This window comes from Balearica regulorum, chromosome 1 (assembly GCF_011004875.1).
Source record: "Balearica regulorum gibbericeps isolate bBalReg1 chromosome 1, bBalReg1.pri, whole genome shotgun sequence".
NCBI classification, from domain to species: Eukaryota; Metazoa; Chordata; class Aves; order Gruiformes; family Gruidae; genus Balearica; species Balearica regulorum.
Window position 1 is genome coordinate 101,302,330 of NC_046184.1, and position 69,398 is coordinate 101,371,727.

Consider the following 69,398-nt stretch of genomic DNA (forward strand, 5'->3'; position numbering starts at 1 on the left):
TCCTGGCCTTTTCCAACAAGCTCCCTCTAGGTGGGCAATACCAGTTCACCTGTAACAGAAATAAGACAAATGGTTTTGCAATCACCAAAATTTACATGTCAGTCCTCTCCAGAGAGTTACCTAAAACTGGCCAGAGAAATTTGTGGGAGGGAGCATTGTAAGATGGAACTGGCCTTTTGCAGGGAGGAGAGAAGGGGCATTCTCAGAGCATTTTTTTCAGGGAGTTTCCGGAGAGTTAACGCACATGGATGCCACCACTGGGGTGTGACCAGCCTCCTCCAATAACGTGATCTGATGTTGTGCAGGAGAGCTTTGCTTGGCCAAGTTGCCGCCTTACTACTACAATCCCAGGTTGTCTTGCGCAAAGTAACTGCTAACTCTCCCTATACTCAAAGAGGACTATGTCTCTTTTGACCCAAAGCCCCTCCCAAAGCTTCTCTGAAGAGACGAAGGACAGCCCCTAGGCTGTACAAATACAGATTCCTGAGAAGGAGCAATCACAAAACATTTTAGAAGTCAAATATAACCACAGACTGTTACAGGTACATAAACACAACACCACAGTATTTATCATGCCTGTGCTATTCTGAAAATCATTTTAATGTTGTGGAGATTGTTTTGCTGAGAAGCCGCTTGGAATGATCTTCCTTTTTCTCCAGGGTGCTTTCACACAAAGATGTGGGTGGGGATCTGTTCTGTGTCCCTACGTACAGGATTTGGGACGTGGAAGCTGAAGCTAAAGGGGCTTTAGCTCGTTCCTTGACTGGGTCCAGGAGCAAAGAGTCCTTTGGCATAAGCCAGGTGCTGCATATCTGACCCTGTGACTACTGAGATCTCTGTGGTACAGCATCTCCATCGGGCTATACTGGCCACACATGCTTTCTACAACAGCTCTGTTGTTGAAACCACCCTCATCTTCACTTTTCCATTGCCTGGGAGATCAGAAAAGAGATCCATTAGGTAATGTGATGGGATGGCTACCATTTTGATATGATCTTAAAAATGCCAGCTGGATTACCAGCGTTAGAAACAGGAAAATCCTAAGAATAAAGTTAGCTAATACTGAAGGAATGAATCTGCCATGGTTCCCGTATGAATTCTGTTGCGACCTTTATAATTGCTTTTTGACATTCACCCCGGCCTGCACGGGGGCCTTTGCCAGGAGGGACCTTCACCTCCTCTCCCTTTCTGCCTGTGGCTTTGGTCATGCTTGTAATCCCTCTCTGACCCCTCAACTTCCCTCGGCTATTTCTAGTTAACCTTCAGCTTTGTGCCTAGGGGTTCCGGTCAATTTAGATGTAGAGTGAGTGGCATTTTGTAAAAAGACATTTTTGCCCCCTATAAAAGCAAAAATTACAGAATACACAAAACAAAATCCCAAGCCCTCCAGATATTCTCTCAAGCCCAAGCAGGGATGTTACTGGAAACATTTTAAAAATTAAGCTGAACATAATTTCAAAGTGAGTTAAGTATTGTTTTCAACCCCAGGGCAGCTGCAGTCAGAGCTCTGAAGTGCAAACAACAGAAGCAAATGCATTCAGTTTTCATTGTCCTTGGTGAGAGCAGTGGCAGAGAGAAGCAGCATTTCATGAGTCATAGAAAGCAAATGGGATTCCAAGATACTGTTAGTTACATTTGAGTTTAAAAGTATGAATTAGAAGTCGACAGGCTAATTTTAAAAGCAAAATTCAGTTCAAGGAAATGGCAAGATTTTAATTTTAATTTTAATGCCTGGTGCTGGCTCTCCACCACACCTGCTCAGTTTATAGAGAAATTTTTTTTTTTTTGCAATGCCTCTCCTAGTGCTCTGAGAACAATGTGCCCTCTGTGCCCCTAAGCACCAAAGTGAACTTAGAGGTGAAGGAGTCTCTTGTACATCCCTGTCCCAGGCAGACAGTCCACAGAGCACCAACATTGTCCCCATCGCGCATCCCAACAGACTCACCTTTACTTCTCTTTGTACAAGCTACAAAGTCCGGAGCCTGGGCTGGGAGCTAGGTGCCTGCTGTTGCCAACTTTTTATAGATGCTGTCCAAAGCCCCAGCGCAGTTGTACAGTCCTCTTGCTATTTGTCAATGAGCTGTTTTGTTTTTTTTCCTGCTGCTGTTGCTCGTCTACAACAGCCATCCCCCCCCCCCCCCCATTATGCAGTGAGTGAGTGGCTTGCTTTGCTGTACTCGGCTTTTGTTATTTTACTCAGATTGTCCTTCTCTCCTGTAATGACCTTATTTTCAAAATGGGAGGGGAAGAGAAGGACATAACAATACTCCGTACAATGAAAATACAACACTTTTATAGCCTTTTGGGACACATCCTCATCCCCAATTACCAAGCATTATACATTTGCCATGCTTGCAGTTTCAAAGTTGTTGCTCTTGAGTTGTCGCCATGGAGAATAAAAGCAGGAAAAGCTACCGCCAATCTGCCTTTTTATTATCCTGCAGGCAAACAATTTGCCCACTTTTTGCTAAGAAACGAGCAGCTTACACAAGTGGTTTTCAACCCTTTTTTGATTAATGGACGATAAACCAAACATTTTCTAGTAGAGCAGCAGACCCCTTCATAAATTTCATACCTAGCTCCCAGGATAACTTATATGGGCACATTCTGCCCAGCCTCCTCCTGGAAGTACCCCACAGAGCCACATTGCTTCACAGATAGAATAAGCTCTCCCTTGGTTTTGCAGACATAAAAACTTTTTCCCTGCAAATTTTATTGGGAAACTATCTTTTTCCTACAGACATGTTCTGTTTTTTTGGCAGTTTGACCCCTTTGTCCTCATGTCTGCAGTACTCCGGACTGACATTTTTCATCTCTCGTAAACAGGTAACTTCATTCAGATCCATCTCCAGGTTGTAAATAATGGATGTGGACTCTCACAGTTTGCAGATGCAATCTGAACAGCATTTACATGTTTAGATCCATATCCGCTAGGCATTATCTACAGTCAGGTACAGGAGAAGTGCAGACAGCTCCCAGCTCTGCTCTGTCTTTCCCTGTGCAAAGCACGTCATCCCTTGGCTCTTCCACAGGCCCTTCCCTGTGGAAAGGGAAGCCACACAGGGCCACCTGTTTCCTAAGGCAATCCTGGTCAGGCCCCAGCAAGCTCAGCCCTGCTCCGGACGCCTCTCTCAAATGCCATGCTGCAGTTGCACTTCCACTCAAATTTTCTCTGTGCTGAACTAACGCCCCGGCTTTATACCCTGGGCAAACATGGAGCCAGATGCAAGCGTTACAACACAGGCTCGATCCTCACATTCATACTCTACTGCGTCAACAGATGTGGTCCCTGGGCTAAAAATACCACGTTAAGCAAGCTCCCTCCTCGGAGACCCTCCAGGCCCCTCAGCTTGGAGCACAGTACCGAGGGGAAGCCCCCCCAAGAATCAATCCCCTCCCATCCTTCTGCGCTGGGGAGAGGAGCGGGGGGAGCCGATTCAGCTCCTGCTTCGCCCAGAGGAGCTCACTGACCCTCCGGGGCCGTCCCGCTCGGTTTTAACCTCCCCCCTCACGGGTTGGCGGGGCCCCTTCCCGCCTGTGGAGGGACGCCCCCTGGCGGCCCGCCCGGCCGCCGCGCGGTAACGGTGGGAGCCCCGCGCCGTTCCCACCCGAAGCGGCAGGCTCTGTGGGGGTAGGAGCCGGAGGCCTGGTGAAAGGCTGATCGAACAGAGTGTGTAGCGTTAAAGATCTCAAAGCTTGACATTTGCCTCTAAAAATCGTCATTAATGCTTTTTTTTTTTTTTTTTGGCATCTGTGCAGGTTCCTTTGGGCCTCTTTATCCCTCAAAGACACCCCTCCCCCCCCCCCCCCAAACGGAGAAATCTTCAAACCTCCAAGAAGAAGGAAAGGTGCCCATGCCTCGAAGGCAACCGGGTGCGAGGAAGACTGTGACACCGGGAATACTGAGCAGTCACCCTGCGCCGTGGGAAGTCACGCCTGGCTGGGGAAATGTTTATGCTGCGACGGTAGAAGCCAGAGGTGCCCCTACAGCTCCTGCAGTACCTTCTGGTCACGCCTCATACAGGTGAGGCTCTTCTGTGCCCAGACCCAGCTAGTCCTGAGCTCTTGGCTGTAGATACAGGTTTGTGATTCAAGGCCGTTTCTGAATTAGAGAAACGAGCCTGAAAATTTGCCTAAAGTGGCACAGGACCACAAGGAGGTGTAGTGCTTTCAGTTAGTCCTCACTGTGGCATAGAAATCCTTTTTGATTACAGTTCAAGTTTGTTTCTATCAATCAGCCCCTCTAGAGCAGATGTTGGTGATTTTTGTGTCCCAGTTATCACATCTTCTCTGAGCAACAGATTAGTCAGCACACTTGTCTCTGAATAGGTACTCCAGGGTAGTGAGAGTTTGAGCTCCAACTGGATGCATTTTACACTCAAGAGCCTGCTAAATGATTAATTTATTTAGTCTCTTAAAGTTCCCTGCTTCCTGGCAAAGCTAGAATGTGTGTTCCTACAGGTCTCAGTCCTGCTCACCTTGGAACTGCAAGTTTTGGCAAGGACTTCAACCTCCAGTAAGGTGGAGATCCTAACAGGCTAAAGGCTTCACCTCTTACAGATACACTGCCGTGTCTTACCTAAGCACCACTGCATCTAATTGTGATCGCTAAATCAATGTACAGTCACAGAAAAGACACTTGTGGTCCATGCAAGTCGCATCCCTCCCCAACTGGAGGATGTAGGGGTATAGTTAAAGCAAGTCAGCCAAAAGAGAACTGCCCAGGGGCCTCCGGCACTGTGGGATTGTGCCCTGTTGGAGAGAGGGCATAGCCCAGCCTGGCCTGCTGCTGCTAGCCTTAGGTTCCCCTTATAGGGAACCCCTCTCTCATCTTCAGATCAGTAAGATCCTGCAAGAAGGATGAGGTTACTAAAATGAAGACTACCTTAGCTATAGAAGCTCTTCCTGGATTGTTCTTTCAAGCTTTTGGCAATCATCTCAGACTTTGAAGGATAGGCCTGCACAGGCAAAGTTTGAGGAATACCTGCCTAAAATGCAGATCCTACAAATCTTTATACATTTTTCTTTAGCACTTAGAGCCCCAGCAGTGTAAGCTGAAACCATCAGTAAAGTGCTCAGGATTTCTGAGAAAGTAAAACTACTCAAATTAGCAAAAACACAGTCCGCAAGCATCCCAGCACAGCCAGTTTGCAGAGACTGCACTGTCCACCCCTGGCAGCCACAACCAACTGATGCAACTTAGAACCCGCATCTTTGCTGAACTGAGTTGCCAAGACAAAGAGGAGAGCGCTTGGTCCCATGCACAAATAGGCCTTCACCTAACGACCACACTGACAGAACATGTGTGGGTAGCAGACTCGGAGCCTAAGGTATGCTTTAAGTAGCACTGGGGGAGTGAAATGTGGTTTGCTTGTTGGTTTTTTTTTTTTTTAGATAGAAATATATATTTATATATAGTATTTTTTTTTTTTCACTTCTGAGAAGAGAGATCTGAGGTTGCCTTCTGTTCAGGCCAGTATGGTGCCTCAGTGGAAAATTTCACTCCCCAATTTCTGTAAGATGCAAGTTAGGCTGGTTCTTGTAAACGGTTGTAAAGTTACTGCAGCAGAGGTCTGTAATCAAGAGGTCTCCATGGTCAGCCTGTCATCCTGATGAGAGACACTTCTTAATTAAGCAAAGATGCCGCATTGTAGCTGCAACAATTCCCAAATGTCCCAACTTCCCTCATCATATCAATGAGTCTGGAATTACAGAGCTCCCAACAAGGGGTTTTAGAGGATTTCAAATAAGTCTGAAAGGTCAATGCTCGAGCATGTGCAGCATGCAGAGAACGTGTCTGAAGAGCATTAACACAGTTTTGTACTACTGCAAAGATCTTTGGAAGCAAGAGCGCGGGTGGCATCCCAGGTATTGCTGGGGAGACCTGAGATCCACGCACTTTAGTGAAAAGCTCAACTTTACTCGCAGGCAAATCAATTAAGCAGCAGCTCTTGCAGCTAAGCTTAACTGAGTTCCTGTTTGAGCACCTCAATTACACTGATTTCATGATTAAATTTGTTCTGATTAATGGGAGAACCAGAAAGAATCCATGGTCAAAATATTGGACAAATTGTTTAAGCTAATGAGGGAGGACACTGGTGTTTGTGAAGCAGCTGGTAGCAACAGCCTGGAGGAGAAAAAGAAAACGGCTGCTTTCAGATAAGCACTACATTCAAGCACAGGACGAAAATGAAGGGGAACATGCTGGTGTGCTTCAACACCTCAAGTGGCAACACAGCAATGCTGCATGAATACTGAAGATCTTACTCAGCTGATTAGTACCCTAGGTTATGTCTGTACTGGTGTGTAATATAGCCTCAGGGAGTGAACCTGGGTGCCCAGTCCCTGACAATCTGCTCTACATAACGTATTAGTGTGCTATATTCCATACTATGTTCTGGAGTAAAGTTGTTTGCAGTAGTCCACAGTCAGTAAGCAACTGCTCCGGAAGGACCACCCGTTGAACAAGGCTGATCACTAGGGTGCCCTGCAGGAGCTACATGTCTAGGGCACTAGGGCATAGGACCACCAAAACCCACACATGGTCTGGGCCATGTCTGGCTAGACAGCAACCTGGCATTTTTGGAAGGAGTTCATCTGGGCTAATGCTGCTTGGCTTCTGTGCCCCTGGCACCTTTTACCGTGCAGATGCAACCATTCTGTTCATTGCATTGCTTTGCTCCTTCCAAAGATGACCACAATAGGCTGATATTCCAACTCCGAGGCAAGAGACATGTTTTCAGCCAGTTTATGGGGGAGAACTACCATTCAGAATAAATATTTTGGTAACAGTATGTGCAGTAAGAGTACCACAGAAATGAATTGTAGTTTCCATCGTACTGTGGCAATGGGGGTATGTGTCTTTCTGACGGGGCTGGGGGAATGCAGAAATAATAACGGCAACGTGTCAGGCTTTTCCAGGTCGTCATCCCTAGAAACACAAAAAGAAAAGAAGAAAAGTAACAAACATCTTAAATGATGTGTTTCTTGGGAACTAAGAGCAATGCTGGCCACGTTATTTATTTCCTTTTTGGCCTGTCCTCCTCTGACACCAAGGCTCTCAGTTGTATGTACCCTACTGCTTGTGAGGTCATAGTCTAGACTGGACTAATGCAGTTTAAAATGAACTCTCCAAAGTCTGTCATTTAAAAAACATGGATCATCTTATGGATCTGACTTACGGCACAGCCACGCGAACAGTTAATCAGCACAGCTGTATTAACTCAGTCTCTGGGGGGAAAGGTGGGAGCAGAGTGAGACCAAAGAACTTAAACCAAGTCTGTGGCCAACAGAGCATGAAGCTGTGCCCTCTGTGATAACAACTGGTGGCTAAGGGATGTATGGATGTATCCGCATTACTCAGCCAGTAATTCCAGTCACATTGCTACTGTTCACAGTTTGCTTGTTTCCTTGGGATCCTGTGCTCTTCAAGCTGGGCGTTCTCTTTACCCTTAGTGATATCGCCCATTTGGGAGCTCATCTCCAAGTGAGATCTCATTGTTAGCATTAGGCCTATATGCAATGCTGAAAATAAAAATTCTACAGCACAACAGATTTGATCACTTCATTTTCTTGCCTAAAGCACACTGTGATTTCTTCCCCTGTTTGGCTCCGTGGGTGGAACAGGCATTTCGGTATACACTGCCACGTTCATTACAGGGAGTTCTTCCGCGCTAGAGATATTAACATCTTTGTTATTACTGCCAGTTCTCTCCTCCCCCGTACCAAGCGGTCGCCTGAGCAAGAATTCCTTTTAAGGACAGACTCCCAGTAGTAGTATTCTCCTCCTTAAATTGAAGAAGATCTCTTCAGAGGTCAGTTCCTTCTGCTTTCTCAGAATCCTGCCTCCCCCGTATTCCTTAGAAAGTCATTATCAAAGATGTCAAAACGACTCACAAAAATATCACAGAAATTCTAGAAATCAGTGTTGTAATTACCTCTTTGTAATCATTAACAACTCAAAATCATACCAGTTAAAAGTTTTATGCAAGAAAAAATGTTTAACATTTAATATAAAATCAGAGTTTGACATAGCTTATTTTTCAAACATCCTCCTCCTCCTGTTCACCAACTGACAATTAGAAGATCACAATTAAAAAAGTCATCGTAAATACATTTAAAAGTCTTATAAAAACATTCATAAAGTGCCACCCACAAAAGCACCTAAACAAGAATCTGAGAGAAATACCTATTAGGATGTTAATTTACTTAATTGCTGCTGAGGACTAAGCTGTCAAACAGCAGCGTAATTTGTGGAACTCCCAATTTAACAACCATACAACCCAGCAAAAATACCGTTCCGTAGACGTGACCCCAACAGAGCATCAGCCGGGCCCACAACATGCATGCAGAGGCACCCAGCACAGTGTTGTGGGGTTTTTAAATAAATAGATGCTAACACCGCCTAAACCCAAGACTACCGGCAAGTGGGAGATGTGGATTCCAAGGCGAGTGATCATCCCAGGCTGTGGCCCCACTGCAAGGGCAAAACCCAGGCAGCTTGTACAGAAAACAGGCACAGATTTTTAGTTGGTTTTTACTGGGATAAAGATCACTCCCCACTAGAAATAACAGAAAAAGGCACTGATCCTTGGAACGCTTCTATGCTCTCCTCTCTGGCCTTGAATGTACCATACCGTAAGCATCTTTCTTTTCCCCATTCCCAAAAGAGGGGCTCAGAACCACTGCAGTGCAGTGAACACACACTAGTTTGTTTGGCAGCGGCCTCCCCCTTTGCTTGAGTGTCTGGGCAGTGCTCACAATTTACCCAGAAGAAAAGGGGACAGGCTCTGAGGGCTCCCTCCCCCAAAATTCATGCCCCGTATGAGGTGTCCAAGGAGCAGCTGTGTGTCTTCCCAACACCACGTAGCTGCCTGTGGTCCACATGGCCTTCTCCTCTCCACCATCTACTCTGTGTGGTGTTTCTGGTGGCGCACCAGCTGGGGCTGGAACCGAAAGCTTTCCCCACACTGGGTGCAGTGGTACGGCTGCTCCCCAGTGTGGATGCGGGTATGCTTGATCAGGTTGGAGTTGCCGCTGAAGCCCCGGCCACACTGGCTGCATTTGTAAGGCTTCTCGCCAGTGTGGGTACGCGCGTGATTAATGAGGTCAGAGCTCTGCCCAAAACGTTTGCCACACTGCCCACAGGCATAAGGCCGGACGCCGTCGTGGGCTCGCTGGTGCTGAAGGAGGTGGGAGTGTTGGCTGAAGCTTTTCCCACAAGCTGGGCACTTGTAGGGCCGCTCGCCTGTGTGCATACGCTGGTGTTTAATGCAGGTGGAGCTGTCGCTGAAGATCTTCCCACACTCGCTGCACACATAGGGTTTGAGCCCGGTGTGGATGCGCTGGTGCTTGAGGAGGTTGGAGCTCTGGCTGAAGCTCTTCCCACACTCGGCGCACGTGTAGGGTTTTTGGCCCGTGTGGATCCGCCGGTGCTGGATGAGATGGGAGCTCTGGCTGAAGCCCTTGCCACACTCCCCACAGAGGAATGGGCGCTCCCCAGTGTGCATTCGCTGGTGCTGGATGAGGTGGATGCTCCGACTGAAGCCCTTGCCACACTCAGAGCAGATGGTGGGCCGCTCTGCACGAGGGGCTCGCCGCGAGGCTGCTGCCACCCTTCTCTCCTGTCTTTTCACCAGGCTGATATCAGAGCAAGGCAGCTTAGCCTCCTCTTCCTCCTCACAGTCATCTTGCTGCACCTCTGGGGAACCACACTGACTTCCATGGCTGTCCCCTAACTGTTCCTCTCCTCCTCTGGACCCTGCTGCCAACCTGTCCTCTTGATCTGTGCTTGCAAGGTGATCTGGAAGGGGACTTACCTCACCACCTGGAAAAAAAGTACAACTTTAACTGTGATTCTCGCTGGGAAGTGGCACAGCAGAGAATGGACAAGCTGTTCTCCTATGGAGCCTGGTCTGTACCATGATAAGCAGTAAAGGGAAGACTGGGAGCAAATGGAAACGTAGCTGCAGGAGAGGCTGTATGGCGTCATCATGCGACAGAGCAGACGTGCCACAAACAGCAGAGCCGAGGGCAATGCTACAGGTGTCTCCCTGCCTCCAAGAAATCTTCACAAATTTTGTCTTCTAAATATTCTATCTTCTTATACTTAGTCTTAACAGGAGGCTGAGAAAGGCAGGGTGTCTGCCTGGCCTGAGGGGGAAAGAGCAGGTCTCAATATGAGCTGCATGGAATAAAGTGGCTTAAGTAACACTGAGGCAGCTCAAAGAGCATTTTGTTAGCGCTGTGTTTATAAACTTATCAAACTTATTCCTCACCCATGTGTGTCTCCTCCAAGGCCTCATGATCTTGTTCTTCTCCTTGGTCCATCTGGGCAGTTATGTCAGATTCAGCAATCAGGAATCCCTCTTACAAAAGCAAACAAAAGTAATCTTAGTTGAATATTCAGCAAAAGCTTGTTATATATCTTAAAATCTACTGTCCCTACTGAATATGGGGAACAAGCAGAGTGGTTATATAAAAGAATGGAATCAACTGAGTAAATATTTATGGACATCCTGAGCGCTACTGAGGTATCTGGTGTCAAATACTTTCTCTTTCCTTAAAGGAGATTCAAGGTTGCCTCTCTTCTGATAAGCGATATACATTAGCACATGCACCAGACGTGCTGGACACAGAATTAGTTGACAGCAATCATAGATACAGATGTAAGCAAACAACAAAACCCAGCCATATTTACATTTCTTTAATAATGACAGCCAAAAGACTAATTACTAAGATTATTTTAAATGGAAAATGACTCTGTGGTCACCAGAACCTGATATTTTTACTTGCTGCCTCACCTCTTCTTTCTCCTCAGACTCTCAGGCTGAGGCAGCAAAACCCAACAAAACAGGCAATTTAATGTCTTGTCTACTCCAGCCGGATTCTGTTAGTTCCTTGCCTGGCATCCCTACCAAGCTCCAATAACTGCCATGAATGCAACTGTTGGGCAGAGTGCTCTTACAAGCACCATCAGCACCAAAACAAAGAATTTTTCCTTCAGTATTTACTATTTTAAGGCCAAAACCAGCCAAACAGTAAGCAACAGCTGTTAGCATCAAGAGGGCAGGCATTAGCAGATGCTGCACAAAAAACCAGAGCAACAGAGAAAACACAATGGTAAGAAAAATGCCACTTTATTTAAAAAAGTAAGAACCAAAAATGGCAGGGAAAGAATACCATGTGGATGAATCTAGGACCAGAGACATCACAGCTAAAGCTGAGATCACTTACGGGAATAGCTTTAAAGCATTTAAGAAGTTACTTTTTTCCCCCCTTTTTATAGTTGCTTAATACTAGTTTGCATCACTTCAAAAATGTACTCCCTGAACTCTGCTTAAAGCTACCAATCTCTCTGGACAACCAATAACTCTGGACAATTACTCATGCTCCAGATGGAATTGACTTATGGACAGACGGGCTCTGGTGCAAACAGCGTAAACTGATGGTCCTGGACCACCTCATCCATCACCAACAGCTATTTAACAGCAGGCAATGGGTAATAAGGGATTAGACAGTGTCAGAATCAAGGAGACAACTCAGATGGAGGGAACAGTTTTGGACCTTGGTTTCCAGTGATTATAAAACCACCAATCTTGAAGTCTTTGATTCTAGGTGGCAAAGCTGGACAGAAAGAAAGGGAGCAAGCAAAAGATAAAGACTACAATCTCCAACTGCAGACCCGTGAAGACAAAAATAATCAGATAAGCAAAAAAGAAGCCTTAGCAAAAAAAAAAAAAAAAAAGCCTTAGAAGTTAAATTTAGAGTCTCTACTTTTAATATTTGCTGAATGCTGAAGTGGACCACCTCTGCAGATGGATCATTTCCAGCAGTTCCAAGCCAATATACAAAGGGAGGCTGCTTTCTGCAGCCCTACAGCTCTCAGGACTTTGTCACTACCGAGAATTTCTGCTGCAAGTTTGGCAGTACAGGCCGATCAAGCTATTTACATGCTGCAGTATGTACCAGATGGCCCACCCCCACTCTAGAGCAGGAGGAGTCAAAACCCTGTCCACACATAGACCTTTCCCCCAGGCAGCTAATCACAAACAGCAGGGTTTGTCTCTGAAAGCTGTCAACAAACAGGAACTTTGGAGGAGCAAATCCCTTAGCATTTCAGAGGTGGTACCAGCGTCTGACAAATGTCCAATAACAACCACCCGGGGAAACATCTAAGCAAGCAGACAAGGTAGAAGGAAGAGTTCCCTTCTGACTGCAAAAATTTCCTAGCTTGGGTTGCCATTGACACGCTGCTGCTATGCTCAAATTCGCTACGGCAGCTCAGCAGAAAGCAGATAGCCTTTATACAATTAACAGGCTAGTCTGGAGAAAGGAAAGTTTCTTCCTTTCTCACGATCACAGTCATGTCTCTGTGAAAGGACGGGACAAACCTCATCAACAGAGGGGACATTCCTTCAGGGATTTCATCTGTTACTGGAAGAATGGGCATACTGGGCTTTTTTTCTTGAATGTGGAAAACGAAACAGGAAGAATGCCTGTGTGTGTGGGGTTACTGCATGCAACATCCACAGCTTTATTAAAACAAGATATGAAGGATATATAATTTGGACCTCCAGCAGAGGCTTTGCAAACACACCATACTATTCCTGGGGCCTTGGCTTTAGTATTGTGATACCATATATAGATTTTGTAGCTGGGTCCTACAATTTCTGGTTTTTACCTTAGCTATTTGCACATAGCTACTTATTTTCTCTTCCAGCCACTCAGCTCTGTATTCCTCCAGTGGTTGTACCAAGCTGTGGAGGTTATGGGACTCATCCTAGTGTAGAGCGCCATACTTTCAGCTTCTTGGGCTCCTTGGGATCCTGCAGTCTGCTCCTGAATTGCTGCCAGTGGCTAAGCACGCTCTGCACGGTCACGCCAAACCTGCAATTCAGAAGATGTTCAAATCTTCCTCTTTCCAACTATTATCTGGGATAGAGAATGCTTGCAGTAAAATCAAAAGGTGAAGGCACTTTTGTCACAGAAAACAGTTGATTATGCAGCTGCACACATTTCTCTTGGGTCTGATGAGAGCCCCCTTTTCCCTGTACCATCAGATTTGTTCATAAACTACAGCATCTGTCAGTGACCACCTTCCTGCCCAGCTCTGTGCCCAGCTAGGGATGCTGAGGGGGCCCTGGGAGACAGACCCAGGAGGTGGAATGGGAGGGCCACTGCACCGAAAGGTAGAGGTGCAGAAGGGGGGCAAGTAGTGCATAGTTTTTGGGAACAAAGGTTTTCCACACCTGCCTGTCTGCAACAGCGAGCAGAGGCACTATGTGGAAACTGAGGAAAGATATGCATTTGCTCTGTGGCTGGTGAAAAGGGATGGAAGGAGGGAAACTGCGTTACAGGTAATGGGTTCAAGCTGACTAGGATGGCAACTACAGCGGAGCGGGGTCTGTAAGAGGGGCGCGCCGGCCCTCCCCTTCTCCGAGTTGCATTTTTTTTCTCCTCCGGATAGCTCCTTCCTCCGCAGGGCCGACAGACAAAGGCTCAGACACTGGTTTAAAGCCCGGCTCTCAGTGTCACTGGCCTCCCCCGAGAGCCGGCACAGACCCGCGCGGGCATACCCGGCCCTGCCCCTCACTGCCGCCCTGTCTCCCAGCCGAGCGGGTGCGGGAGGCCCAGCCCAGCCCCGCCGTGCCGTGCCGCGCCGTGCCGCGCCGTGCCTACCTGCAGGGCGCCAGCTCCTGCCCGGTGCCCTCCCTGCTGCGCGCCGGCAGCAGCTTCCTGCTCCGCGGGCAAAGGGCGCTTCCTGGGCGGAGCGGGAGGTGCCGGGCTGGGAGCCGCGCCGGGATGGGAGCCGGGGCGGGCCCCGCGGGGGGGCCCCCGCAGCCCCCGTGCCCGGGGCACCCCCGCAGCGCCGCCCGGACCTTGCGCTCCTTGCGGGGGAACTACAGCGCCCTGGGCCTCACGGCTCGATACCCTGCACCTGTCTGCCCGGGGCAGCGTGCCGGGGAGGGCTACTTCGCGGGGTCTTGCGGGAGGAGGGATGGATTAATCGCTTTGATAGCTGCTTTCGAGTGTCAAATCCAGCACCTCTCAGAGGGTTGTTGTCCGGAGGCAGGTTGTTGTGCACCCCAGGGTTTTGAAACGGCACTGTTGTTTTATGGACCATGTGCAGAGGTGCGTATTTGGTAAAGTGCTTTCCCTTAGCACAGTAAGGTGCTTTGACATCAAACTGTCAAGCTTAACTTCAGGGCAGAAGGGAAGCAGCTGAAGGGTGCGTAGCATGTGTCTGTGTAGAAAATGGGACACAGCACGCAGCAGCTGCTTGTGAGGACACCGTGCCATGAAAGGTGGGAGAGGAGATAAGAAGTCACTTTGTTCTGGAATTATTGTCTCATTTGGAGTTTCCCCAGGGGAAAGAAGTGTACACATGGTTTTACAACATGGTGCCTGCTCTCCTTAATTTCTCCATGTAACTCATACCTGGAGGGAAGAAGGTAGATGACTATGCATGTTTTCGTGAAATGTGGTAGGAAACTTGAGAGCTCAGGTGAATAAATGAGTTCTTCCCTCATTCATGAGAGGAAGTTCTCCCTACACAGTAGGTGACATTGGAAAGTGTTGACTTAGGCCTTTGCAGTTCTGAACTTAAGCCCATGCCTGGAGACCCCCCTCAGGGCACTGGAACGCAACTGCCCCTGCTAGAGAGCTGTTGCATTGGGGTGCACCAGCCAGCCCTTTTCCCCAGGCAGTTCACAGCATGGCTGTGTGCTTAGAGCAGTCCCTGCAACATTGCAGCTTACCAGTATAAACCAGGCCATTCCACTTTGATATGCCCACTGTGACACAGGCCTCCAGCACTACTCTACCTGTCCGCTTTCTTGTGCAGTGTGGGGGCGTTCGTTCCCCTGGTCTCACAAGGTCGAAAGTCTGATTCTGGGGGGCTGCACCTCAAGCCTGACAGGGACCAGCCACCTGTGAGACACAGCTTTTCTTGTCATGGCGATCTGGATGTTTGCTATTTTCTTGCCATGATGACATTTGGGTTGCCCTGCCACCTTACCAGGGGACCAGGAGTGGGTCTGAACATGAAGGAAGCCACCCTGTGGCCACAGGCACAGGCAGGAGACAGCAGATGCACTTTACTCCATGATGTCATAAAAAATAAGCAGCTTTTCACCTTGGCCCTTGTATCCCAACTGATAAATACACTGCCTTTTTTGGGTGGTGGTTCTTTTACACCACCACTTGCTCCGAGGTGATAATATAGAAAATTGCCCAGCCTTTCTAGGAGCTAAAATGCCCAAATGTGTAGTATGTGCTTAGCAGTGGTACAAAACAGGCTGGCCATAAGATGAGGACTCAGATGAGGAGTGGTTTTCCAGGAATCTGGAAATCTTTTCTAGTAACAAAGTGAAAAATATTCTCAAAGCTTCCTGATTCCCTTTCCACTTCAAGCTATTTATAGCAGGGCACAAGTGATTTGCATTAGTCAGAAACCGTAGTGACTGTGCCCTAAATTGTATGGGAATGGCAGTAAGAAAGAAACAAATGGAGTTCAGTGTTGTCATGCTGAGGCTTTGTTTGTTAAGGTTTAAGCATCAATTTGCGTTAAAGACTTTCTGTTGGAGAAGTGATGACTGACATGGGCTCATTTGACTCGCAGTCTGTAATTTCACTTGGTGTGGGCAGATGGAGAAATGGTCGTCAACAAAATAAGATGGGAATACTGAAATAGAATGAAAGGGAAAACATAGTCCCATCAATTCACAAAATGGTAAAAATGACAGGCACATTGCTATATCCTTGTCATGCTTGTAGCATATAGCACATTTGCTTAGAAATGTGGAGGGTTGAAGATCAGTATGTTCACAATCAAAGTCCAAATGTATGGAAAAGAATGAGAGAGGAAAGTAATCCTGGTTGCTGGATCTCCATCCTTGGAGGTTTTTGAAACATGGCTAGACAAAGCCATGGCTGATCTGGTGGTGCTGGTGATAGTTCTGCTTTGAGCAGGAGGTTGGACTCCAGTGGTCTCTTCCAATCAACATTTCTGTGATTCTGTGACCAAGATGTGGGCAATTATGGGTTACCATACATGTAGCATCCTGCAGACAATTCAGTAATTAAAAGTTGGTAATTTGGGAGAAATCTTCAGAAAAGGGTTTGGCTATCTTAAAAATGCAGAAAGCAATTGAGTGCACAAATTGGGTAATGGAATCATATTTCAAGGAAAAGGAAAAGAAGCAAAGTGTCTCCAGGTTGATACAAATGGTAAGACAGCATTTACTAGATCACTATTAAAATACAACTGCCTGAACCTAGACAGATGCTATCGAGAAAGTTCTTGCATTTCAAAATAGCTGTATTAGTTCGGAATCACCACCATGTCAAGCCCTGGCTCCATGTTTTACTACTTTAGAGCAATTTCAGTGTTTGGTAACTTTGAACTTCAGGTGGCTAGTGATTTGGAAGTCCCCTTTCCTTTTTTTTTTTTTTTGACAAAGCTGATGTATCAGTTTTAAAAGGTTCTATGCTTTTAGTGTTAAAAGTATTTTGTCTTTAAAAAGTCCACAATGCTTAAATAGTTGAAATGACCAAACCCCCGTGTCTAATGAAGAGCTTGTTGGAGAAAAGGAATGAAAATGAGAATGACAGTAGATAAGGAGAAATACTACTACAAATGGGAGCAACTGTTTTTCCATTTTGCAGTAAGCTCTAGCTAACCTTCAGCTTTACTGTTCTCTTGGTATTGCAGTGCTGAAAGGAATGCCATACCTACCCAACAGCCTTTACAGTAATTAATTTACACTCAGTAAAACTGCCCCCTGAATGTAAGGAAGGAAGTTTACTAAAGGCATTTGAAAGATTGTGACTACCCACTGAAGATTATTTCTTAAACTTATGTATTAATCAACTATTTTCACCTGCAATGAAAGCTTTTGGTGCAGAGTGATACATTAATCACTCATATATAGAGCACCGACACTCTGCACAGCTGCTAAAAGAAATAAACAATGAGAGCTGTTTGTTGTCTTACTCTTCAATGCCATTTGAAGGAAACACTATTCCAAGTATGTTAGCTCCATTAACACGTGCAGTTTTCCATAGCCCAGATAAGATGCTTGTTAACACTGCAAAAAGTGAAGTGCAGTGCTTTCCAAGAAGATAATGATATCCCTTGGTTGAATTTGAAGTATTAAAGTTCCTTCCCTTCCCCCCCAAATAATTTCTGATATGAGAATGACAGAATCACAGAGTGGTTGGGAGATCTAGTTCAACCCCCTGCTCAAGCAGGGTCAGCCAGAGCAGGCTGCCCAGGACCATGTCCAGCCAGGTTCTGAGTATCTCCACGTCTCCATTATATTTCAGGGGGAAAAAAAAAATATGACAGGAAGCAAGCTACCATTAGATTGATTAAAAAATTGGAAAACAATCATTTGCTATATCAATGCTAAAATGCAGCTGTCCCAATCTAGGCATGTGCTCCTGGGAAAAAAAGTGAACATGACATCACCGTATCATGTTCCGTTATTTAGTAGTTCAGGGCAACCTTTCATTGTGTTTCAGGGATATACATTCTTCAGACTACAATACATGCCAGTACTCTGGGAGGATTCCAGCTTAAGGTACTCAAATTGTGTCTTGGTAGTAACTGCTGCTTTGAGCTTCTTGCATTGACTCAAATCTGCTAGCAGACTTAAAAATGGATGCAGAAAGAAGAGCTTTCTGCCAGGAGACTCAAGGACACCTGTGACTGACAGGGACTAAAACAGCTGTCAAAGCTATTACATACACATGAACAGGGCAGTCCAGGAATAGCAACCCCTTGTTGTCACAAACTTCCTGCTAGGTTTGATTCAAGCTTACCCGGACTTGTTAAATTACAGATTTTCCAAATAGAAGTAAAAAAAAAAAGGGTGCACATCCATGGATCTGCTATTTTTAATGTGTTATTTTGTTTACAAATGATGATACGTACTCCCTTTTTGAAGAAATTGACCTCAGTGTGTTTGGTCAATTACCTATGAGATGCAAAATCAAAGTTATTTTTGTGCACCTGATTCACTACTTTGGCAAATAACATGTAGCTGAGGAGATTTACTCTTTGATGTTTAACCTCCCCCGTAAAACGCAGTAATCATTGAGGGTTTGCATAGGTACATACTTGTAGACCAGCAGTCTGTAGCTGACATGCGTGAAGGTTAGTGTAAGGAACCTGTGACGGACCCTTCCTTCACTCAAAACAGAGAGTAGCTGTCATTCATTGTGTGATTTTTTAGACTCCCTAAGTAGAACAGAAAGTGATAATGAAAAAAGCCCTTGTAGAGATAAAGGAGTGAAACAGCTCGGGGAGGAAGATCAACCAGTGAGTAAGGAGAGGCATTCCCAGCATTGAGTAAATGGAAAAAAATATGAGAGGAAGAACAAGCAAACGCACCTGCGTGAATTCATTGGAGACAACCCCCAAGGTCCTTAGGCTCCTGAGACAGCTGGCCAATGGACTGGTGCAAGCTTGTTAATGGAGGTTATGTTTTATGAACTTATGTACGTACCAAATAAAACTTGTCAGTTAAAGGAGTGACTGCTGTTATCTCAGTTGTTGTTTGCTTAATTACCCGTTACCTAGATTTATTGCTTTGCCTATGCTCTTACAAATCCAAGTAAGGGCTAAGACCTAGAGAAGCTTCAAAGTCTGAAAAGCAACTGGGAAACGACATAGAGGAGTCTTTCAGCAGATGCTGAATTTTATCTCATCTTTAGAAGACAGATACGATTTAGTTTACTAGTTAAGTAGTCTAAATCTTTTTACTTCCCTATGCACCCTGTTTCCTCATAGCATGGGAGACTGCCTTTCGTGAGATGGTGGCAGGTGGATGCTTCTCTGTGCTAGCAGAACGCTGCCCAAGGACTCGTTTGACCCTTTGAGTCCCCCTGTTTCACAGCTGTGGCCAGCTCTGTGCTCTTGTGTTCAGTCTTCCCTTAATGCATCTGTAACTGAAGGATCAGGAGTAACTGATGACCCCTCTGACCCCCGATATCTTGGAATAACTGAGAATTTTCAAGGAGCTGTTATAAAGGACTTCTCAAAAGCGGTTAGCCAGGAGCAGTAGATGTCCATTTCCTCCCACGACAAATTGCAGTCCTTTGCTCTCAGGTAGCCCCGGCGGCACCTGCAGAGCCAGCCCCTGCATTTTGGATGGGGTCATCTTTAGAAGGAAGGGCCTGAGCAGCGGGGCCCGGACACGCTGCCTGGTGGCAACTGCAGACTGCTCCAACAGCCAAGGACCAATGGCCAACTGCCAACCACCAACTGCCAACCGATAGCTAGGCACTGCCACCCGGTAACTGCTGCAACTGGCTGGCTGCCACTCATCCGACCCACAGTGACTGGCCGCTGTGCGCCATGGGAAGTGGAGTCCTGCCGCTGCCACAGGGCACTTTGCTGTGTGCACCCTGAGGGGGGAAACCGACCCCGTGGTGGTCGCCTCGGCTCAGGCGTGGTGGGGCAGAAGGCGGGTAGAGACAGTTGTCGGTGGGCGTCGGGGTGGTGGCCTGGCAAGAGCCGATGTGGGGAAGGGAGGAAATAATCTGGAAGGAAAGAGGGCAATGCAGGGGAGAAGCAGTTCAGAGAGAGGAGAGAGCCCTGTGGAAAGGGCCTGGGAAGAGGCTGCTGGCCGAGGGAGTGTGGCTGTAGGGAGTGTGTGGGTTGCTGGGTGGGTGACGCTTCAAGGAGCAACAAGGATGAGGGCAAAATATCTCTTGCATCTGTGTGGCACTGATGGAAAAGGCAAAATGTAAGCCGCAAATTCTAGCTTTCCTTTTGGCCTACGCTGCCCATTTCCATTAACAAATGACGTTTGTTTCCATGGTTGCTGAAGAAGGACTGCTGTACTGAGTCACGCTAAAGATCCACCTCAAGGCCTCCCTATAAGAAAGGCAAGTGTGGAGCGATGCTTCCTTTGTAAGACCCTTCCAAGTCAAGCTTATCTGTGGCCTTACTACTTCACCTAAAGGCTGTATCTGCAACTTTGCTTTCAGATGGTTGCAGCTGCAGTACTCTCTGATCCACTTATCTCAGGAGTGTAACTTATGTTATCATTTACATCACAGTTTTACAGATTATTTTTTCAGAGTGTTTTACTTGCAAATGTCTGAACATGATATTCTAGTAAACATCTTACTCTCTTGAGTTTTCTGTATCTGCAAACCATATTGTTTACTGATTTCTCAGTTTAAATTAAGCTGAAAATGTAATCTTAGTGGTCTAGAGGAAGAACTCATATATAGGGGAAAGTTCCTCTAAAATGTGGAAGTTTTGCAGTAAAGCACTGTAGTTTGTTCCTCACATTTTACAGTGAGATGCTTCAGACCACTCAAAGTATAATGCAGTCTCTCTTACTTAATTGACACTTCTGCCTGTGGGAAGAAAAAAGGCTTGCTTAAGTGTCATGGACAGAACACTCTTAAGAAAAAGGCAAACGTCATAGATCGTGCCCTGCAATAGTGCTTTGAGTCTGGCATTGCTGCAGCTTGCAGTTGTCTGCTAGTGTTTTTTTAATACCCAGATATATTTCAGCATTGTATTTGGTGACTTGTGAGTCAGTACTCTCATTCTTTTATGTTTGTGTCAAACAATGACCTGGAAGATCACTTTCACTGGGGATGTAGAGTCTGTGTCAGGGTGTTGATTAGGTATTTAGAAAACACACGCAAAAAGAGCACAGTGAGCAGCAGAAGTTAGGCAAGAGGAAGTGACAGGTATGCATTCATTTTTTCTAGCAGTTTTTTTGGGAAGTAGTGAGATAGTGCTGATGTAGTCCTGTGTATGGAAGGACATCAGACAGTTAACAACATTGGAAAGCCAACCAGAATGGGTGAAGTGAAATGTCTTGCACAATTGTGGGAAAATTGGAAGAAGAATCATGAATGAAGTGCTTATTATCTGTATTTGAAAGCTTGTTTTTCACCAGGGAGAACCTGCAGCTCGTTGTTTGTACAGCTTTAACTAACTCTGCTTTTGTAATCTTTTTCAATTAGATAAATGTCCCAAGGTGTGCTAAAAAAGCTAGATTTTGCTCTCAGGTAGCGGGGGAATAAGATGTTTGTGTACTGAAGGGGGCAGTCTTTCCCCATTTCTTCCCTCAGGCAGGCCAATGTTCAATTACTTCATTTTAGGTGATGGTTGATCCAGGAATTGAGCTATATTAACGTGGTTATTTGTTTAAATATGTATTTTGTCGGCCTCATCAGGGTAATTGTGTTATGCAAAGTAAAAGATAGCAGCCTGGGGTCCCATCGCAGCTTAATTTCGATTGGAACTGATTGGCTGACAAGTTATAAGTGAAATTGCGTACCTGAAATTGCATGCCCATGCCTTATCTGCCCAAAGGTAATGGTATATGCAAATTATTTGGGCTTCAGTGGTCTGTGGGTGCTGAGAAGAAATTATTAACAAAGGAGACTTTTTAAACAGTTCAGGTAATTACAAGAATACTGGAGGCTAATACTCTGTGAAGTTTTGCATGGCAAGCCCATCAAAGGGAGGCTGGAGTCACTCAGCTGGTTTTCTTGTGAGCCTTCTCTGGTTACAGTGACTGCCTGAGGGTCAAACAAGCAAGACAAAGCTCAAAACAAAAAGCTCAAATAGAGCTGCACATAAATATGTGCATAGACACATGTACACCTGCACACACACACACATCTTCATCATAGCATGAGAATTAATGAAGGGCATGCTGATGTTAACAAAACCAGTGTGACTAATGGTGCAACTCAACATCTTTCCACTTTGAACCCAGGATAAAGCTAGAGCTAAAATGCTGACCACTACTATTCAGCAAGTCTTGCTGCTGTATTGGTCTGTGTAAAGACTCAGCCACTTACTGACTACCTAATAAACGTGCTGCCATTTTTCCAGATGACATCACCAGTTTTGTGTGGCAGGAAGGGAGAGGGCCTGTGCCATCACCAGTAAATCTGCTGTAGGGGTTTGGGGACCTGGACTGCTTGTGGAGCTCATTTCATTAGTCTAGATGTAGACTACCATGCAAGGATTGATACTGGGGAGGGCACATCTGAGGCAGCACACTGTCCATCTTTGTTACGGCAAAAGATGTTAATTATTGGTGTACCTGCTCTCCTTCAGAGATCTTTTGAAGCTGAATGATGTTTGCAGCTGATGGCACTGACAAACATCCTACTACTTATCTGGCTTCATTAAACCACCCTATTTGTTTAGATCTCTGAGTTGCTGCAGGACTACGCATGGTTTAGACTTCTTGTATTCACTGTCTTTTTGTGCTTGTTTTTTGCTATTAATTTGAATGCTTTTGTGTTGAAAGAAGCTAGTTTGCAGTTTTTCCTCCCTTTTCTTTTGAATGTGTAATCACAGGTTGGTTGTTTTCAGAGTGCTGTGGTTTTCACAGTCTCCATATTTGCTGAAACAAGGCAGTAAAGATGACCCACAATGCTGTATTTTGTGGTCTAACGCCTACCAGTGAAGGTAGCAATGAAGGTTATGGAGGCTCTCTGGTAAAGTTTGCACACGAGAAGTGCTTGACTTGTTGATTGTATGGCAGCATATATTTTTAGTCAGCCTGAGGTCTTTCAGACCTGCGCCTTTGAGATGTCTCTCTCATTTCTATATGAGTGCAAACCATAGCAAGCAGTTATTGTGGATAGTCAGTGTGAGTCAGTCAACATTTGTTTCATTTTAAGGCTCTTGGATGCATGCTCTTCTGTGACCCTGTACTTGCTGAGTTTGGGGCCAAGGTGTTGCTTGACAAGCAGAAAGACAGGCAACCTGCTCTCCTCTCCAGAAGTTCTGTCCATTTTATTGCTCATCCTGGGTGTCAGCTCTGCCTTACATGCAGTTTTCCTTGTTCCTTCTTCAAGTAGAGGCAGTGATTTTGGGAAAACTGTGAGACAGCAAAGACGAGTTCAATCAATAATTTGCTGCTCAAGTTGCAGCCTTGGTGTGATGCGTGTACTGCAAAGGGAAACTTCACCCTAATTTGCGGGCTGTCAGGCTGGGAAATTAGATTCTGTGAACTCCAGAAATAAATTTACTTTTTGAGGTGACCACTCAGCTGGCAGAGATGTGTTGGAACCACGGACCTCTCTAGAGACTTGCAGGAGTTTGGCTTCTTCACACATGCTCCTTTGGTATATCAAGAAGTCCTTTGTGCTTTCTCCTGTAGCTTCATTTGGTTAGTCATGTACACACTCAGACAAAACTAGATGGAAGCTGAGCAGGATGCATGACACTGCTTTGGGTTGCTGTATGGTGTTGCGCTATTTTGCATAAATTTTGTGTCCTCAGGGAAAGCTCCGATACTGCAGGTAACTGCAATATCGTTCTTTGTTGCAGACATCCTCACCCTACTGATGACAAAGCTACACACCTTACCTTACACAAATAAGAGCTTTTGCAGTGTTGGAGTGTTTTTGCAGAGGGCCAGAGGAGCAGTTGTACAGACATGCAAGTCCATCTCCAGCAACAAATCTTCCTTTGTTGACCTGCAGCTACACCTTTTCCCTGGATTTCTTTTTGCTGTGAAAAGTCATGCGATAGTGCTAACCTCTACTGTTGCACTTGTGGAATGGAATAAAGGGAAGCTTACCCGCAAGTTCATAGCTGATACTATTCTGACAGTGGTTGAAACCACAGGATTTTTTTTTTTTTAAACAAGATACCTGTTGTATCTGAGAATTCTCTGTTCAGGTCTGGAAAGGAAATGATTAGCATGCAAGAATACTTTAAATATTTTTCCTCACCTTCTTACCTTGAGCCACATCATTCACTAGGGATCTAAGCTAGCAGGATTTAAAGGTTTCCTGGTGAAGAAGCCCATAACAAAGTGTGTATGTAATAGCAAAGAAAAGGTCACTTCTGAAATGTTACCTGTTTTCACCTTCCAGGCTGCATTGTGTGCACTTGTTATTCTTGAAGGTAAGAAAATTTATTTAATTCTTAGTAATTCCCTAGTAGCAGCATGCTTTTATGCTAAACTGGGATGGAAAATCTGGTTTGGTGTGGATGTGTTCTTAGAGGTTTATGCTGCTGGGTTTACTAGCTGCAGGATCAGGACAACATTTAAGTGTTGGATCAAAACAAAATTATGTTCCCAATGTGTTTTATCTTGCTGTTGTAAGCTAACAGCTGCACTTGCTGTTGTAAGTAGCTTCTGCTTGAAATTAATTCCACTGGGAACTAAAAGACCTCAGCTAATGGAATTACATCAGTATATTTGGAATACGAAAAAGCCAAGCAATTAAAAATAGAATATTAATTAAGCTTACAGCTTTCCTCTTAAAGATTTAATGTTTGAAGGAGTGCTGTAATAAACTCTGGCAAGATAATGCTAATAAAACAAATATAATTTGACAGAGTTGGCTTATTAGATATTATTGAGTATGAATTGTGAGTTGTGTCTTCGTATTTACAAGGAATAAAAATGGCTGATTCATGCATCAGTTTATGCCATATGTGTCTTTATTTCATAAAAAATCTCTTACAGGAGTTTAAAGAAATTTCTACTTAAGCTTTATGAAACTTTTAAGGAGGAAGACCAGTACAAAACCATCTCTGCATAACCTATGGCACTTGGACAAGCCAGGGTTTAGTGATTAGTTTGTGACCATACATTTCTGTAGCTGGATTTGCAAGTGCATCCCAACTTTCACTCTTAAATCCCAGCTCCCAGCTGATATTCTCAAACCTGTGTCATCGCCAGAGTTTCAACCTGATGGCTGTAATTATGTTGAACTGTTGGCTAACAGCTTTTTTCTGTGTGTGCTGTGTTTTCAGCTCACAGTGATGTGACAACGATAGATGGGAGAGTGTGCGACTATGTTATTTTTGACCTTGACTATCCCCAATTGGAGGAGCCTTTTCAGATCATCTGGCACAAGGGAAATATGTCCTCGCAGCGCTGGATGCATGGCAACGTCGGGCATGGCCAGCACATTCGTGTCTTTCCTAATGGGACGTTGGGGCTCCGCGTGACTGGGAAAGAGGATGCAGGATGGTACACGGCCACGGTGTGCAACAGCTCTCAGCATTGTCTCTACCAAAGAAAATTTCAGCTACGTGTGCATGGTGGGTGTAAATTTTCACTTTAAAGTCCTTTTCTTTCTGTGTTGAGCTGCCTGGAACAGACACTTGTTTATGTTACGATGAATAGATTATGGATTCACAGTTGGCAGCTCCTGCCTTTGAGTTCATGTGATAATCTGGATGAGAACACTGGCATGTTATATTTGTGATTAAACGTTTGTTACACTTGCAATTAGCATCTACACTTGTGCTACAAGTCTAAAAACAAGATGTTACAGTTAGACTTTTAAACCCAACTGTTTAAGCTCCTAAATGTGCTAAGCTCCTATTGAGCTTCCTTGTTTAGTTATTGGGTGCTAATTTTAGACTCTGTTTCAAATTTTGTTTTTTCTGTCTCTTTATCTAGTGCTTGAATTTACCATCTAGAAAAATTAGTTCTTTATTTTGAAATCTGTTAACATAACTATTGAGGTTAACCCAGTCCAGTGAGATTTACTGAAAGCTGCCTTAGCCTTCATGAAGTCTGACCCACAGTGGAATAATGTGGAGATTTAAGGACCTATAAAGTACTGATTCGGAGGACTCTCCTCCCTGTTCTGAGCATCCTGGCCTCTGAGATATTACAGTTCTTCAGGGGTACCATGGCACAGAAGATTAATCAGAATTATGCATTGTTCTGCCTTCCTGCTTTCCTCACTCACAACACCACCTTCTGCTTATTGCAGAGGTTGCCAGAGGGCCCACAAAAATAAATACTTGCCTTCTCTTCCCAATAACCCTGTCTTCCCTGTTGCCATTCACTGTAGTTCCTACATTCCCCAGACAGGACTAGAGGGTGAGAATGAGTTTCCACCTCACACTGCTCCCTTGATATTGTCAGTACCCAGCAAAGCACTCTGGCTGCCTTGCCGTCCCGATGGCCCTAAATGTTGAAGGCAATTTTGTCTTTTGTGCTTCAGCGACTTGAACTTGCTGTCTGACTCGAGCCAGAGCAATACAAGAACATGGAATAGAAAATGGGTTCTGATGACACTGCTGTTTGAGGCGACTCATTTTTTTGTGCCTTTTAGTTAATGCCCTTCCTCTGTTTCCTGGATGTAGGAATCAGAGAAATATTTTTCCTTCTTGTCCATAGGATGGGTAGACAGACAAACAGAAGGTGTTTTAAGCTATTTGAGATGCATCCTATCTTATTTTGAAATAGCTAGGCAACCAAACTAGCAGATGGTTTCAACGTAGGCAGAATCTCTGCTTTTCAGGGCAAAACAATCTTTGCCCAGAAGCAGTTAGCTTTTTAGAAGCAAGCAATTATCATTTGAATGGGAGTTATTTTCATTCAGACCTTCAGACTACAGTAATTTTATAACTCAGACATGCCAAATTCAGTTTATGACAAAAGGCATAGGGTTTGTTTCCACTTCCGACATAGCAGCTATTGCAAATGTCAGGATGCAGTTTTGTAGGGAAACTGTTAAAAGTTACTATTTGGGTTTTGGACAGTGTCAAAGACAATATTTTAGATGTGTCCCTAGGCATTAATATATATGATGGATGCTGATTCATAATACATTCTTGATAAGTCTTGTGAGCTCCCAGTAGGATTCTCCATTCCTAAATCAAATCCAAGTAAAATGCTTCCTCAGCACGACAATGAAGTGGACTTTCTCATGGTTCTCAGGGAACTACTCAGGAATTTAATTTGTTACTTGCCTTCCTCTTAAAAGCAAACTCTGGCTGCATGCAAGTTCCTGGTAGATAACTTATAAGCCTGTGTGGAAATGCTTCCAAGGTAGTAAGATATTTCAAAAAGCAAATATATATGATGTCTTGTACATCCCTTAAGTAAATATACATATGTGCTCTCTTTCAACAGGGCACCTTGTGAGAGGGCTTGTAGGTGACTGTGTTACTTTTGACCTGAACTGCCTGCAATCAGCTGGGTACATCCATGTCGTCTGGAAGAAAGACAACCAGCGAGTGGCCAAAACAAGACAAGCAGCAAATGCCCCCACAATCTACCGCAGAAGAGCCTACTTGTTCCCCAATGGCAGCTTGAGCCGTTGCCCCACGCAATGGGGGGATGAGGGAGAGTATGTGGCAGAAGTATTTGATGATGATGGTGTGCATTTGTGTCAGGAAACTTTTAACCTGGAACTGAACAGTAAGTCTGAGTGTACTATGCATGTGTAATGATGTACTTTCAGTAGGTGCCATTGCACTGTTTGCATGCCTCGTTTTGTCTTTGGGGTCTTTTCCCAAATGGTGTATTTTGTAGAGGAATGAAATATTCAGAGAAACATTCTGACATTTCTTCCCTTCCATTCTCTGAGTGTAGCTGTGTTGTAGGACATAAGTCTAGAAACGTAGTTTGGCTGGGGGTGGCTGAGCAAGGAGATGCATTCATTTGTATGGCAAATCCTGAAAACAACACTTAGATGATGTATGCTACTCTGGCAGGTTTCCTTTTCCAGGATCTGTGTTCAGAAGGTTTCTGGCTTCTGAATTCCAACAAGATGGTGAGCCAAGAATGATCCATTTCCTCCTAGGCCAGGTCATGCTTATGGTTTACTTGCCAGCATGGAGAAAAATAGAAGTACAGGAAAACCCAGTAAAACTCAGAATTGGGAGAGGGTCCTACCAGGGTTCAGACTGGTGTGGTTTGCCTAATATTTGAATCCAACTCAAATTGCCCTTTATAACAAGAACCCAGGCTTCAATCCACCCTTATCAGTCCTGTGTCATTTAATAGTTTGCATAGGTGGGAGAGAATCTCTGTATGTGCAGGTTAATGTCTGGAATGACTGCTAGGGGCAATCATGTGCCTGAGGGTGGTTCTCGTGTGGCTAAAGCAGTCTTTTAGAAGTTAATTTTGGGAAGTTCTGCTGCATTTAAAGCCTTCTCCAAAGTGCAATGGTCTGCAAGAAGACCTGGCTCTTGGGTGTGATATAAAACCAAACCCTGATCAGAGAGGCATGAGAAGTTCCATGTCCAGTTTTTTGAAGGAGTGTTCTAGCTCCAAATGTGGGTGTATCTTTCCTCAAATTGCCTTTGCTCTTTTGAGTACAGACAATGCCCTTCATTTTCTGTCCTTATGTCTTGTCAAGAGGAGGATGGGAGTGGGGGTGGTTTGAGGGTGCATGCGGAATACAATTTCAAGCTGGCATAGCACAATTTACTCACAGGTTCAGGGTTAGCTCCTGTGATACCAGTGGCCCTTTACCCATGCAGAAGTCTGAGGTATGAGCTAAGTGGTGCTCGCCTACCCAAGAGGTTTTGCAGCTCACCTTAAGCTCTGCGCTGCTGCTGCCGCATTCTGGGGGTGGTATTTTACCACTGCCTGAGGTATGTATATGAGCTGCAGTAGGAGCAGAGATGGTAATGGAGATACAAAGTATGAAGGGGCTGCCCTGAATTTACACCAGTCTTGTGCAGACAGCACCAATGAATGTTTTAAGGCTGGGTAGAGTCCCATTAACTTATAGCTTACCCACCCCTGGGCCCACCTTGTTGTACTAAAGAAGATGTATGTCGGCACATGGAATGGAAGAAACATTATTAAAATGGAAAAAAACCTATCTTATTACAAGCGAAGATATTAAAGCAGTCTTATAGTGAATTTCTGTATTGATTTCAGGCTGGTATTTCAGATAACTATAGCAAAGGAAGAACACTTTCAATTAACAAAAAATACAAGGAATATTCCTGTTTGTGCTCACTCTCTGTGGAATGTAAAATATTCCAGTAATGAACAGTTATGTTTTTCTCCCCTCAGGAGTGGAAACATTTAAAGAAATCACAGAACTTACTGGTGGATCCCTGTTCTTGAATCTAACAGAGACAATGCTGGAACACTTCTTCCAGGTATTCTGGAAAAAAGAAAACACAGAAATTGCTTGGACAAATGGTTCTTGGTTTTGGTACCATGAGGAATATGTTAACAGGTCTGAGATTGTGTCTAATTACAGTCTCAGACTAGACAGGATTCAGGAACATGACCGTGGCAGATATTCTATAGAAGTGAATGATAGAGATGGGAGAACTCTATATGAATGCATCGCTTATGTGAAAGTTGGTGAGTATCTCTTAAAAATGCTGGCTCTCAGTTAAGCAAAGCTTTTTATTTTTTTTTCCTTGCATCCAGATTCAATATGCAAACCCAAACAGATTATGTTAAGAGACTACCTCAAATTGCATTAGCAATTAGCTAATTAACAGGTAGATGAGACAAAGACTAGGTAGGGTAAGTCTTGCTGGGTAGAGCTGGGCCTTCTTTTGCCGGTATGACTGCTCCAGCCAAAGACCTAGGCTGGCACAAAGTGTCATTTTTTTCCTAGTTTGTTACTCCCATATATTTTGAAAATACTATGAGCTGTGACACAAAAAATACTTTTTTTTGAGCCAGTAAATGCCATATCCTCTGTTCAGATGATTGCTGGTTTAGATGTATCAGAAGTACTTTCTGGTGAATTTGAGTTTATGAGCATCCCTGAGATTGGGAGAAGATCCACTTTCACATCTGCAAAGGTTACTGTGGTGGGGAAACTGGGAAACTTTTAATTAAACGCTGCCTACAATTTTAGTTTTTTTCAAAATTTCACAGTGTAAAAGGCAACCACTGTAGTTACATCAATACAACTTTTTGGTTTGAGAGAGAAAAACAATTATTGTAAAAAAAATTATTCACATTTCCTGCTTGCCTCTTCTCCTTCATTTAATGCCAGACTATTGTGTTCATGGGCCAGTGCAGCTCTGGGCAGTGACACCTTAGCTTCCCAATGAAATGCTGTGAGCGCCGCTTCAGTGCTGCATGTGCTTCCTTGGAACACAAGGCTGATGTACTGTTTGGATTTTCCTGTGATACAGAAACCCAACCGGAGTGATACAGAGAGACTTACGAGTATACATGCGTGTCATGCAGTGATACTAAAATGCCTAGTGTGCGAATATATCTCACTAGATATTCCACCTTACAGATTTCTGAGGCAGAAAGAACAGCCAGTGAGCCAGGCTGTTGGCTGAGGTCTGCCCCAATGTCATGGGTTACAGGCTCCCATATGTGCTTTATGAAAAGAGGCCCTTTGATTGTAAGACCCTTAGAGAAAATAAAGAAGGTAACCTTTAATTTTAGAAGTCAGCTTTCCGACAATAACGTACTTACAGGATGTTACAAAAATAAAGATCAATGAAGCTAACATAGTACAGCAGGATGAAGGTACAGTAAGTATTTTTCTCACCTGAATTTTCTTTGTAGAGCAAAAGGAGACTCTAAGAAGAAGCTATGTTTGTGTACTGTTCTATATTCTCGTAGTATCACCAGGAGTTGTAATTATAACTGTCTTGGTTGCACTGATTTGGCATTTTCAGAAGCGCAAAGACAAGTCAGGTAAGATATCCTATTTAACACTTTCAGAATACAGAAACCCTATTTAAATAGCCATTCATGTGTAGATCCATTTCCCTGCATTTCAGTGCAGTTTCTATTCTGAGTTAGGTTGAGACTAGCAGGCTGCAGCTTTACACTGCTGTCAGTGCTGGTGATGGCAGCTACAGGGACTGTCTGCCTGAGGCTTTTCCACATTGATGGAAATGTGCTGCTGCCAAAGTCCGGTGCTGGGAGTGTCCAGGCTGGTCCTGTGGGTCTGCAGGGTAGACTTGTGGCAAGGCCTTAGGAGATCCCAGCAGCTCCTGTTTTCCTGTTGTTTGTGTGGTCTGCTGAGGTGGTTTTGTCATTTGGAGGTGGGACATTGGCTGGTAAAACAGAGCCTCATATCTCTGCCTGGTGGGGGTCATCTGGGTTCGGTCACTTTTGGGAGCACAGCGTTGGTGAGTGCATGCAGTGAGGGGGGGAACCCATGTTTACTGCTGAGTCAGCGACCCTAGCCTGAACATAATGTCACCTCCCCAAGCCCAGACACCATGTCACCGTTGGAGCTGCGTGGGTAAGATTTGTTAACTGGGCTCAACCATGGCAGTGTTGCACAGCATGCGTGAAGCTGTGCTGCTGCTCAGGAGCTCCACGTTAGCTCCAAGGCCTGTGTGAGATTTTAATCCAGATTGAAAATCTGGTTTGTCAGTTTTAAGTAGCTCACACCGAAATTGGGGGCAAGATGGGAATGAAAATCATGGGTCGCTGCAGCAAATATGTAGGGTAAGGAGAGAGTGGGTCTGTGTGGCCCAGAGGATGGAAGATGGTGGCCTTCTCTGGCAAGAAGCTGCTACTGCCTGGAGGTGCTTTACAGTTCAAATGCAAAGTTGGTCCAGCCCATAGCTAATGGAGACAAAAAGTAGTTTGTCCCATATGGTAGGAAGGAGTGGGTAGTGATTTGAAAGGCTTTAAGCTAAACAGAGGAGAGGATTTGCGGCAGGAAAGGACAGAGACAAGAGAATTGGGGGCAGGGTGCGCTCTTGGCGGGGGGTGCATGAAGAGACTGAAAAATACAAGATGATCAGTGGGTAGAATATTTTCCATGGTTCAAAGCATTGAGACACATATAAGACAGAACCATTATCTTTAGTTATGTGCTCCTGAGCCTTACTGTTCTCTAGTAAGGGGTGAGCTGTAAGGAATTGAGCGATATGCTGGGTACTAATTCTTCCACTTCTTCCTGCAAATGTTTCAAGTGTATTTGTCTGCTTTTTACTTGACTTGGCTTAAGTTTGGATCACAGTACCAAGGATTCGATATGCAAGCTTGATACTTACAGATGAGAGAGACAGTCCTGATGAACGTGAAGAAAGGGATGAAAACAGTCCTTGTTCACGTGAGTATCCATCACTGTGTGGCTTCCTATCGGTCACAGAGAGGGAGCCAAGAGTGTGATTTGTCCGAGTGTAGTTTAGTGAGGCCTGATTGTTTTATTTAAACTGAATATTGTAAACAAGGGGATTTTTTTCTAGCATAGAAATATCTGATATTTGAGAGATCCAAATTACTCAAAGTAGTCAGAGCTGCTGATAGCATTAATAGCAGGGTAATCACATGTGCACTGTACTAGGATGATCTAGATAATGAGTTTTGTGCAGTCTCAGGTCCCTCCTACCCTAACCTAGTGGGCTGTGTCCCCTTCAGCTGTGTGCAGAGACTTAAGGGTTCCTGTTAGCTGCTCACTCCCCGGGGGGTGGCTGGTGCTTTCCCTTCTTCTTCCAATTGCCCTGCAGATTCATTAGGCATCCCTCTTTCTGGGCAGAGGGGGTGGTTCAGACTGCACAGGGCAGACAGTATGTCTCCTGTATTAACTGCAGTGATCCTTCCATCCGTCTGTCCTGTCCTGTCCTCCTTCATGCTCTCCTCCTCCTTCCCTTTTGTAATCCTTGCACGGTTCCTCCCACTTGGTAGGAGGAGTTTCCACCCTAGCTCAGAGCCAGGCTATTGAATAGTGTTTGGCACATGTAGCTCATCAGCCCGGAGCTCATCAGCCCTGTGCCCTCCACACCAAGATACGACCTGCAGGGAGCAATGGGAGCAGACCCTGCTGTCACCCCTAAGTAACAGTGGGTGTGTGAGGAGTCCAACGGCTTCTCTTGTGGACAGAAGTGATTCCTACAGTTGAGTGCTGAGTACTGTAACACTAGAGGCATCATGTGTGAACTGGGTGGTTCAGGGAATAGATGTATCTTCTTGGGCTCCTTTCCCGCTATATTTAGTAGTTATAGGAAGTGATGGAGGTAGTGGGTACAGTGAAGTGAAACTCTGATGTTCTACTTGAGAGGCATGGCAGAGACTTGAGTTTTGATTTACACTGTTTCTGAGTTTTCAGTAAATATACAAATCTAATAATTTTAGAAACTTGGCATCAGCTGTGAAACATAGACATTTTTGTTCGCTTTCTGCTTTAAACAAGATACTGCCTCATAGAGGATGTTACTCAGCCTAGATCCCTATAATTACTTCTGGAGCATCCTGTAGCTAGTCCCTACCCTCATGTGAGTCCCCAGACTGGTTACCTTCCTGCCAACACTGGATTCATCAACTAGTGCCTGAGAAAAACATGTTGAACTACTATATATACAGTGCCCACAGTTACAGAATTTTCACCTGAACATCATTACAGCTTTGCAGAGGGAGTTGTAATGATGTTCAGGTGAAAATTCTGTAACTGTGGGCACTGGTCACAAACTGTCTATGCTGGCATGTTTGCCAAAGCCATTTTGCCTGTCTGAACTCTGAACCTTGAGCTAGTGTTTTTCTTTTTTACACTATGAAAACTTCCATTACTGTCCCAGAAGAAGCTTCAGAAGAGTGTCTAAAGGAAGGCAGTCAGACGTCAGCCCAGGAACTGACATCTGAACTCTCTCTTTGTTGTTGTCCACACTCTGAGTTTGTTTTCAATTAAATGTTTTTTCTCCTTTCAGAAAATGATGAAAATCCTAGCGTGCAGGGACTAGATGGTACAAACTCCACTAAGCAAAGAAGTAAAGATTTGCTGAGAAGCAACAAAGAGGCTAACCCTGCAACAGCTGACAAGGTGACATATTTTTCTATCTTCGAATTTCAAGGTAATCAGAAGCAAAAGCAAGTAAACAGAGCAAAACCTGATCTAGAGTAAAATATCAAACAAGAAAGAAGAGCTTTAACAGAATTTCCCATTGAATTGTGCAATGGATTGGAAGCAAGGTTCAGGTTGGGGAAGGGGAAGTGCTACTGCCCATGCAGGGCTGCTGTGCTTAGGGCGGTGCGTTTGGCCAGTGCTCCCACATGCTCTCGTCAGGGACTGCACTGCCAGCGGAGCTAAAGCCCAGGCCCTTTTCTACCTCTTGGCATACAGAGCTGCAGCCAGCTCTATCCAAAATGCTTGGGTGGCTCTGCCCAGCATTGCTGGCAGATGCCAGTACAGGCAGGAGTGAACTGTTGACCAGAATCTCTGCTCCCACAGAGGAGAACGAATGGGCAGTGAGGCCCTGGTGCCCCAAAGTGCTTGGCTGTCCAGGTAGGAGAGTCCCCTGTTGTGCCCCTTCCCGCAAGGGGATGGATGGTCAGGATGTGCTTATGGGTGCCCCCATGTCCTTTGCACTTGCACCCACATCTTTCCCCAGGGGCTGCGGGAAAGGCCTGAGCATGGGAGCTATGAGCTGAGCCAGCTGCCTGCAGGGGCTGTGCCCTTCCACCCATGTGGGTGGTGGGGGCTGATGGAGGTCCTGTGGGTGCAGCCTCTGTGGGCAAGCCAGACCCAGAAGGCTGCATGCTGCGCCTGAGCCCCTGCTCTAACCACAGGCGTCTGCTCCTACTTTGTGCTAGCGAGAGGCAGGAAGGAGCAGCTGATATAAATAGAGGACTTGCTGTGAGCGCTCACGTCCATTGGTGCTGTTCTGCAGGCAAGTGCTCACCTAGGGGTCTGTCATCTCCCCTGTTTCCATATACCTGTTGATGGCCTGGCCAGGCGTAAACCAGCCCTGTGTGCAAGCAATGAACAAGCATGCACTGTGAGATATGGCTCAGGGTGCCCCAGTGTCTGCAAGATGCTGGTCAGTGGCCTCTAGCTCACCAACTTCTTTGGTGAGGGGCTGATCTGGCCTCTTTCCCTCCATGCTTTCCTCCTTCCTGGAGGATGGGAAGTAGAGGTGATCTTTTTGCACATATTCTTTGACTACTGCTTTCCACAGACTCTTTGGCCAATCTTTGCCAACTTCTAGTCATGTTTTTCCTGTGTCTGCGTAACAATCTTGTCTATTCAGTGGCATTAAAGAGACTTCTACTCAAATGACTCTTTTCCTTCCAGATGGAGAAAGACTGAAGGTGCTGGGGCTCAAAGGTATGAAAGCCGTAAAGTCTCCTCCTTCAGTTAATGAATGTGTGCTGCCCCAGACATTGAGACCACCACCCAGCCAGAATTTGAGCACTGCAGTCCTCCAGGATTTGAGGACTGGCTTCCACCAGGTTTTGATTGCTCCATTACCCCAGCATTTGATGGCTGTGCCTGCAGAATTCAATTACTGCACTCCTCCAGGATTTGAGAACTTGAAGGATGACTATGTTATTTTGTATAATTCAGACAATGTGCCTTCAGGATCCACAGAGTCCTGGAAATGTAGTGAAGAAGACAGGTCCTCTCAGTATGCTTTGATCAAGAAGACCACAAGAGGACTTCCAGAAGACAAGTCTGGAGATTCAGTATGCAGTTCTTCCCATTAGATTTGCCAGGAAAGGTGTCAACAGTATTGGATTTGAGGTTTGGACTCTTCCCTCCTCTCTCAGCTGCCTTTGAGCTAACCTTGCAGTTCTGCTGTTCCTCATGTAAATCTGATTCTTTGTTTGAAGAATTGGCCGGAAGCCTGAAGAGAAATCTTCAGGATCAGTTAGTTTTCCAGAGCTGATGCCCCTTCTCTTCCCTCTTCTGAAGGTCTTTGAGGAGAGCCCATGAGGAGCTCCTCGGAAAGCAGACATGGTTTCAGCATAATTAACCCTGAGAAGAGTTCAGCCCCTCTTTGCTTCCACTAAGAGGTGTCACTGCGAAAAGAGAAGGACCTCAGGGATTTCTGGGGGCCAGATCAGGGCTCTGACCTCAGCCCCCATCTCGTCTTGGGTTGCACCTGACTGAATGGACAGGGGAACAGGGCCAACACCTTAACAGCTCAGTGGACATGGGTGGTTTGCTTAACCCTTCATCTAATACACAGAATGTTAAACTGCAGTTTAACATGGTACATTTAAGCATGATTTTACTTGTTTGCTTAGAGGAATGTGCTGCTTAAGTGGAAGTCAGTTCAAACTATGTTACGAGATGGGAACTGCACTGAAGAACATGCAGCAGCTTTAAGAAGTGTTGTTTTGGAAAGAAAAAAAGAAAAAAGAACATTGCTAGCAAATGGGTATAGCCATATATGTAATTGCCATTAATGAACAGCCTTGGTAATTAGCTGTTGCATTTTCTGCAATGTCTGTGTTAAATTTTATCTTAAATGGTGTGTAGTAATTTTAAGATGGCATTATCTTAGTTAAAAGGTGTTGCCTGTATGTTTCATGAAGTATCTTTTCTTACAGAATGTTGAGTAAAAGGGTTGGGTTTTGTTACTACTAAAAAGGTGTTCCTGAATGTCATTATGAACTGGGATTGTTTATGTAATCCGTTTTGCTGTTTAAGTCTATCTTAATACATGTTTTTTCTGTAGATAAAATCTATGGCTTCGTATTCTAACCCTGCTGTAGGCAAAGACACTTTGTTGGTGTGTCTTTAGAGCAAACAGATGATTGTGGTTACAGTCCCACTCCCTGTCAGCCCTTCCTCAGGGGGAAAACCCCCAAACCCAACCCCTTTCTCATTTTGTTCTCACAGTGTCATTCTTGCTTTGCTGTGCAGTCTACAATCTGTCCACATCCTTCTTACTTTTGAGTCTCAAAACTGACCAAAATATTCTTGTTGAATTTTAAACTAGTCAGGGTAATAACTCCCTGTCTTCATAGCTCTTGCTCCTCCTACTGTGTTCAGAAAGGAAATGTATATTTTTTGAAGTGGATCACATGCTAGCTCACATTGAGCCTTATCACAGAAAATATCCTGTATGAAGGCAAAATTCAGGTTTACCTTCCACTCTATGGTGTGAGCTTATGAGTTTTCATGGTGTAAGACCTCTTTAGTTCCTATTGGGTATTTTTAGGAAAAAAACTTAAAAGCTGATTCTGCTGTTGGTCTATGAGAATTCCATGAGTGTATATTTAGACTGACTGAGAAATATCATAAGCTGATTACCATGAATGACACTTCTGGAGATACTCAATCTTGTAGTGTGATGAAAAATTAAGAGCTGATGAGTATGAAGTGTCTAAAAACTGAGAAAGCTTTGATGGACTTGAGTATGGCTTCTAAAAGTTGCAAACTGGAGGATGTCATGGAAAAGGAGTTTCCAAAATGGGTTGTGAGCTTAGAGTGTCTTCCTGCCTACAAGGGGAAAGCTAAGTGAATATTGCAAATTCCCTGAGTACTTCTTCATATTAGTTTGAATGTACAGAGCATTTAACTGTGGGAACTGTGCATATCTGCTGCACTAACTAGGTGGCTGTAGGTTCGAAATGAAAGCTTACAGGTGCCTGCGGGGAGCCACAGTCACGGGCCTGGTGTGTGCCAGCGGCCGTCTGCTGTGGCCATTTCATTGCTCTGGGCAGCAGCTTCTCTGTGTGGGTTTATTTTCATGTGTATGTTTATTATTTTCTTGCAGCCCAGGGCTTCCTGTGGCTGCTCTGGGGCCTCCTGGACCTGTTAACACCAGGCAGGAGCTGCTCCACAGAGTCAGGGGCAGAAGGTGCTGGGGCCTCTGCCAGCTGCCTCTGGATTGGCTGGCTGGTCATTGTTAGGTGCCTTGTGACTGGTGAGGTCAGAAAGGTGGGTGGGGCTGCCCCTAGCTAGATAAGGGCCTGCTGGGGGGTGTTGGGGGAGAAGGGTGTGGGGAAGGGCCTTGGGAAGGGCCTCTGTGTGCAGGGCTTGTGGAGGTGGTGCGGTGGTGAAGCACCGCAGGGATCAGACTGCTGGGAGCTGGAGAATGTTTGGTGGGGTGGTGCAGCTGTACAGCGTGCTGTGCATAACTCACCTTTTGACAAGTACCCATTTGATGTCCCTTTTGGTTGTTATTGATGGTATTAGCACTGGTGGTCTGTGATTCTGGGTGGCCTGGCCAGGGTGAGTGGCGTGGGACTCTGTCTTGTTGGCTGGCTGGCTTCTAAAGAACAGTGTATGGCTCTGGCTGGCGTGCTGGCTGCTACATAAGGGTGTAGGGGTCAGGGTTTCTGGTTGACCCCTTATAACTGTGCAGGGCTGCAGGTTGCTGGCTGCTAAATAAGGTTGTGGAGGCCTGGCCAGTCAGTCACTAACTAATGGTGTAGGGCTCCAGTTGGGGAAAGGGTTTTTGGGCTATGGCTGTCCAGCTGGCAGGTAAATGACACTGTAAATAACTAGTTAGCCAGGCAGGGCAAACATTTTGGGGCTCTTGCTGCCCAGCTGGCCACTATATAACAGTGCAGGGCTGTGGTTGGTGTGCTGGGACAAGTGCTCTGGGTCTGTGGCTGGCTGTTTGGGGTAAATGTTTTAGGACTGTGGATGGCTGGCAGGGTAAGTGTGCTAGAGTTCTGTCTGTCCAGCGGTCTGCTAAATAACAGTGTGTGGCTCTGGCTAGGCGGCCGGGACAAGTGTTTGAGGGCTCTGGCTGGCCGGATGGCCGCTTAGAACGGTGTAGGGGTCAGGCTTGATGGCCACGATAGTACGCTGTAGGGCTGCGGTTGGCCTGCGGGCATGGGGGAATTTCAGGGCTGTGGCTGGCCGGCTGGGGCAAGGTGTTTGGGTCTCTGGCTAGGCGGTCAGGGCAAGGTTTTTAGGCCTCTGGTTGCCTGGGCGGGGCAAGCGTTTTAGGGCTCTTGCTGGCCAGCCAGGGCAAGCGTTTTAGGGCTATGAGTCGCCAGCTCCTATGGGTGTAGGGGTCAAGCTGGCCATCCGCTGAAGAACGGTGTTGGGCGCTGGCTGGCTGGCTGGCTGTGGCAAGCGGTGTAGGGCTCTGGCTGGCTGTCTGGGGCAAGTGGTGTAGGGCTGTGGCTTGCCGGCTGACGGCCCTAAGTGTGTCGGGCTCTCGCTAGCCGGTCGGGGCATTCAGGCTGGCCAGCTGGGGCCAGTGTTTTAGGGCTCTGAGTGGCCCCTTATAACGGCGCATGACTCCGGTGTGCCGGGCGCTAATGAACAGCGTAGGGTTCAGGTTGGCTGGCCGGGGCAATAGTGTAGTAGGGGTCTGTCTGGCCGGCCGGGGTAAGGGTTTCAGGTGCGCGGCTGGCCAGCCTGCCGCTAAATAATGGTGTAGGGCTCCGGCTGGCCGGGCGGTGGCTAAATGACGGTGTAGGGCTCTGGCTGTCTGGTTGGCCGCTAAATAGTGCTGTAGGGGTCTAGCTGGCTGCTAAATTACTGGCCGGCCAAGGCAAGCGTTTTTGGGTTCTGGCTAGCCGGCTGACAGCTTGCAACGGTGTAGGGCTTGGGCTGGCCAGCGGGTGGACTATAGCGGTGTAGAAGTACTGCTGGCCAGCCGGTCCCTATATGAGAGTGTAGGGCTCTGCCTGGCCATGGCCTGGCCGGGGCAATGCTTCTAGGGCTCTGGCTAGCTGGCCAGGGCGAGCTGTGTAGGGTTCTGGCTGCCTAGCCGGCCCGTGGAAGCAGCCTAGGGCTCTGGTTTGCGTGACCTAAAGCACTCCCCTCTGTCTGGAGATGAGGATATATTTGGGAGAAGAAAAGCAACCTCCTGTAGGTAAATAATGTGTAGCAACCTCCTGTAAGGAAATAACGTTTAGTTCTGTAATATAGATAATCATAAGTTTCCACTGTATTGTTATTAAGGTTTCTTACAGAGTAAAGATTACGCCCTACTTTCCCCGGCCAGCCGGCCAGCCAGCCAGCCAGAGCTCTCAAATGCTTGCCCCAGCCGGCTAGCCAGAGCCCAAAACCGCTTGCCCCGGCGGAACAGCCAGAGCCCTACGACTCTTGCCACGGCGGGCCAGCCAGAGCCCTACACCGTTATTTACCGGAGCGTGGGCCAGCCGGAGCCCTGCACTCTCATGTTGCGGCCAGCTGGCCAGGCCAGCGGAGCCCTACACCGTTGGAAGCGGCCGGCCGGCAAGCCAGAGCCCTAAAACGCTTGCCCTGTCCAGCCAGCCAGAGCCGTAGAACTCTTACCCGACTGGCCAGCCAGAGACCCAAACCGCTTGCCCTAGCCGGCCAGCCAGAGCCCTCGACTGTTGTTTAGCGGCCAGAATACCAGAGCCCGACACCGTTATAAGGGGCAAGCCAGCCAGCCAGAGCCCTAAAATGCTTGCTCTGGACGGCCATGCAGAGACCCAAACCGCTTGCCCTGGCCAGCAAGCCGGAGCCCTACACCGTTGTTGAACAGCCGGCTGACCAGCCGGAGCCCTACAGCGATACGTAGCGGCCGGCTGAACAGGCAGAGCCCTACACCGCTTGCCCCGCCCGGCCAGCCAGAGCCCTACACCGTGTTATTTTGCGACCAGCAAACCGGAGCCCTACTCCCTTGCAAGGGGCTTTTACATCTAAAAGAAGTTGTCACAGACTATGGTATAGGACGGAAATGGAAATAATCCTAAGTGCCCAGGGTATTGTTACTGAGATTTCATTACAGAAGAAAGACGTCAGCCTCCTTTCCCTGGCCGGCCGGCCAGCCAGAGCACGACAGCGCTTGCCCCAGCTGGCTAGACAGAGCCCTCAACCACTTGCCCCGGCTGGCCAGCCGGAGCCCTAAAAGGCTTGCCACGGCCGGCCTGCCAAAGCCTTAAAAGGCTTGCCCTGGCTGGGAAGTCAAAGCTCAAAAAGGCTTGCCCCGGCCAGCCGGCCAGAGCCCTCCACCTTTCTTTAGTAGTCAAGCAACGAGCCAGAGCCCTACACCGTGAGAAGCAGCTGGTGGGCTGTTTTACTGCGCTGCTATAAACCGCCTGCCAGTTAGCGCGAGCCCTACACCGTTAAAAGCGGCCAGCTGGAGCCCTCCAATGTTATTTAGTGGCTGGCCAGCCAGCCTGAGCCTTAAGTTGCTTGCCCAGGCTGGCCGGCGGGACCGCCACCCCGTTATTTCGCCACGGGCCAGCCGCAGCCTGCAAGCCATAGCCCTACACCCTTCTCTAGCGGCCGGCTGGAGAGCCAGAGCCCTAAAACGCTTGCCCCGGCTGTCCACCTGAAATCTCTAAGAGCGTAGGGCTCTGGCTGGCGAGCAAGGGCAAGCGCGTATGGTCCCAGGCGACCAGCCTGTGGGAGTGGTGTAGGGTGCCGGCTGGGCAGCCGGGGCGAGCGGTGTACGGCTCTGGCTGGCCGGCCGGCCAGGGGAAGTGTTTCTGGGCTCCGGCTGTCTGCCTGTCCAGGGCGAGCGGTGTAAAGCTCTGGCTGGCCTGCTGGCCTCTAAATACCAGCGTAGAGTCTGGCTCGCCGGCTGACGGGCAAGAAAGGGTGTAAGCGTCTGGCTGGCCGGGGCAAGCGGTGTAGGGCTCCGGTTGGCCTCCTGTATCGGTGTAGGGCTCTGGTTTTCTGGACGCTGATGAAGAGATCTCTGGCTGTCTGGGGCAAGTGGTGTAGGGCTCTGCTTGGCCAGCTGGGGCAAGCGTTTTAGGGGTCCGGCCGGCCACATCAAGCGGTACAGGCCTATGGCTGGCTAGCCCGAGCAAGCGGTTTAGGGCTCTGCTTGGCCGGCCAGGGCAAGCGTTTTAGGGCTATGGCTCGCCAGCGGGCCACTTTTAAGGGTATAGGGGTCCGGCTGGCTAGCCGCTAAATAACGGCGTGGGTCTCGGGCTGGCAGACCGTCTGCGAAAAAATGGTGTAGGCCTCCGACTGACTGGCTGGCCCTTTCTAAGGGTGCAGGGCTGTGGCTGGCCAGCTGGCCATTAAATAACGGTGTAGGGCTCTGGCTGGGCAGCGGGGGCAAGCGTTTTAGGTCTCCGACTGGCCAGGTCAAGTGGTCCAGGGCTCCGGCAGGCCAGCTGGGCCAAGCGGTGTAGGGATTTTGCTGGTGGGCTGGGGCAAGCGGTGTAGGGCTCTGGCTGGCCGCCCGGTCGATAAATAATGGTGTGGGGCTCTGGCTGGCCAGCCGGGGCAAGCGTTTTAGGGCTCTGGCTGCCGGCCAGCCGCTTGTGATGGTGTAGGGCTCTGGTTTGCTGGCCAGGGCAAGTGTTTTAGAGTTCCGTCTGTCCAGCGGTCTGCTAAATAACAGTGTGTGGCTCTGGCTAGGCGGCCGGGACAAGTGTTTGAGGGCTCTGGCTGGCCGGACGGCCGCTTAGAACGGTGTAGGGGTCAGGCTTGATGGCCACGATAGTACGCTGTAGGGCTGCGGTTGGCCTGCGGGCATGGGGGAATTTCAGGGCTGTGGCTGGCCGGCTGGGGCAAGGTGTTTGGGTCTCTGGCTAGGCGGTCAGGGCAAGGTTTTTAGGCCTCTGGTTGCCTGGGCGGGGCAAGCGTTTTAGGGCTCTTGCTGGCCAGCCAGGGCAAGCGTTTTAGGGCTATGAGTCGCCAGCTCCTATGGGTGTAGGGGTCAAGCTGGCCATCCGCTGAAGAACGGTGTTGGGCGCTGGCTGGCTGGCTGTGGCAAGCGGTGTAGGGCTCTGGCTGGCTGTCTGGGGCAAGTGGTGTAGGGCTGTGGCTTGCCGGCTGACGGCCCTAAGTGTGTCGGGCTCTCGCTAGCCGGTCGGGGCATTCAGGCTGGCCAGCTGGGGCCAGTGTTTTAGGGCTCTGAGTGGCCCCTTATAACGGCGCATGACTCCGGTGTGCCGGGCGCTAATGAACAGCGTAGGGTTCAGGTTGGCTGGCCGGGGCAATAGTGTAGTAGGGGTCTGTCTGGCCGGCCGGGGTAAGGGTTTCAGGTGCGCGGCTGGCCAGCCTGCCGCTAAATAATGGTGTAGGGCTCCGGCTGGCCGGGCGGTGGCTAAATGACGGTGTAGGGCTCTGGCTGTCTGGTTGGCCGCTAAATAGTGCTGTAGGGGTCTAGCTGGCTGCTAAATTACTGGCCGGCCAAGGCAAGCGTTTTTGGGTTCTGGCTAGCCGGCTGACAGCTTGCAACGGTGTAGGGCTTGGGCTGGCCAGCGGGTGGACTATAGCGGTGTAGAAGTACTGCTGGCCAGCCGGTCCCTATATGAGAGTGTAGGGCTCTGCCTGGCCATGGCCTGGCCGGGGCAATGCTTCTAGGGCTCTGGCTAGCTGGCCAGGGCGAGCTGTGTAGGGTTCTGGCTGCCTAGCCGGCCCGTGGAAGCAGCCTAGGGCTCTGGTTTGCGTGACCTAAAGCACTCCCCTCTGTCTGGAGATGAGGATATATTTGGGAGAAGAAAAGCAACCTCCTGTAGGTAAATAATGTGTAGCAACCTCCTGTAAGGAAATAACGTTTAGTTCTGTAATATAGATAATCATAAGTTTCCACTGTATTGTTATTAAGGTTTCTTACAGAGTAAAGATTACGCCCTACTTTCCCCGGCCAGCCGGCCAGCCAGCCAGCCAGAGCTCTCAAATGCTTGCCCCAGCCGGCTAGCCAGAGCCCAAAACCGCTTGCCCCGGCGGAACAGCCAGAGCCCTACGACTCTTGCCACGGCGGGCCAGCCAGAGCCCTACACCGTTATTTACCGGAGCGTGGGCCAGCCGGAGCCCTGCACTCTCATGTTGCGGCCAGCTGGCCAGGCCAGCGGAGCCCTACACCGTTGGAAGCGGCCGGCCGGCAAGCCAGAGCCCTAAAACACTTGCCCTGTCCAGCCAGCCAGAGCCGTAGAACTCTTACCCGACTGGCCAGCCAGAGACCCAAACCGCTTGCCCTAGCCGGCCAGCCAGAGCCCTCGACTGTTGTTTAGCGGCCAGAATACCAGAGCCCGACACCGTTATAAGGGGCAAGCCAGCCAGCCAGAGCCCTAAAATGCTTGCTCTGGACGGCCATGCAGAGACCCAAACCGCTTGCCCTGGCCAGCCAGCCGGAGCCCTACACCGTTGTTGAACAGCCGGCTGACCAGCCGGAGCCCTACAGCGATACGTAGCGGCCGGCTGAACAGGCAGAGCCCTACACCGCTTGCCCCGCCCGGCCAGCCAGAGCCCTACACCGTGTTATTTTGCGACCAGCAAACCGGAGCCCTACCCCCTTGCAAGGGGCTTTTACATCTAAAAGAAGTTGTCACAGACTATGGTATAGGACGGAAATGGAAATAATCCTAAGTGCCCAGGGTATTGTTACTGAGATTTCATTACAGAAGAAAGACGTCAGCCTCCTTTCCCTGCCCGGCCGGCCAGCCAGAGCACGACAGCGCTTGCCCCAGCTGGCTAGACAGAGCCCTCAACCACTTGCCCCGGCTGGCCAGCCGGAGCCCTAAAAGGCTTGCCCCGGCCAGCCGGCCAGAGCCCTCCACCTTTCTTTAGTAGTCAAGCAACGAGCCAGAGCCCTACACCGTGAGAAGCAGCTGGTGGGCTGTTTTACTGCGCTGCTATAAACCGCCTGCCAGTTAGCGCGAGCCCTACACCGTTAAAAGCGGCCAGCTGGAGCCCTCCAATGTTATTTAGTGGCTGGCCAGCCAGCCTGAGCCTTAAGTTGCTTGCCCAGGCTGGCCGGCGGGACCGCCACCCCGTTACTTAGCCACGGGCCAGCCGCAGCCTGCAAGCCAGAGCCCTACACCCTTCTCTAGCGGCCGGCTGGAGAGCCAGAGCCCTAAAACGCTTGCCCCGGCTGTCCACCTGAAACCTCTAAGAGTGTAGGGCTCTGGCTGGCGAGCAAGGGCAAGCGCGTATGGTCCCAGGCGACCAGCCTGTGGGAGTGGTGTAGGGTGCCGGCTGGGCAGCCGGGGCGAGCGGTGTACGGCTCTGGCTGGCCGGCCGGCCAGGGGAAGTGTTTCTGGGCTCCGGCTGTCTGCCTGTCCAGGGCGAGCGGTGTAAAGCTCTGGCTGGCCTGCTGGCCTCTAAATACCAGTGTAGAGTCTGGCTCGCCGGCTGACGGGCAAGAAAGGGTGTAAGCGTCTGGCTGGTCGGGGCAAGCGGTGTAGGGCTCCGGTTGGCCTCCTGTATCGGTGTAGGGCTCTGGTTTTCTGGGCGCTAAGTAACAGTAAGAGATCTCTGGCTGTCTGGGGCAAGTGGTGTAGGGCTCTGCTTGGCCAGCTGGGGCAAGCGTTTTAGGGGTCCGGCCGGCCACATCAAGCGGTACAGGCCTATGGCTGGCTAGCCCGAGCAAGCGGTTTAGGGCTCTGCTTGGCCGGCCAGGGCAAGCGTTTTAGGGCTATGGCTCGCCAGCGGGCCACTTTTAAGGGTATAGGGGTCCGGCTGGCTAGCCGCTAAATAACGGCGTGGGTCTCGGGCTGGCAGACCGTCTGCGAAAAAATGGTGTAGGCCTCCGACTGACTGGCTGGCCCTTTCTAAGGGTGCAGGGCTGTGGCTGGCCAGCTGGCCATTAAATAACGGTGTAGGGCTCTGGCTGGGCAGCGGGGGCAAGCGTTTTAGGTCTCCGACTGGCCAGGTCAAGTGGTCCAGGGCTCCGGCAGGCCAGCTGGGCCAAGCGGTGTAGGGATTTTGCTGGTGGGCTGGGGCAAGCGGTGTAGGGCTCTGGCTGGCCGCCCGGTCGATAAATAATGGTGTGGGGCTCTGGCTGGCCAGCCGGGGCAAGCGTTTTAGGGCTCTGGCTGCCGGCCAGCTGCTTGTGATGGTGTAGGGCTCTGGTTTGCTGGCCAGGGCAAGTGTTTTAGAGTTCCGTCTGTCCAGCGGTCTGCTAAATAACAGTGTGTGGCTCTGGCTAGGCGGCCGGGACAAGTGTTTGAGGGCTCTGGCTGGCCGGACGGCCGCTTAGAACGGTGTAGGGGTCAGGCTTGATGGCCACGATAGTACGCTGTAGGGCTGCGGTTGGCCTGCGGGCATGGGGGAATTTCAGGGCTGTGGCTGGCCGGCTGGGGCAAGGTGTTTGGGTCTCTGGCTAGGCGGTCAGGGCAAGGTTTTTAGGCCTCTGGTTGCCTGGGCGGGGCAAGCGTTTTAGGGCTCTTGCTGGCCAGCCAGGGCAAGCGTTTTAGGGCTATGAGTCGCCAGCTCCTATGGGTGTAGGGGTCAAGCTGGCCATCCGCTGAAGAACGGTGTTGGGCGCTGGCTGGCTGGCTGTGGCAAGCGGTGTAGGGCTCTGGCTGGCTGTCTGGGGCAAGTGGTGTAGGGCTGTGGCTTGCCGGCTGACGGCCCTAAGTGTGTCGGGCTCTCGCTAGCCGGTCGGGGCATTCAGGCTGGCCAGCTGGGGCCAGTGTTTTAGGGCTCTGAGTGGCCCCTTATAACGGCGCATGACTCCGGTGTGCCGGGCGCTAATGAACAGCGTAGGGTTCAGGTTGGCTGGCCGGGGCAATAGTGTAGTAGGGGTCTGTCTGGCCGGCCGGGGTAAGGGTTTCAGGTGCGCGGCTGGCCAGCCTGCCGCTAAATAATGGTGTAGGGCTCCGGCTGGCCGGGCGGTGGCTAAATGACGGTGTAGGGCTCTGGCTGTCTGGTTGGCCGCTAAATAGTGCTGTAGGGGTCTAGCTGGCTGCTAAATTACTGGCCGGCCAAGGCAAGCGTTTTTGGGTTCTGGCTAGCCGGCTGACAGCTTGCAACGGTGTAGGGCTTGGGCTGGCCAGCGGGTGGACTATAGCGGTGTAGAAGTACTGCTGGCCAGCCGGTCCCTATATGAGAGTGTAGGGCTCTGCCTGGCCATGGCCTGGCCGGGGCAATGCTTCTAGGGCTCTGGCTAGCTGGCCAGGGCGAGCTGTGTAGGGTTCTGGCTGCCTAGCCGGCCCGTGGAAGCAGCCTAGGGCTCTGGTTTGCGTGACCTAAAGCACTCCCCTCTGTCTGGAGATGAGGATATATTTGGGAGAAGAAAAGCAACCTCCTGTAGGTAAATAATGTGTAGCAACCTCCTGTAAGGAAATAACGTTTAGTTCTGTAATATAGATAATCATAAGTTTCCACTGTATTGTTATTAAGGTTTCTTACAGAGTAAAGATTACGCCCTACTTTCCCCGGCCAGCCGGCCAGCCAGCCAGCCAGAGCTCTCAAATGCTTGCCCCAGCCGGCTAGCCAGAGCCCAAAACCGCTTGCCCCGGCGGAACAGCCAGAGCCCTACGACTCTTGCCACGGCGGGCCAGCCAGAGCCCTACACCGTTATTTACCGGAGCGTGGGCCAGCCGGAGCCCTGCACTCTCATGTTGCGGCCAGCTGGCCAGGCCAGCGGAGCCCTACACCGTTGGAAGCGGCCGGCCGGCAAGCCAGAGCCCTAAAACGCTTGCCCTGTCCAGCCAGCCAGAGCCGTAGAACTCTTACCCGACTGGCCAGCCAGAGACCCAAACCGCTTGCCCTAGCCGGCCAGCCAGAGCCCTCGACTGTTGTTTAGCGGCCAGAATACCAGAGCCCGACACCGTTATAAGGGGCAAGCCAGCCAGCCAGAGCCCTAAAATGCTTGCTCTGGACGGCCATGCAGAGACCCAAACCGCTTGCCCTGGCCAGCCAGCCGGAGCCCTACACCGTTGTTGAACAGCCGGCTGACCAGCCGGAGCCCTACAGCGATACGTAGCGGCCGGCTGAACAGGCAGAGCCCTACACCGCTTGCCCCGCCCGGCCAGCCAGAGCCCTACACCGTGTTATTTTGCGACCAGCAAACCGGAGCCCTACCCCCTTGCAAGGGGCTTTTACATCTAAAAGAAGTTGTCACAGACTATGGTATAGGACGGAAATGGAAATAATCCTAAGTGCCCAGGGTATTGTTACTGAGATTTCATTACAGAAGAAAGACGTCAGCCTCCTTTCCCTGCCCGGCCGGCCAGCCAGAGCACGACAGCGCTTGCCCCAGCTGGCTAGACAGAGCCCTCAACCACTTGCCCCGGCTGGCCAGCCGGAGCCCTAAAAGGCTTGCCACGGCCAGCCGGCCAGAGCCCTCCACCTTTCTTTAGTAGTCAAGCAACGAGCCAGAGCCCTACACCGTGAGAAGCAGCTGGTGGGCTGTTTTACTGCGCTGCTATAAACCGCCTGCCAGTTAGCGCGAGCCCTACACCGTTAAAAGCGGCCAGCTGGAGCCCTCCAATGTTATTTAGTGGCTGGCCAGCCAGCCTGAGCCTTAAGTTGCTTGCCCAGGCTGGCCGGCGGGACCGCCACCCCGTTATTTCGCCACGGGCCAGCCGCAGCCTGCAAGCCAGAGCCCTACACCCTTCTCTAGCGGCCGGCTGGAGAGCCAGAGCCCTAAAACGCTTGCCCCGGCTGTCCACCTGAAACCTCTAAGAGCGTAGGGCTCTGGCTGGCGAGCAAGGGCAAGCGCGTATGGTCCCAGGCGACCAGCCTGTGGGAGTGGTGTAGGGTGCCGGCTGGGCAGCCGGGGCGAGCGGTGTACGGCTCTGGCTGGCCGGCCGGCCAGGGGAAGTGTTTCTGGGCTCCGGCTGTCTGCCTGTCCAGGGCGAGCGGTGTAAAGCTCTGGCTGGCCTGCTGGCCTCTAAATACCAGCGTAGAGTCTGGCTCGCCGGCTGACGGGCAAGAAAGGGTGTAAGCGTCTGGCTGGTCGGGGCAAGCGGTGTAGGGCTCCGGTTGGCCTCCTGTATCGGTGTAGGGCTCTGGTTTTCTGGGCGCTAAGTAACAGTAAGAGATCTCTGGCTGTCTGGGGCAAGTGGTGTAGGGCTCTGCTTGGCCAGCTGGGGCAAGCGTTTTAGGGGTCCGGCCGGCCACATCAAGCGGTACAGGCCTATGGCTGGCTAGCCCGAGCAAGCGGTTTAGGGCTCTGCTTGGCCGGCCAGGGCAAGCGTTTTAGGGCTATGGCTCGCCAGCGGGCCACTTTTAAGGGTATAGGGGTCCGGCTGGCTAGCCGCTAAATAACGGCGTGGGTCTCGGGCTGGCAGACCGTCTGCGAAAAAATGGTGTAGGCCTCCGACTGACTGGCTGGCCCTTTCTAAGGGTGCAGGGCTGTGGCTGGCCAGCTGGCCATTAAATAACGGTGTAGGGCTCTGGCTGGGCAGCGGGGGCAAGCGTTTTAGGTCTCCGACTGGCCAGGTCAAGTGGTCCAGGGCTCCGGCAGGCCAGCTGGGCCAAGCGGTGTAGGGATTTTGCTGGTGGGCTGGGGCAAGCGGTGTAGGGCTCTGGCTGGCCGCCCGGTCGATAAATAATGGTGTGGGGCTCTGGCTGGCCAGCCGGGGCAAGCGTTTTAGGGCTCTGGCTGCCGGCCAGCCGCTTGTGATGGTGTAGGGCTCTGGTTTGCTGGCCAAGGCAAGTGTTTTAGAGTTCTGTCTGTCCAGCGGTCTGCTAAATAACAGTGTGTGGCTCTGGCTAGGCGGCCGGGACAAGTGTTTGAGGGCTCTGGCTGGCCGGACGGCCGCTTAGAACGGTGTAGGGGTCAGGCTTGATGGCCACGATAGTACGCTGTAGGGCTGCGGTTGGCCTGCGGGCATGGGGGAATTTCAGGGCTGTGGCTGGCCGGCTGGGGCAAGGTGTTTGGGTCTCTGGCTAGGCGGTCAGGGCAAGGTTTTTAGGCCTCTGGTTGCCTGGGCGGGGCAAGCGTTTTAGGGCTCTTGCTGGCCAGCCAGGGCAAGCGTTTTAGGGCTATGAGTCGCCAGCTCCTATGGGTGTAGGGGTCAAGCTGGCCATCCGCTGAAGAACGGTGTTGGGCGCTGGCTGGCTGGCTGTGGCAAGCGGTGTAGGGCTCTGGCTGGCTGTCTGGGGCAAGTGGTGTAGGGCTGTGGCTTGCCGGCTGACGGCCCTAAGTGTGTCGGGCTCTCGCTAGCCGGTCGGGGCATTCAGGCTGGCCAGCTGGGGCCAGTGTTTTAGGGCTCTGAGTGGCCCCTTATAACGGCGCATGACTCCGGTGTGCCGGGCGCTAATGAACAGCGTAGGGTTCAGGTTGGCTGGCCGGGGCAATAGTGTAGTAGGGGTCTGTCTGGCCGGCCGGGGTAAGGGTTTCAGGTGCGCGGCTGGCCAGCCTGCCGCTAAATAATGGTGTAGTGCTCCGGCTGGCCGGGCGGTGGCTAAATGACGGTGTAGGGCTCTGGCTGTCTGGTTGGCCGCTAAATAGTGCTGTAGGGGTCTAGCTGGCTGCTAAATTACTGGCCGGCCAAGGCAAGCGTTTTTGGGTTCTGGCTAGCCGGCTGACAGCTTGCAACGGTGTAGGGCTTGGGCTGGCCAGCGGGTGGACTATAGCGGTGTAGAAGTACTGCTGGCCAGCCGGTCCCTATATGAGAGTGTAGGGCTCTGCCTGGCCATGGCCTGGCCGGGGCAATGCTTCTAGGGCTCTGGCTAGCTGGCCAGGGCGAGCTGTGTAGGGTTCTGGCTGCCTAGCCGGCCCGTGGAAGCAGCCTAGGGCTCTGGTTTGCGTGACCTAAAGCACTCCCCTCTGTCTGGAGATGAGGATATATTTGGGAGAAGAAAAGCAACCTCCTGTAGGTAAATAATGTGTAGCAACCTCCTGTAAGGAAATAACGTTTAGTTCTGTAATATAGATAATCATAAGTTTCCACTGTATTGTTATTAAGGTTTCTTACAGAGTAAAGATTACGCCCTACTTTCCCCGGCCAGCCGGCCAGCCAGCCAGCCAGAGCTCTCAAATGCTTGCCCCAGCCGGCTAGCCAGAGCCCAAAACCGCTTGCCCCGGCGGAACAGCCAGAGCCCTACGACTCTTGCCACGGCGGGCCAGCCAGAGCCCTACACCGTTATTTACCGGAGCGTGGGCCAGCCGGAGCCCTGCACTCTCATGTTGCGGCCAGCTGGCCAGGCCAGCGGAGCCCTACACCGTTGGAAGCGGCCGGCCGGCAAGCCAGAGCCCTAAAACGCTTGCCCTGTCCAGCCAGCCAGAGCCGTAGAACTCTTACCCGACTGGCCAGCCAGAGACCCAAACCGCTTGCCCTAGCCGGCCAGCCAGAGCCCTCGACTGTTGTTTAGCGGCCAGAATACCAGAGCCCGACACCGTTATAAGGGGCAAGCCAGCCAGCCAGAGCCCTAAAATGCTTGCTCTGGACGGCCATGCAGAGACCCAAACCGCTTGCCCTGGCCAGCCAGCCGGAGCCCTACACCGTTGTTGAACAGCCGGCTGACCAGCCGGAGCCCTACAGCGATACGTAGCGGCCGGCTGAACAGGCAGAGCCCTACACCGCTTGCCCCGCCCGGCCAGCCAGAGCCCTACACCGTGTTATTTTGCGACCAGCAAACCGGAGCCCTACCCCCTTGCAAGGGGCTTTTACATCTAAAAGAAGTTGTCACAGACTATGGTATAGGACGGAAATGGAAATAATCCTAAGTGCCCAGGGTATTGTTACTGAGATTTCATTACAGAAGAAAGACGTCAGCCTCCTTTCCCTGCCCGGCCGGCCAGCCAGAGCACGACAGCGCTTGCCCCAGCTGGCTAGACAGAGCCCTCAACCACTTGCCCCGGCTGGCCAGCCGGAGCCCTAAAAGGCTTGCCCCGGCCAGCCGGCCAGAGCCCTCCACCTTTCTTTAGTAGTCAAGCAACGAGCCAGAGCCCTACACCGTGAGAAGCAGCTGGTGGGCTGTTTTACTGCGCTGCTATAAACCGCCTGCCAGTTAGCGCGAGCCCTACACCGTTAAAAGCGGCCAGCTGGAGCCCTCCAATGTTATTTAGTGGCTGGCCAGCCAGCCTGAGCCTTAAGTTGCTTGCCCAGGCTGGCCGGCGGGACCGCCACCCCGTTATTTCGCCACGGGCCAGCCTGCAGCCTGCAAGCCAGAGCCCTACACCCTTCTCTAGCGGCCGGCTGGAGAGCCAGAGCCCTAAAACGCTTGCCCCGGCTGTCCACCTGAAACCTCTAAGAGCGTAGGGCTCTGGCTGGCGAGCAAGGGCAAGCGCGTATGGTCCCAGGCGACCAGCCTGTGGGAGTGGTGTAGGGTGCCGGCTGGGCAGCCGGGGCGAGCGGTGTACGGCTCTGGCTGGCCGGCCGGCCAGGGGAAGTGTTTCTGGGCTCCGGCTGTCTGCCTGTCCAGGGCGAGCGGTGTAAAGCTCTGGCTGGCCTGCTGGCCTCTAAATACCAGCGTAGAGTCTGGCTCGCCGGCTGACGGGCAAGAAAGGGTGTAAGCGTCTGGCTGGTCGGGGCAAGCGGTGTAGGGCTCCGGTTGGCCTCCTGTATCGGTGTAGGGCTCTGGTTTTCTGGGCGCTAAGTAACAGTAAGAGATCTCTGGCTGTCTGGGGCAAGTGGTGTAGGGCTCTGCTTGGCCAGCTGGGGCAAGCGTTTTAGGGGTCCGGCCGGCCACATCAAGCGGTACAGGCCTATGGCTGGCTAGCCCGAGCAAGCGGTTTAGGGCTCTGCTTGGCCGGCCAGGGCAAGCGTTTTAGGGCTATGGCTCGCCAGCGGGCCACTTTTAAGGGTATAGGGGTCCGGCTGGCTAGCCGCTAAATAACGGCGTGGGTCTCGGGCTGGCAGACCGTCTGCGAAAAAATGGTGTAGGCCTCCGACTGACTGGCTGGCCCTTTCTAAGGGTGCAGGGCTGTGGCTGGCCAGCTGGCCATTAAATAACGGTGTAGGGCTCTGGCTGGGCAGCGGGGGCAAGCGTTTTAGGTCTCCGACTGGCCAGGTCAAGTGGTCCAGGGCTCTGGCAGGCCAGCTGGGCCAAGCGGTGTAGGGATTTTGCTGGTGGGCTGGGGCAAGCGGTGTAGGGCTCTGGCTGGCCGCCCGGTCGATAAATAATGGTGTGGGGCTCTGGCTGGCCAGCCGGGGCAAGCGTTTTAGGGCTCTGGCTGCCGGCCAGCCGCTTGTGATGGTGTAGGGCTCTGGTTTGCTGGCCAGGGCAAGTGTTTTAGAGTTCTGTCTGTCCAGCGGTCTGCTAAATAACTGTGTGTGGCTCTGGCTAGGCGGCCGGGACAAGTGTTTGAGGGCTCTGGCTGGCCGGACGGCCGCTTAGAACGGTGTAGGGGTCAGGCTTGATGGCCACGATAGTACGCTGTAGGGCTGCGGTTGGCCTGCGGGCATGGGGGAATTTCAGGGCTGTGGCTGGCCGGCTGGGGCAAGGTGTTTGGGTCTCTGGCTAGGCGGTCAGGGCAAGGTTTTTAGGCCTCTGGTTGCCTGGGCGGGGCAAGCGTTTTAGGGCTCTTGCTGGCCAGCCAGGGCAAGCGTTTTAGGGCTATGAGTCGCCAGCTCCTATGGGTGTAGGGGTCAAGCTGGCCATCCGCTGAAGAACGGTGTTGGGCGCTGGCTGGCTGGCTGTGGCAAGCGGTGTAGGGCTCTGGCTGGCTGTCTGGGGCAAGTGGTGTAGGGCTGTGGCTTGCCGGCTGACGGCCCTAAGTGTGTCGGGCTCTCGCTAGCCGGTCGGGGCATTCAGGCTGGCCAGCTGGGGCCAGTGTTTTAGGGCTCTGAGTGGCCCCTTATAACGGCGCATGACTCCGGTGTGCCGGGCGCTAATGAACAGCGTAGGGTTCAGGTTGGCTGGCCGGGGCAATAGTGTAGTAGGGGTCTGTCTGGCCGGCCGGGGTAAGGGTTTCAGGTGCGCGGCTGGCCAGCCTGCCGCTAAATAATGGTGTAGGGCTCCGGCTGGCCGGGCGGTGGCTAAATGACGGTGTAGGGCTCTGGCTGTCTGGTTGGCCGCTAAATAGTGCTGTAGGGGTCTAGCTGGCTGCTAAATTACTGGCCGGCCAAGGCAAGCGTTTTTGGGTTCTGGCTAGCCGGCTGACAGCTTGCAACGGTGTAGGGCTTGGGCTGGCCAGCGGGTGGACTATAGCGGTGTAGAAGTACTGCTGGCCAGCCGGTCCCTATATGAGAGTGTAGGGCTCTGCCTGGCCATGGCCTGGCCGGGGCAATGCTTCTAGGGCTCTGGCTAGCTGGCCAGGGCGAGCTGTGTAGGGTTCTGGCTGCCTAGCCGGCCCGTGGAAGCAGCCTAGGGCTCTGGTTTGCGTGACCTAAAGCACTCCCCTCTGTCTGGAGATGAGGATATATTTGGGAGAAGAAAAGCAACCTCCTGTAGGTAAATAATGTGTAGCAACCTCCTGTAAGGAAATAACGTTTAGTTCTGTAATATAGATAATCATAAGTTTCCACTGTATTGTTATTAAGGTTTCTTACAGAGTAAAGATTACGCCCTACTTTCCCCGGCCAGCCGGCCAGCCAGCCAGCCAGAGCTCTCAAATGCTTGCCCCAGCCGGCTAGCCAGAGCCCAAAACCGCTTGCCCCGGCGGAACAGCCAGAGCCCTACGACTCTTGCCACGGCGGGCCAGCCAGAGCCCTACACCGTTATTTACCGGAGCGTGGGCCAGCCGGAGCCCTGCACTCTCATGTTGCGGCCAGCTGGCCAGGCCAGCGGAGCCCTACACCGTTGGAAGCGGCCGGCCGGCAAGCCAGAGCCCTAAAACACTTGCCCTGTCCAGCCAGCCAGAGCCGTAGAACTCTTACCCGACTGGCCAGCCAGAGACCCAAACCGCTTGCCCTAGCCGGCCAGCCAGAGCCCTCGACTGTTGTTTAGCGGCCAGAATACCAGAGCCCGACACCGTTATAAGGGGCAAGCCAGCCAGCCAGAGCCCTAAAATGCTTGCTCTGGACGGCCATGCAGAGACCCAAACCGCTTGCCCTGGCCAGCCAGCCGGAGCCCTACACCGTTGTTGAACAGCCGGCTGACCAGCCGGAGCCCTACAGCGATACGTAGCGGCCGGCTGAACAGGCAGAGCCCTACACCGCTTGCCCCGCCCGGCCAGCCAGAGCCCTACACCGTGTTATTTTGCGACCAGCAAACCGGAGCCCTACCCCCTTGCAAGGGGCTTTTACATCTAAAAGAAGTTGTCACAGACTATGGTATAGGACGGAAATGGAAATAATCCTAAGTGCCCAGGGTATTGTTACTGAGATTTCATTACAGAAGAAAGACGTCAGCCTCCTTTCCCTGCCCGGCCGGCCAGCCAGAGCACGACAGCGCTTGCCCCAGCTGGCTAGACAGAGCCCTCAACCACTTGCCCCGGCTGGCCAGCCGGAGCCCTAAAAGGCTTGCCCCGGCCAGCCGGCCAGAGCCCTCCACCTTTCTTTAGTAGTCAAGCAACGAGCCAGAGCCCTACACCGTGAGAAGCAGCTGGTGGGCTGTTTTACTGCGCTGCTATAAACCGCCTGCCAGTTAGCGCGAGCCCTACACCGTTAAAAGCGGCCAGCTGGAGCCCTCCAATGTTATTTAGTGGCTGGCCAGCCAGCCTGAGCCTTAAGTTGCTTGCCCAGGCTGGCCGGCGGGACCGCCACCCCGTTATTTCGCCACGGGCCAGCTGCAGCCTGCAAGCCAGAGCCCTACACCCTTCTCTAGCGGCCGGCTGGAGAGCCAGAGCCCTAAAACGCTTGCCCCGGCTGTCCACCTGAAACCTCTAAGAGCGTAGGGCTCTGGCTGGCGAGCAAGGGCAAGCGCGTATGGTCCCAGGCGACCAGCCTGTGGGAGTGGTGTAGGGTGCCGGCTGGGCAGCCGGGGCGAGCGGTGTACGGCTCTGGCTGGCCGGCCGGCCAGGGGAAGTGTTTCTGGGCTCCGGCTGTCTGCCTGTCCAGGGCGAGCGGTGTAAAGCTCTGGCTGGCCTGCTGGCCTCTAAATACCAGCGTAGAGTCTGGCTCGCCGGCTGACGGGCAAGAAAGGGTGTAAGCGTCTGGCTGGCCGGGGCAAGCGGTGTAGGGCTCCGGTTGGCCTCCTGTATCGGTGTAGGGCTCTGGTTTTCTGGGCGCTAAGTAACAGTAAGAGATCTCTGGCTGTCTGGGGCAAGTGGTGTAGGGCTCTGCTTGGCCAGCTGGGGCAAGCGTTTTAGGGGTCCGGCCGGCCACATCAAGCGGTACAGGCCTATGGCTGGCTAGCCCGAGCAAGCGGTTTAGGGCTCTGCTTGGCCGGCCAGGGCAAGCGTTTTAGGGCTATGGCTCGCCAGCGGGCCACTTTTAAGGGTATAGGGGTCCGGCTGGCTAGCCGCTAAATAACGGCGTGGGTCTCGGGCTGGCAGACCGTCTGCGAAAAAATGGTGTAGGCCTCCGACTGACTGGCTGGCCCTTTCTAAGGGTGCAGGGCTGTGGCTGGCCAGCTGGCCATTAAATAACGGTGTAGGGCTCTGGCTGGGCAGCGGGGGCAAGCGTTTTAGGTCTCCGACTGGCCAGGTCAAGTGGTCCAGGGCTCTGGCAGGCCAGCTGGGCCAAGCGGTGTAGGGATTTTGCTGGTGGGCTGGGGCAAGCGGTGTAGGGCTCTGGCTGGCCGCCCGGTCGATAAATAATGGTGTGGGGCTCTGGCTGGCCAGCCGGGGCAAGCGTTTTAGGGCTCTGGCTGCCGGCCAGCCGCTTGTGATGGTGTAGGGCTCTGGTTTGCTGGCCAAGGCAAGTGTTTTAGAGTTCTGTCTGTCCAGCGGTCTGCTAAATAACAGTGTGTGGCTCTGGCTAGGCGGCCGGGACAAGTGTTTGAGGGCTCTGGCTGGCCGGACGGCCGCTTAGAACGGTGTAGGGGTCAGGCTTGATGGCCACGATAGTACGCTGTAGGGCTGCGGTTGGCCTGCGGGCATGGGGGAATTTCAGGGCTGTGGCTGGCCGGCTGGGGCAAGGTGTTTGGGTCTCTGGCTAGGCGGTCAGGGCAAGGTTTTTAGGCCTCTGGTTGCCTGGGCGGGGCAAGCGTTTTAGGGCTCTTGCTGGCCAGCCAGGGCAAGCGTTTTAGGGCTATGAGTCGCCAGCTCCTATGGGTGTAGGGGTCAAGCTGGCCATCCGCTGAAGAACGGTGTTGGGCGCTGGCTGGCTGGCTGGCTGTGGCAAGCGGTGTAGGGCTCTGGCTGGCTGTCTGGGGCAAGTGGTGTAGGGCTGTGGCTTGCCGGCTGACGGCCCTAAGTGTGTCGGGCTCTCGCTAGCCGGTCGGGGCATTCAGGCTGGCCAGCTGGGGCCAGTGTTTTAGGGCTCTGAGTGGCCCCTTATAACGGCGCATGACTCCGGTGTGCCGGGCGCTAATGAACAGCGTAGGGTTCAGGTTGGCTGGCCGGGGCAATAGTGTAGTAGGGGTCTGTCTGGCCGGCCGGGGTAAGGGTTTCAGGTGCGCGGCTGGCCAGCCTGCCGCTAAATAATGGTGTAGTGCTCCGGCTGGCCGGGCGGTGGCTAAATGACGGTGTAGGGCTCTGGCTGTCTGGTTGGCCGCTAAATAGTGCTGTAGGGGTCTAGCTGGCTGCTAAATTACTGGCCGGCCAAGGCAAGCGTTTTTGGGTTCTGGCTAGCCGGCTGACAGCTTGCAACGGTGTAGGGCTTGGGCTGGCCAGCGGGTGGACTATAGCGGTGTAGAAGTACTGCTGGCCAGCCGGTCCCTATATGAGAGTGTAGGGCTCTGCCTGGCCATGGCCTGGCCGGGGCAATGCTTCTAGGGCTCTGGCTAGCTGGCCAGGGCGAGCTGTGTAGGGTTCTGGCTGCCTAGCCGGCCCGTGGAAGCAGCCTAGGGCTCTGGTTTGCGTGACCTAAAGCACTCCCCTCTGTCTGGAGATGAGGATATATTTGGGAGAAGAAAAGCAACCTCCTGTAGGTAAATAATGTGTAGCAACCTCCTGTAAGGAAATAACGTTTAGTTCTGTAATATAGATAATCATAAGTTTCCACTGTATTGTTATTAAGGTTTCTTACAGAGTAAAGATTACGCCCTACTTTCCCCGGCCAGCCGGCCAGCCAGCCAGCCAGAGCTCTCAAATGCTTGCCCCAGCCGGCTAGCCAGAGCCCAAAACCGCTTGCCCCGGCGGAACAGCCAGAGCCCTACGACTCTTGCCACGGCGGGCCAGCCAGAGCCCTACACCGTTATTTACCGGAGCGTGGGCCAGCCGGAGCCCTGCACTCTCATGTTGCGGCCAGCTGGCCAGGCCAGCGGAGCCCTACACCGTTGGAAGCGGCCGGCCGGCAAGCCAGAGCCCTAAAACACTTGCCCTGTCCAGCCAGCCAGAGCCGTAGAACTCTTACCCGACTGGCCAGCCAGAGACCCAAACCGCTTGCCCTAGCCGGCCAGCCAGAGCCCTCGACTGTTGTTTAGCGGCCAGAATACCAGAGCCCGACACCGTTATAAGGGGCAAGCCAGCCAGCCAGAGCCCTAAAATGCTTGCTCTGGACGGCCATGCAGAGACCCAAACCGCTTGCCCTGGCCAGCCAGCCGGAGCCCTACACCGTTGTTGAACAGCCGGCTGACCAGCCGGAGCCCTACAGCGATACGTAGCGGCCGGCTGAACAGGCAGAGCCCTACACCGCTTGCCCCGCCCGGCCAGCCAGAGCCCTACACCGTGTTATTTTGCGACCAGCAAACCGGAGCCCTACCCCCTTGCAAGGGGCTTTTACATCTAAAAGAAGTTGTCACAGACTATGGTATAGGACGGAAATGGAAATAATCCTAAGTGCCCAGGGTATTGTTACTGAGATTTCATTACAGAAGAAAGACGTCAGCCTCCTTTCCCTGCCCGGCCGGCCAGCCAGAGCACGACAGCGCTTGCCCCAGCTGGCTAGACAGAGCCCTCAACCACTTGCCCCGGCTGGCCAGCCGGAGCCCTAAAAGGCTTGCCCCGGCCAGCCGGCCAGAGCCCTCCACCTTTCTTTAGTAGTCAAGCAACGAGCCAGAGCCCTACACCGTGAGAAGCAGCTGGTGGGCTGTTTTACTGCGCTGCTATAAACCGCCTGCCAGTTAGCGCGAGCCCTACACCGTTAAAAGCGGCCAGCTGGAGCCCTCCAATGTTATTTAGTGGCTGGCCAGCCAGCCTGAGCCTTAAGTTGCTTGCCCAGGCTGGCCGGCGGGACCGCCACCCCGTTATTTCGCCACGGGCCAGCTGCAGCCTGCAAGCCAGAGCCCTACACCCTTCTCTAGCGGCCGGCTGGAGAGCCAGAGCCCTAAAACGCTTGCCCCGGCTGTCCACCTGAAACCTCTAAGAGCGTAGGGCTCTGGCTGGCGAGCAAGGGCAAGCGCGTATGGTCCCAGGCGACCAGCCTGTGGGAGTGGTGTAGGGTGCCGGCTGGGCAGCCGGGGCGAGCGGTGTACGGCTCTGGCTGGCCGGCCGGCCAGGGGAAGTGTTTCTGGGCTCCGGCTGTCTGCCTGTCCAGGGCGAGCGGTGTAAAGCTCTGGCTGGCCTGCTGGCCTCTAAATACCAGCGTAGAGTCTGGCTCGCCGGCTGACGGGCAAGAAAGGGTGTAAGCGTCTGGCTGGTCGGGGCCAGCGGTGTAGGGCTCCGGTTGGCCTCCTGTATCGGTGTAGGGCTCTGGTTTTCTGGGCGCTAAGTAACAGTAAGAGATCTCTGGCTGTCTGGGGCAAGTGGTGTAGGGCTCTGCTTGGCCAGCTGGGGCAAGCGTTTTAGGGGTCCGGCCGGCCACATCAAGCGGTACAGGCCTATGGCTGGCTAGCCCGAGCAAGCGGTTTAGGGCTCTGCTTGGCCGGCCAGGGCAAGCGTTTTAGGGCTATGGCTCGCCAGCGGGCCACTTTTAAGGGTATAGGGGTCCGGCTGGCTAGCCGCTAAATAACGGCGTGGGTCTCGGGCTGGCAGACCGTCTGCGAAAAAATGGTGTAGGCCTCCGACTGACTGGCTGGCCCTTTCTAAGGGTGCAGGGCTGTGGCTGGCCAGCTGGCCATTAAATAACGGTGTAGGGCTCTGGCTGGGCAGCGGGGGCAAGCGTTTTAGGTCTCCGACTGGCCAGGTCAAGTGGTCCAGGGCTCCGGCAGGCCAGCTGGGCCAAGCGGTGTAGGGATTTTGCTGGTGGGCTGGGGCAAGCGGTGTAGGGCTCTGGCTGGCCGCCCGGTCGATAAATAATGGTGTGGGGCTCTGGCTGGCCAGCCGGGGCAAGCGTTTTAGGGCTCTGGCTGCCGGCCAGCCGCTTGTGATGGTGTAGGGCTCTGGTTTGCTGGCCAAGGCAAGTGTTTTAGAGTTCTGTCTGTCCAGCGGTCTGCTAAATAACAGTGTGTGGCTCTGGCTAGGCGGCCGGGACAAGTGTTTGAGGGCTCTGGCTGGCCGGACGGCCGCTTAGAACGGTGTAGGGGTCAGGCTTGATGGCCACGATAGTACGCTGTAGGGCTGCGGTTGGCCTGCGGGCATGGGGGAATTTCAGGGCTGTGGCTGGCCGGCTGGGGCAAGGTGTTTGGGTCTCTGGCTAGGCGGTCAGGGCAAGGTTTTTAGGCCTCTGGTTGCCTGGGCGGGGCAAGCGTTTTAGGGCTCTTGCTGGCCAGCCAGGGCAAGCGTTTTAGGGCTATGAGTCGCCAGCTCCTATGGGTGTAGGGGTCAAGCTGGCCATCCGCTGAAGAACGGTGTTGGGCGCTGGCTGGCTGGCTGGCTGTGGCAAGCGGTGTAGGGCTCTGGCTGGCTGTCTGGGGCAAGTGGTGTAGGGCTGTGGCTTGCCGGCTGACGGCCCTAAGTGTGTCGGGCTCTCGCTAGCCGGTCGGGGCATTCAGGCTGGCCAGCTGGGGCCAGTGTTTTAGGGCTCTGAGTGGCCCCTTATAACGGCGCATGACTCCGGTGTGCCGGGCGCTAATGAACAGCGTAGGGTTCAGGTTGGCTGGCCGGGGCAATAGTGTAGTAGGGGTCTGTCTGGCCGGCCGGGGTAAGGGTTTCAGGTGCGCGGCTGGCCAGCCTGCCGCTAAATAATGGTGTAGTGCTCCGGCTGGCCGGGCGGTGGCTAAATGACGGTGTAGGGCTCTGGCTGTCTGGTTGGCCGCTAAATAGTGCTGTAGGGGTCTAGCTGGCTGCTAAATTACTGGCCGGCCAAGGCAAGCGTTTTTGGGTTCTGGCTAGCCGGCTGACAGCTTGCAACGGTGTAGGGCTTGGGCTGGCCAGCGGGTGGACTATAGCGGTGTAGAAGTACTGCTGGCCAGCCGGTCCCTATATGAGAGTGTAGGGCTCTGCCTGGCCATGGCCTGGCCGGGGCAATGCTTCTAGGGCTCTGGCTAGCTGGCCAGGGCGAGCTGTGTAGGGTTCTGGCTGCCTAGCCGGCCCGTGGAAGCAGCCTAGGGCTCTGGTTTGCGTGACCTAAAGCACTCCCCTCTGTCTGGAGATGAGGATATATTTGGGAGAAGAAAAGCAACCTCCTGTAGGTAAATAATGTGTAGCAACCTCCTGTAAGGAAATAACGTTTAGTTCTGTAATATAGATAATCATAAGTTTCCACTGTATTGTTATTAAGGTTTCTTACAGAGTAAAGATTACGCCCTACTTTCCCCGGCCAGCCGGCCAGCCAGCCAGCCAGAGCTCTCAAATGCTTGCCCCAGCCGGCTAGCCAGAGCCCAAAACCGCTTGCCCCGGCGGAACAGCCAGAGCCCTACGACTCTTGCCACGGCGGGCCAGCCAGAGCCCTACACCGTTATTTACCGGAGCGTGGGCCAGCCGGAGCCCTGCACTCTCATGTTGCGGCCAGCTGGCCAGGCCAGCGGAGCCCTACACCGTTGGAAGCGGCCGGCCGGCAAGCCAGAGCCCTAAAACGCTTGCCCTGTCCAGCCAGCCAGAGCCGTAGAACTCTTACCCGACTGGCCAGCCAGAGACCCAAACCGCTTGCCCTAGCCGGCCAGCCAGAGCCCTCGACTGTTGTTTAGCGGCCAGAATACCAGAGCCCGACACCGTTATAAGGGGCAAGCCAGCCAGCCAGAGCCCTAAAATGCTTGCTCTGGACGGCCATGCAGAGACCCAAACCGCTTGCCCTGGCCAGCCAGCCGGAGCCCTACACCGTTGTTGAACAGCCGGCTGACCAGCCGGAGCCCTACAGCGATACGTAGCGGCCGGCTGAACAGGCAGAGCCCTACACCGCTTGCCCCGCCCGGCCAGCCAGAGCCCTACACCGTGTTATTTTGCGACCAGCAAACCGGAGCCCTACCCCCTTGCAAGGGGCTTTTACATCTAAAAGAAGTTGTCACAGACTATGGTATAGGACGGAAGTGGAAATAATCCTAAGTGCCCAGGGTATTGTTACTGAGATTTCATTACAGAAGAAAGACGTCAGCCTCCTTTCCCTGGCCGGCCGGCCAGCCAGAGCACGACAGCGCTTGCCCCAGCTGGCTAGACAGAGCCCTCAACCACTTGCCCCGGCTGGCCAGCCGGAGCCCTAAAAGGCTTGCCACGGCTGGCCTGCCAAAGCCTTAAAAGGCTTGCCCTGGCTGGGAAGTCAAAGCTCAAAAAGGCTTGCCCCGGCCAGCCGGCCAGAGCCCTCCACCTTTCTTTAGTAGTCAAGCAACGAGCCAGAGCCCTACACCGTGAGAAGCAGCTGGTGGGCTGTTTTACTGCGCTGCTATAAACCGCCTGCCAGTTAGCGCGAGCCCTACACCGTTAAAAGCGGCCAGCTGGAGCCCTCCAATGTTATTTAGTGGCTGGCCAGCCAGCCTGAGCCTTAAGTTGCTTGCCCAGGCTGGCCGGCGGGACCGCCACCCCGTTATTTCGCCACGGGCCAGCCGCAGCCTGCAAGCCAGAGCCCTACACCCTTCTCTAGCGGCCGGCTGGAGAGCCAGAGCCCTAAAACGCTTGCCCCGGCTGTCCACCTGAAACCTCTAAGAGTGTAGGGCTCTGGCTGGCGAGCAAGGGCAAGCGCGTATGGTCCCAGGCGACCAGCCTGTGGGAGTGGTGTAGGGTGCCGGCTGGGCAGCCGGGGCGAGCGGTGTACGGCTCTGGCTGGCCGGCCGGCCAGGGGAAGTGTTTCTGGGCTCCGGCTGTCTGCCTGTCCAGGGCGAGCGGTGTAAAGCTCTGGCTGGCCTGCTGGCCTCTAAATACCAGCGTAGAGTCTGGCTCGCCGGCTGACGGGCAAGAAAGGGTGTAAGCGTCTGGCTGGTCGGGGCCAGCGGTGTAGGGCTCCGGTTGGCCTCCTGTATCGGTGTAGGGCTCTGGTTTTCTGGGCGCTAAGTAACAGTAAGAGATCTCTGGCTGTCTGGGGCAAGTGGTGTAGGGCTCTGCTTGGCCAGCTGGGGCAAGCGTTTTAGGGGTCCGGCCGGCCACATCAAGCGGTACAGGCCTATGGCTGGCTAGCCCGAGCAAGCGGTTTAGGGCTCTGCTTGGCCGGCCAGGGCAAGCGTTTTAGGGCTATGGCTCGCCAGCGGGCCACTTTTAAGGGTATAGGGGTCCGGCTGGCTAGCCGCTAAATAACGGCGTGGGTCTCGGGCTGGCAGACCGTCTGCGAAAAAATGGTGTAGGCCTCCGACTGACTGGCTGGCCCTTTCTAAGGGTGCAGGGCTGTGGCTGGCCAGCTGGCCATTAAATAACGGTGTAGGGCTCTGGCTGGGCAGCGGGGGCAAGCGTTTTAGGTCTCCGACTGGCCAGGTCAAGTGGTCCAGGGCTCTGGCAGGCCAGCTGGGCCAAGCGGTGTAGGGATTTTGCTGGTGGGCTGGGGCAAGCGGTGTAGGGCTCTGGCTGGCCGCCCGGTCGATAAATAATGGTGTGGGGCTCTGGCTGGCCAGCTGGGGCAAGCGTTTTAGGGCTCTGGCTGCCGGCCAGCCGCTTGTGATGGTGTAGGGCTCTGGTTTGCTGGCCAGGGCAAGTGTTTTAGAGTTCTGTCTGTCCAGCGGTCTGCTAAATAACTGTGTGTGGCTCTGGCTAGGCGGCCGGGACAAGTGTTTGAGGGCTCTGGCTGGCCGGACGGCCGCTTAGAACGGTGTAGGGGTCAGGCTTGATGGCCACGATAGTACGCTGTAGGGCTGCGGTTGGCCTGCGGGCATGGGGGAATTTCAGGGCTGTGGCTGGCCGGCTGGGGCAAGGTGTTTGGGTCTCTGGCTAGGCGGTCAGGGCAAGGTTTTTAGGCCTCTGGTTGCCTGGGCGGGGCAAGCGTTTTAGGGCTCTTGCTGGCCAGCCAGGGCAAGCGTTTTAGGGCTATGAGTCGCCAGCTCCTATGGGTGTAGGGGTCAAGCTGGCCATCCGCTGAAGAACGGTGTTGGGCGCTGGCTGGCTGGCTGGCTGTGGCAAGCGGTGTAGGGCTCTGGCTGGCTGTCTGGGGCAAGTGGTGTAGGGCTGTGGCTTGCCGGCTGACGGCCCTAAGTGTGTCGGGCTCTCGCTAGCCGGTCGGGGCATTCAGGCTGGCCAGCTGGGGCCAGTGTTTTAGGGCTCTGAGTGGCCCCTTATAACGGCGCATGACTCCGGTGTGCCGGGCGCTAATGAACAGCGTAGGGTTCAGGTTGGCTGGCCGGGGCAATAGTGTAGTAGGGGTCTGTCTGGCCGGCCGGGGTAAGGGTTTCAGGTGCGCGGCTGGCCAGCCTGCCGCTAAATAATGGTGTAGTGCTCCGGCTGGCCGGGCGGTGGCTAAATGACGGTGTAGGGCTCTGGCTGTCTGGTTGGCCGCTAAATAGTGCTGTAGGGGTCTAGCTGGCTGCTAAATTACTGGCCGGCCAAGGCAAGCGTTTTTGGGTTCTGGCTAGCCGGCTGACAGCTTGCAACGGTGTAGGGCTTGGGCTGGCCAGCGGGTGGACTATAGCGGTGTAGAAGTACTGCTGGCCAGCCGGTCCCTATATGAGAGTGTAGGGCTCTGCCTGGCCATGGCCTGGCCGGGGCAATGCTTCTAGGGCTCTGGCTAGCTGGCCAGGGCGAGCTGTGTAGGGTTCTGGCTGCCTAGCCGGCCCGTGGAAGCAGCCTAGGGCTCTGGTTTGCGTGACCTAAAGCACTCCCCTCTGTCTGGAGATGAGGATATATTTGGGAGAAGAAAAGCAACCTCCTGTAGGTAAATAATGTGTAGCAACCTCCTGTAAGGAAATAACGTTTAGTTCTGTAATATAGTTAATCATAAGTTTCCACTGTATTGTTATTAAGATTTCTTACAGAGTAAATATTATGCCCTCCTTTCCCTGGCTGGCCATGTAGAGTAAAATTGCTTTCCCTGCTCAGCCAGAGCCCTACACTGTCGTAACTGCTGGTTAGGTGGACCCCTAAAACGCTTGTTTTGACAGACCAGCCAGAGCCCTACACAGTTATTTACTGTCTTGACGTCCATCTGGAGCCCTAAATCTCTTGCCCTACTTGGGCAACTAGTTTTCTACACCACTTGGCCTGTCTGGCCACCCAGAGCCCAACACTGCTTGCCCTGGCAGTCCATCCATCAGCCTACACTGTTATTTATAGGCCGGCCAGCTGGAGTACTACATTTTAAGCGGCCTGTTAGAGCTCTACAGCGCTTGCCCCAGCCAGCCATCGCCCTATACCATTGTTTAGCAGCCAACAAACCGGAGCCCTACACCATTAGAAGGGGACAGCTGGCTAGCTGGAACCCTAAAACAATGGAGCCCTACACCGTTAATTAGTGTCCAGCCAGCCAGCCATAGTCCTACACCATTATTTTGCAACCAGCTGGAGCCCTACAATTTTATTTAGCATCCTGATGGCCTGAATAACGCTTGCCCTGGATTGCTAGCTAAAGCCCTACAGCACTTTCATTGGCTGGCCAGCCAGAATCCTGCACCTATATGTAGCATCTGGCCGGCCAGCCCTCTGGCCCTACAATGTTATTTAGCGTGGGTGGTTCCAACCCCCCCACGAAGTCTCTGGTGTAAGAATTAATAAATAAAGAATAAGAGACCATGGACCTATATTTATTTATCTTAATCATTCTTTTCTGAGGAAATTTGGTGGGGAGATATTCATTACACAAATTGCAGGCAGAGTTGCAGTGTACACCACAAGGAAATAGAAAAAAATCATGATGAGTATAGCAACTGAATATAGCAACTGAAGAACTGAAATACCCCGAGAACTCAAATATGTTCCTAGGTTTTTATGGCCCCAACGTTCTGTGGATGTAAGATTATTAAAGTTAGATAATCTGGATTAGATAAACCAGTACAGATAGAAATTAAGGAGACAGATCTCCCTCCTTAAAACATTTTATTAGGGAGATAATAATTGAAGATTTTCTGCCAAAGAGGATTTTAATTCCTCCTAGAATTCCTCGTTAATTCTAGATGGAAAACTAGAAGACCTACAGTAACTGTACTGCATCCACTAGTTTCTGATCCTTCAACAATTATAACCATGGTAACAGCTAACACAAAATGTTTTACAGTAATTGATTTGTGCCCACTTTGCTTCAGTATAATGGTGCATCCAGAATCTCCGGAATCCAGCAAAAATGTACTGCCTTCACCTGGGAGGGGAAACAGTAAATGTGGACCAGATTTCCTCAAGGGTTTGCAGGATTGTTGACTTTATTTTTGAAAATCCTAGTGCCAGATTTACAGGATATAGAGTTAACCAATGACTCTGCATTACTACCGTATGTGGATGATGCAAGTAAAAACAGGGAAAATTGTGTTGAAGAGACAAGTAACACTGGTTTCTTTGGCTGATAAAGGCCACCAAGTCTCCTCAACCAAATTAAAATTCTGTAAAGAAAAGGTAGAGTATTTAGGATATTTTTTGTCAGGAGAGGGCAGGAAGATACCAGATGACTGAACAAAAACTATCCAAGATATGCCTAGGCCTACAACTAAGAAACAGGAATAGAGCAACAGTTACATACTCTGTGCATGAGTTACATACTTACCAGGGAAAGAGACTAAAATGGCCAGATGCTATACCTGTTGCTTTAATGCGCATAAGGTGAAGGCCAACTAAATTGAGATTGACCCAGCAGAAGTGTTGCTTGGCAGGAGTATTCAAATTCTGAACACACACACATGGCTGTGAAAACTGGTCATTACAGTCTGTTGCCTTTTTTCATGACTTCTGCTCCTGCAGAGACCCCCACCATTGTCAGAAATTTACTTTATGGGGTATGTGCCTCCACTGTAATAACTGTCCACGCTTGCAAGTCATCAGAAGTGCTGCTGCAAAGGGAAATGTAATGTAGAAATCCCTACGTATTCTTAAACTTTCGGGATGTAAAAGTCAGTCTCATGCTGGCCTTCCTCAGTTTCAGAAGGCTTAAGTCTGACAGTACTTAGGTTTTATTTCCGTAGAGCTAAATTGCTTTGTCGCAGTGTGGTTTGGACCTGTGCCGGGACAACTCCATCAGCAGCGAGCTGGGTGTTACGTTGTTCCACCTTCTCCCCTATGCAGATCTGACCCAGTCCTTCCTGCCATGAATGGAGCCATCAGCCCGGGAGGCCACATCTGCTTCCACTGAGTGTGGGAGAAACACGTATCAGCCTTCTGGCATTGCCAAATACACAGATGAAATGCTTGCACTTTCTGAAAATATTACACACCTTAAAAAAGGCCATATTTATTTGCTGTCTTGGCCTCAGCCAGGGCTACCTTGTTAAAGAGTGTTGGGACCAAGGACTTTTCAACCTGCCTTTTAAGTTCTAGTTGACATGCTGAAACCGTGTTTCTAGCTTTGATCCTATAAAACACTGCTTTTCAGCCTCTTTCAATTTGTGGATCCCTAAATTTTGTTTCAGTGGAATTCTGGTCCCTGTGCAATGAATTTCAGTCTGCTGACAAGACTATTTTTCTAAATACCTTAGTCTGTGTTTGCTCAGCACTTATCAAAAGCAATGCAAAATTAGATGAGCCTTTTTTTTTTTTTTTAATCAAAGAGTATGTCTGTGCTTTTTAAGAGAAGCTTATTAAAGCTCTTGAATGCTCTAATTTGTTGCAGGTACCAGTGGTTCCAGTTTCTTGTGTCTAGTAGCAAAGCTTCAGCAAAAGACACAAAGTGGGGTTTACTGCTTTTTCAAGTCTTCTGACTGTCACATTGGGTTATTCCAACTGAACTCTGATGGGTTTCACCTCTCAAAAAAAGAAGAGAATTTTTGCCCGGGAACTAGCAAGGCTCATTGACAGAGCTTTAAACTAGGCTCAAAGGGAGAGGGGGATAACATCAGGATTGCCTGCAATGTGTTGTGGGATGACGTGCACAGGTTGGAGGGATGCGTTGCTGGTGAGGGCCCTCAGCCTACTGCTCAGAGACATGCTGGATGCACTGCAGCATGCTCAAAGCCTAGAGAAGATGAGCCAGGGGCTCTGGATGCAACGGGAACCAACAGGGAAATACTGGGAGACTATATCAAAAGAATTCAGTCTCATCAGGGGCACAACTGAAATGCCTCTGTGCGAATGCACGTAGCATGGGGAATAAACACGAGGAGGTGGAGACGTGTGCATGCCTGCAAGGCTATGACCTCATTGGCATTACAGAGACATGGTGGGATAGCTCCTGTGACTGGAGTGTTGGGATGGAAGAGTACAGGCTCTTTAGGAAGGACAGGCAGGGCAGACGAGGGCATAACCCTCTATGTCAGTGACCAGCTGGAGTGCATGGAGCTCCACCTGGGGATGGACGAGGACCTGGCTGAGAGCTTATGGGTCAGGATGAAAGGGAGGGCTGGGACAGGGGATACCACAGGGGGGGTCTGCTACAGGCCATCTGATCAGGGAGACCGAGCAGATGAGGCCCTCTATAGGCAGATAGGAGCAGCCTCACGTTCACGAGCCCTGGTCCTTATGGGGGACAACACAGCAGAGCACAAGCAATCCAGGAAGTTCCTGGAATGTGTTGATGACAACTTTCTCCTCTAAGTGATAGAGGAGCCCATGAGGAAAGGTGCCATGTTGGACCTTGTTCTCACCAACAAGAAGGGCCTGGTAGGGGATGTGAAGCTCAAGGGCAGCCTTTGCTGCAGTGACCTTGAAATGGTGGTATTCAGGATCCTCAGGGCAGCAAAGAAGGTGCCCAGCAAGCTTACTACCCTGGACTTCAGGAGACCAGGCTTTGGCCTCTTCAGGGATCTGCTTGGTAGAAAACCATGGTACAAAGTCCTGGAGAGAAGAGGGGCCCAAGACAGCTGGCTAATATTCAAGGGGCATCTCCTCCAAGCTAGGAGTGATGCATCCCAACAAAGAGGAAGTCAGGCTAAAACACCAAGAGGCCTGCGTGGATGAACAAGGAGCTCCTGGGCAAAGTCAAACAAAAAAAGGAAGCCTACAGAGGGGCCTGGGAGGAGTACAGAGAAACTGTCCGAGCAGCCAGGGATCAGGTTAGGAAAGCCAAAGCCCTGATAAAATTAAATGTGGCCAGGGATGTTAAGGACAACCAGAAAAGTTTCTATAGGTATGTTAGTGATAAAAAGAGGATGAGGGAAAATGTGGGTCACCTCGGGAATGAAACAGGTGACCTGGTTACCCAGGATATGAAGGAGACTGAGGTACTCAATGACTTCTTTGCCTCAGTCTTCACTGGCAAGTGCTTGAGCCACACTGCCCAGGTCACAGAAGGCAAAGGGGGACTGGGAGAATGCAGACCTGCCAACTGTAGGAGAAGATCAGGTTCAAGAATATCTAAGGAACCTGAAGGTGCACAAGTCCATGGGACCTGATGAGATGCATCTGTGGGTCTTGAGGCAACTGGCAGATGAAGTGGCCAGGCCACTCTCCATCATATTTGAGAAGTCCTGGCAGTCTGGTGAAGTTCTCACTGACTGGAAAAGGGGAAACACAACCCCTATTTTTAAGAAGGGGAAAAAAGGAAGACCCAGGGAACTACAGGCTGGTCAGTCTCACCTCTGTGCCTGGCAAGATCATGGAGCAGATCCTCCTGGAGACTATGCTCAGGCACAAGGAAAATAAAGAGGTGATTGGTGACAGCCAACATGGCTTCACTAAGGGCAAATCATGCCTGACAAATTTGGTGGCCTTCTGTGATAGGGTTACAGAGTTGGTGGACAAGGGAAGAAGACTGACATCATCTACCTCGACTTTTGCAAGGCATTTGACACTGTCCTGCACAACATCCTTGTCTCTAAGTTGGAAAGACATGGATTCGATGGATGGACCACTTGGTGGATAAGGAATTGGCTGGATGGTCACACTCAAAGAGTTGTGGTCAACGGCTCAATGTCCAAGTGGAGAACAGTGACGAGTGGCATTCCTCAGGGGTCGGTACTGGGACCGGCACTGTTCAACATCTTTGTTGGCGACATAGACAGTGGGAATGAGTGCACCCTCAGCAAGTTTGCCAACAACACCAAGCTGTGTGGTGTGGTTGACACGCTGGAGGGAAGGGGTGCCATCCAGAGGGACCCTGACAGGCTGGAGAGGTGGGCCCATGCGAACCGCATGAAGTTCAACAAGGCCAAGTGCAACGTCCTGCACGTGGGTTGGCACAATCCCAAGCATAGCTATAGGC

General features: G+C 51.4%; 2 protein-coding genes across 2 annotated transcripts; one reads left to right on the top strand and one right to left on the bottom strand.

The window, feature by feature from the left end:
* Positions 1-7,971: 7,971 nt before the first annotated feature.
* LOC104631781 (uncharacterized) lies at positions 7,972-13,844 on the bottom strand. The gene is made up of 4 exons (XM_075768857.1): positions 13,681-13,844; positions 12,683-12,888; positions 10,278-10,367; positions 7,972-9,826 (listed from the first exon to the last, which is right to left on the bottom strand). The coding sequence occupies exons 3-4, from the start codon at positions 10,327-10,329 to the stop codon at positions 8,907-8,909; spliced, it is 972 nt and encodes a 323-aa protein (XP_075624972.1). The 5' UTR covers positions 10,330-10,367; positions 12,683-12,888; positions 13,681-13,844; the 3' UTR covers positions 7,972-8,906.
* On the top strand, positions 13,765-36,017 carry LOC142604156 (uncharacterized). The gene is made up of 9 exons (XM_075768843.1): positions 13,765-14,133; positions 23,330-23,911; positions 24,770-25,060; positions 26,892-27,179; positions 28,791-29,090; positions 30,270-30,401; positions 31,675-31,779; positions 33,371-33,514; positions 34,735-36,017. Exons 2-9 carry the CDS (start codon positions 23,857-23,859, stop codon positions 35,145-35,147), a joined length of 1,728 nt encoding a protein of 575 aa, XP_075624958.1. The 5' UTR covers positions 13,765-14,133; positions 23,330-23,856; the 3' UTR covers positions 35,148-36,017.
* Positions 36,018-69,398: the final 33,381 nt, after the last annotated feature.

Coding starts and splice junctions, on each gene's coding strand:
- LOC104631781 (XM_075768857.1), bottom strand. CDS start 10,329: ATGGACCAAGGAGAAGAACAAGATCATGAGGCCTTGGAGGAGACACAC. Junction 9,827..10,277: donor CTTGGAGGAGACACACATGG/GTGAGGAATAAG, acceptor CTTTTTTTCCAG/GTGGTGAGGTAAGTCCCCTT.
- LOC142604156 (XM_075768843.1), top strand. CDS start 23,857: ATGTTACCTGTTTTCACCTTCCAGGCTGCATTGTGTGCACTTGTTATT. Junction 27,180..28,790: donor TTTTAACCTGGAACTGAACA/GTAAGTCTGAGT, acceptor TTCTCCCCTCAG/GAGTGGAAACATTTAAAGAA. Junction 31,780..33,370: donor TGAAAACAGTCCTTGTTCAC/GTGAGTATCCAT, acceptor TTCTCCTTTCAG/AAAATGATGAAAATCCTAGC.